Raw genomic sequence first — 71,600 nt, 5'->3', positions numbered from 1 at the left:
AAGCAGGTGATGCCCAAACCGAGATTCCCACACAGGAGGAAGTGGCTTCCAGAGATGGAGGGAATGAGATCCAGTGGGGAAGCCATGCTTCCACAATTCAAGCTCCACAGCAGTTTCCCTCAGGGAATGAGGGATGGGTTAAGCATTTGATGGAGAGAGTGAGGGATGCCTGGGCCTGAGCAAGCTGCTGTCCATGAACCTCTCATGCCATCTGGCAGCCAAACAGACCAACATCGGCGTCACACTGAGGCCATGTTGAGACCTTTCCCTTCCTTCCCGCCTTCCTCATCCCTTGGCTGCTCCTCCCTGGCTCCCGAGTCTGTCTTTATCTTGTCCCCTGTTTCCACTGCTATCAGCCATTATCTAGGTGATGCCGCCGGACTGGCAGAGCAGGAAGCCAGCCCGAGAGTCCTCTCGCCATCCTCCACCCTCTTCCTCCTCCAGAGACAAAAGCCAAAGCAGCCGCGCGTTAACAGATGCGCGTTTCCCTTGACTCTTTGACTCTCATTTCCCACTCTCATTTTCCCGCAGGCTCCAGCTTTCCACAGCCAGGCTGTCCTTAGGAGCCACCACGTCCCCGGAGGCACGAAGGCCCACGACTGTCACTTCCTCCCGGAGCCTGTCTGCAGAGGACCCAGCACAGCCCTCCAAAGCCAAAGCCGCCTGGTCCCTCCCTCTTATCCACAGTGAAATCAGCTGGTCCCAGAAAACAGCTCTGCACATCCGGTTGTTGGAGCCTGTCTGGGCTGGACACGGCTCTGGCCTTCCTCATGAACAGGTCTCCCTGTGGCTTTTCCTCTCTGTGGTCTGGCTGGGGCTCCAGGGAGAGCTGCAGGAGGGGGCGTTTTTGGTCAAAGGGCACCAAGCCTCGTTTATTATTCCAGCATTCCCCTGGGCATTTACCGTGCCTGTCTTCCACTGCTACCAGAGACTCGGGGATGAGGGAAACAGACACGAACAGCACATAGTCTGCGGAGAGCGGGGAGGGAGGCTGGATGACTCACAGTGCCCCCAAAGCCTGGTTGAAGAGACGCAGAGCAAGGAGAGGGTGAGAGCCAAGCGCCTTGAGCAGGCACAGGGTGAGCTGGGTGCTCCCAAGGAGAACACTTGGCTCCTAACACTTCCTCTGTGCCAGGTGTAGTGCTAAGGGCTTGGTACGCTTGTCTCCTTCAGTCCTTCAGTAAACCTGTAGGGCAGATGTGGTTGCCACCCCCAGACTACACACTGAGTCTGAGGCCTAGAGGACTCAGGCCATGCTAGTAAGACTCTGGGACTAAGAACTAGAGGTGAGCTCCAGGGCCGAGATGCCATCTCATGCATTGGCCCTCCTTTTGCTTCAGGTCCTGGTCTCTTTTGCCCGCTGAGCGACAGCAAGCTCCAAGCCATCTCTGGCTCAAGACACTAGGTTATACAGGGTCTCAGTTGCCCTCTTCTGTAAATGGGGCTGAGAGACTCTTCCTCAGGTTCACGGAGAGTTTTCTAGGAACAAAGCAGTAAGTCCCCCAGCAGTGTCTGACCTAGGATGGTTTTTGTAATGACTGTCACCAGGGGCTCTGCAGGAGAGAGTGGAGGAGGTCACTGTCTGAATGGTGCACCTTCTGCTGTTCCCACTCTCCCTTAAGTCAGCCAGAGCCGGAGTCCCTCCCCAGGAGGTCACCCAACTGCGGGTTTTCGTTTTACTAAAACCATAAGAATCTTCAAGTAGTGAACAACTTACCGATCATTTTAACCACTTGAAATAAAGGGCACAGCTCAGGGGCACTGAGAGCAGCCACAGCAGCCATGACAGTCACTGTCACCAGACTTCCTTGTCTTCTCAGACCCCAATTTTGCTCCCACTAAGCACTGTCTCCCCAGCCACCCCATGCTGGCAACCTCTACCTCTCTGTCTGCCTCTACCTGTCTGACCATTCTTGACACCTTATGTCAGTGGATGATACCTTGGTTGACCTTTTGTGATTGGTTTGATTTCTGGAACATGGTGTGCTCAAGGTTCATTGATGCAGCACACATCACCATGTCTTTCCTTTTTGAGACTGATACATAATATCCCTTTTGTGGAATTCACCCACTCATAGAGTGACAGGAGTTATTTCCACCCTTTCAATAAGTAACCATGATATGTGAACATGAGCATATATGCATTCTATCTGTTGGATTTTTTGACTCTTCATGTATATATAACCACTGTGCACCAAAATGTTACAATGTATAATTGATGGATAAAGTGGAAATTCTGTTTATTTTTTTATTTTTTACTTTTATGTGTGTGTACCCATGTGTGTGCAGGTTGATTTTGGGTGTCTTCCTCCACTTTATTTATTTATTTATTTATTTATTTGTTTGTTTGTTTATATTTGAGACAAGGTCTCACTGTATCTCTGCCTGACCTGGAACTCACTATGTAGACCAAGCTAGCTTCAAATTTGCAGAGTTCCTTCTGCTTCTGTCTCCTGATGGTTGGATGTGATTAAAGACCTGTGCCATGGGAGAGATCGTCCCACCCCTCACCATGAGTGTGGGAGAGCTGGCTTTGCCCCTCACCTGAGGAGGTGGTCCCAGTGGCCCTGACACTTTGTTCTTCATGGAGGAATGTGTTCAAGTATTGGGAAGTCCTTTCTATCCTGACTCAAAGCCCCACACTGTGACCTTCACTGACTGGCCTGGCTTTGCCCTGGGACTCACCCCAAGACTATTACCTTGTCTTTGGCCCACAGGGGCCCATAGACACAGTAGTCTGGTCTCTCTTTATGCTTGTTGGCTCCTGACCTGTCTTGAACATGGGGACTGACAGATCCATGAAGTCTGCCCCTCACACACCCTTTACCTCCCATGGGCACAGCCAACCAACATGGCTGGAGGGTGCCATTCCTCTCCCAGGGAGGGTAAGTTATTGGCGGCAGACTCTGGCTCCTTGAGGAGTTAAATCATCCCTTGACTCAGACAGAGCCCTTTGGCCCATGGGAGAGCATTACTCATCCCGGCACCCCCGGGACCAGGCTCTGTGTCATGGAGAGTGCAGCTCCCATTCTCTCTTGGCTCAGAAACTCGTAAATCATGCTTATTAGCACTTGAGCTTTTCACACAGACATGAGTAGCTCGCCAGTGCTAGGTCTCCTAAGTGCTTCTGGGGGGAAGGAAGCAATGCCTTGGGGCCAAGGGGACCTGCCCTTCATCCCCAGATGCTGTAACTCTGTTTAAGTTCCCTTGGGTGCCAGCCAAGACTCCCATTGCTGGTTCATGTAAGACGTAGGATGCCATGTCTGGTGTCCCCAGGACAGGTATTGCTAAGGAAGGGGGATCAGGGCACTCAAATGAGGGTTGTCCCACCAATTCTATTTATGGTGACCACTTCCTTTGTTTGGTACTTCTCTGACAAGGGTTGTGAACCTATGCCCTAAGGTCACATGGTTCTGTCCTGCTCCTTATCTTCTTCATCTGTAAAAATTCTCTGGCAATCACCAAGGTTCCACCTGGCTCCATCCACCTTTGGCTTGGCAGTCAAGTGCTCTAAGTAAATGGTTCACAATTCCAATTCCAGCTAACACTGAGGTTCACATGGCCATTTTACCTGGAGCAGTGGGACCAATATGGACCATGCTACAATATCTGAAAACAGAAAGAAGGCTAGAAAGTGAGGAACAGCAGGTCTGAGAACTGACCTGGAGTGCTTTATCACAGAGGCACAACCCACACACTGACAGGTAAGAGCACTTGCCCGACCCTATGAAGATATGTGGTGTCTGTGTGGTGTCCAGGGAAGATGCTCCTTGGTGCTTGATGGGAGATAGAGCGTGGCATGCATGGTACAGCCGTCTCTGCAAGGAGATTGAAGCCAGGGTTGCCTCTAGCATCCCTCAAAGGCATGTGGGGCAGCTTTGAAGGGGCAGTTATGGATGCATGTTTATAGTGTTTACCTCCCAACCAAGGCTGAAGATTAGCTTCTCCACAGCTTGTGGTTGGCTGGTCCTTGAACGGCAGTAGTGAGCCTCCTAATTCAGTAAGGGATGGCGTAGCACAAATCCATCCCAACCACTTGGTCAGTAAGGCTTATCAGTGGGTCTGGAAATGTCAGCTGACAGGAGGAGGAAGTCCTGGAGTAGGAGGCAGAGTACTTGTCTTAGTTAGGTTTTTATTGCTATGAAGAGACACCATGACCACGGCAACTCATATAAATAAAAGCATTTAATTGAAGTGGCTCACTTACAGTTTCAGAGGTTTAGTCCATTATCATCAGGATGGGGAGCATGGCAGCATACAGGCAGATGTGGTGCTGGAGCTGAGAGTTCTACATCTTGACTCAAGAGGCAACAGGAAGTCAACTGACTGTCACATTGAGTGAAACTTGAGAAAAAGAGACCTCAAAGCCCTCCCCTGCAGAGACATACTTCCTCCAACAAGACCACACCCACTCCAAGAAGGCCACACCTACTCCAAGAAGGCCACACCTACTCCAAGAAGGCCACACCTCCGAATAGTGCCACTCCCTTTAGGGGCCATGTTCTTTCAAACCTCCACAGCATATGAGTGCTCCCTCCTCTCCCCAGCCATGCCTCTGGCTAGCTGAGTGACCAAGCTGACGGTAACAGGTGTGCTGTCCATCTCTGTCCAGCCACCCCACCTTGAGGTCATGTGTCACCCCACTGCATCTCATGTCTGACCAGTCACCAAACTCAGACTTAAGAGATAACAATGGGTCCATGAAGCCAATGGGAGGACAGTGCCCTTCATGGCTTATGCATAGGCTGTTCACATGGAATGAGAAGATCTTACTGGGATTGCTAAGTGACCAAAGTCTATAGCTGCCATAAATTCCTCCTCTATAGGAGGAAGATTGCCAGGGCTGGAGTACAATGGACCAACACGCAAAGGATAAAAGAGCCAAGGCATGGCTACAGGAGAAAGCCATGGGAGTTTTCTCTGCATCTCAGGATCTGGCATTGCCTGAGGTCCCAAACATATTCATTCTCACTCACTCTGGCTGCTTTGAGTTTTGACCACTAAGGGAGCTGTGACCCAGAAGACCACTTTGCTGAGAGGGTCCCCTGAAAACAAAGATAACAATATAGGTGAGAGCATCTTTTATTCATGAGGATGGAGAAACCGTGGTCCAGATCACTTCAAAAGCTTCCCATGAGGCCTGGAAGCTGGATTTTCTTCCTTTTGAAATCTTGAGGCTCTCTGACAGGGGCAAGGTAGGAGTTAGTAATCTCTGAGTGTCTGCTCTTTGCCACAAGCTGCAGGCAAGCTTTCTGGTTTATCATTCTCATGACTCCTTGAAAGAGGTGTCACTTTTTGTCCTACAAAGTGGAGCAACTGCAACTGCTCCATTTTGTAGGTGAGGAAACTGAGGCATGGGCAGGTTCCCCTAACTGGTTCCTGGTCACAGAGTCGCAAAGTGAGTGTTAGAGATGGGGTTAGAATCTAGATCTCATGATGACGCCCTGGAAGTGTCTTTAGGCACAGATAGTCTCAACAGGGTCTTCTCTCTGTCTCTCTGTTGTATGTGGGTGTAAGAGTGTTGGACTGTATGCACACCGTGTGTGTGTGTGTGTGTGTGTGTGTGTGTGTGTGTGCATGTGGAGGCAAGAGGCATGCTGGGTATCTTCCTCAGTTGCTCTCCACTTCACTTTAGTTATCTTATCTGTATGGCTTTTTTGCCTGCTTGTGTATATGTGCACCCTATGCATGTCTGATGCCTGAGGAGTCCAGAAGAGGGCCATGTGGGTGCTGAGAACTGGACCTGTGTCCTCTGCAAGAGCAGCAAGTACTCTTAACCATTGAGCCATCCATCTGTTCGGTCTCTCTTCCTTGTTTGTTTCTTGAGATTTGGCCAGAACGCCTGGCCAATGGTCTCTGGGGGTCACCCTGTCTCCCCCTTTTCACCTCAGCATTGGGATTTCGGACACATGCTGACACACCCGGTTTTTACATGGGTGCTGGGAATCTGAGCCCTGGTCTTCATGCTTGTGAGGGACTTTACTGACTGAGTCATTTCTGCATCATCTTCGTGCTGACAAGGAGTGGGCTCACCGGAGACGTGCTCTTTGATGTACTGGAAGCCAGAGAATCCAAGTAGATTGTATCATCACCAAGATCCTCTAGGGCAGAGTGGCCCCCACTCTCTGTAGATGTTCTTTTTTTGCTCCATGAAGCATTTCTCGGCAACTAAGCTTTCTGTCTACTGACCTTTAAAACTTCAGCTCCAGTATTCATGTCTCTCAGCTCCCTGACTGTGGATGTAATGGGGCCAGTTACGTCACAATTCTGCTGCCGTGACTGTCCCACCATGAATATACAGTCATACATTCAAACTGGGAGCCAGAGTAAGCCCTCCACCCTACAGTTGCTATTTTCATGTACTCTGTTATAGCAATGAAGAAAGTAACTAAGCCACCTTCCCTGACTTACATCCACATCTCCACCCTGGCCTCCTCCTCGTGTCCTGCTTTACTTTGACTCACAGCATCTATGACTCTGAGCAAGAAAGAGTGTGTGAGTGCTATGTCTGTGCTATGGAGAACTGGTCTGTGTGCTGACTTGTGGCCCTCACGGAGATTGGCCTATGTAGAAAGCCAGAGATTAGAGTCTTTAGATGGGATTATGTTGGATTTCCCACATGGATCGTGTCTGGTCACATGGGTCCTCATAATGGGATGGGAGAGGAGCAGACACTAGACACACCATGCTAAGTCAAGAGAAGCTGGAGGCAGCCACAAGACAAGAAACACCTGGAAGTTGGAAGAAGGCAGGAAGTGTCTCTCTGGAGCCTGTGGAGGGAACCCTTCCCTGCTGACACCTAGTTTTCAGGCCTCTGCCTCCAGAACTGCTCAAGAACAAATGCCTACTGTTTGAGGTGACAGTTTGTTGTCATTCATTAGGATAGTCATGGGGAACAAATACCACCCTGCATTGGCCACGGTCACTGTTCAGACAAACTCTGTGAAACCTGAGCAAAGAGTTAGGACTAACTGGGGCTGTCTGCGTCACCAGCCTCTCGCTGGACCTGTCAGCAGTGTTTACACAAGTCAGACAACTAAGAAAGGACGAGAGGACACGGAGTGTCTCTGGCTGCTCTGCATATGCCCCAGGAGGACAAGACTGTGACATCTCCCTTGATGTTCCTGGAATGAAGAGAGGTCACTTGGTCCAGTGGGGACACCAATGCCCATCCACATTGACTGCGAAATAAGAGAAAAACAAAGCAAAACAAAAACAAGCAAACAAACAAAATCAAAACAAACAAACAAACAAAAGAACTTCAAGATGACCTATCATTTGAAATTTGGAGAAGCTGCTGTGGACTGACTGCTTTGCCCCCCTGAACCTCTTGTTGACCTTTAACCTTACACTGAAGCATCAAGATGGTGGACATTTAGCTGATGTGGTGACAAGAGAGCCTTTGGGAGCTTTATGATTAGATGAGGTCACTAGAGTGGCACAGAGCCCCATGGTTGAGTCCTGGCAGTTCTGTATGAAGGACAGAGACTTGAAGCAAGACACACCGTCCCCTCTTCTGTCTCTTATTGGGTAATTCACCAAGTCTCTATAGCCACTGCAAGCAAAAGGGCCATCACCAGACTTCATCTCTTGACCTTGGACATCTGGGACTATGAGCTAAAATATACCCTCCTCCATTTTTTTTATAATGTGGCTCACTCTACAGTATTCTCTTATTAGCCATAGAGAATGGACAGATACCAAACCCCAATTCCTGATTTTTTTCAAAGCAATCCTTTATGTATCCCAGGTTGGCCTCAAACTTTCTGCGAAGGAGCAAATGACCTTGGATGTCTGATCCTCCTGCCTTTACCTCCCCAGTTCTGGGATTACAGGTGTGTACCACCACTCCTGTTTTAAGTAGTATTGAGGATTGAATCTATGGCTTCGTGTATGTTAGGCAAGTACTCTAGCAACTGAACTACATCCCCGGTCCTTAGCACAACTTCTGTAAGCAAATAGCTACATAAACCGTACTCTGTCTTTACTTTAGATTCTCTGTGTATAAGTCCACACTCTATCTTAAATTCATACACATCACACAAATACATTGAAAGAGGTCTCCTAGGATTCCCTCATTGTGGAGATGGGGAAGTAAAGTAGTCAAAAGTTGTTTTCACTTCATCTACTCCTTTGAATTAGTGTGCGTGCATGTGTGCGAGTGCATACGTGTGTGTGTGTGTGTGTGTGTGTGTGTGTGTGTGTGTGTGTGCAATGACTTATCCATTCACTTTATTTAAGTAAGAAAAGATAAAGGGCTGGGGAGATGGCTTGGTGGGAAAGAGAACTTGCTGTATAAATAAGAAGGCCTGAGTTCAAAGCCCCACATCCAGGTAAAAGCTGAGCATGGCCACGAGAGCCTGTAACCTCAGTGTTGGTGGAGCAGAAACAGAAACAGGTAGAATCCAGGAAATTACTGGCCAGCCAGTAACTGAATTGGCAGCCTTCAGGTTCAATGAGAGACCATTATCTCAAAATCCAAGGTAGAGAGCAATAGAGGAAGACACTTGACATCCTCTTCTACATACACACACACCATTACCACCACCACCACCACCACCACCACCACCACCACCACCACCACCACCATCATCACCACCACCATCACCAACAACAACAAGAAAAAGATGAGAAGATATGAATTGAGTTGTGGCTGTATGACGGCTGTGACTTTACCCCAAGGATGGGCAGGGAGGGGGGCAAGACTTGCCTTTTTCTATCTGATGCTCTAGGCTCACATATGTTGCTTCTGCTGCTTTGCATCCTCATGCTGATGCAAAACCAAATTCTAGAACTCAGTGTTCAGAAGCAAAACCTAGAACCCAGTGTTCCAAACCTGAAGTGCAGTTCTAACGAAGTGATGCAGGAAAACTGATCTTTTATAGCAACCCTTGAAGGCAGTCTGCGGGACTGATCCCTTCCTATTCCATTCTCCCTCACCCTTCAGGCCACCCAGCTAGCTTCAGTGGCAGTTTGGGGATGGGTGCTGAGGCCAGGGTGGAAGTCCCAGGAGTTTGGGGATGGGTGCTGAGGCCAGAGTGGAAGTCCCAGGAGTTTGGGGATGGGTGCTGAGGCCAGAGTGGAAGTCCCAGGAGTCTGGGGAAGGACGCTGAGGCCAGGGTGAAAGAAGCCCTCAAAGGGAATGGATGTTATAGAGCACGTACAGCCCTGTTCCATTCCCTACCCTGGTGCTTGAGAAAGGGAGGCAGACTCTCATCTCTCCAATGGACAGAAGCCCACAAAGGTGCCTGGGCCTAGAGAAAGACCATGGGAAAGGACTCAGGACTGTCACATGGGGGTGAACTGTAACTCGAATTGCTAGACGGTCTTATCAATAAAAAACAAAACAAAACAAAAAAGCAATCTCGGAGCCAGATATTGGAGTGAAAGCTGAAAAATCAGAGAAACAGAACAAGTTAGCCATGTTCTTGCTTCTATGAAATCCTCAGTCTAAAGAGCAAATGTTCCTGTTTCCTCATGCCTTATATACCTTTCTCTGCCCTGACATCACTTCCTGGGATTAAAGGCGTGTGTGCTTCCCAGTACTGGGATTAAAGGTGTGTGCCACCACTGCCTGGCTCTGTTTCCAGTGCGGTCTTGAACTCACAGAGATCCAGATGGATCTCTGTCTCCCAAGTGATAGGATTAAGGATGTATGGCACCCCTGTCTGGCCTCTATGTCTAATCTAGTGGCTGGCTCTGTCCTCTGATCCCCAGATAAGTTTATCAGGGTGCACAATATATCCCCACAGTGAACCCTGAATAAAAGCAATTTCTCACACTTCTCTGATCCTGACTTGACCGTGAGCTGCTCGATGGACTCATCTTTGATTCACTCTGTCTCCGTTCACTTGTCAAACAGCCGCTGGGCAATGGTGTCTCCTGACTGAGTCAAAGGTACTATGAAGGCTTGTGTGCCCTCCTGTCTCCTCCCCTCTCTCTTCTTCTTTTTTTATTAATTTAAAATTTGCATTTATTTTACATCCCGGTCACAGTTTTTCCTCCCTCCTCTCCTGTCCCCTCCCCTCCCTCTGCCTCCCCTCTCCCCCTCTCTTTTTCTTCTTTTATTTTGTTTACAGACAGTGAGACAGTGTCTGACTGTGTAGCCCGGTCTGGCTTTAAAATAATGACTCTCCGGCCTTCGCTCTGGGTGCTGGGACTACAGCCTGCTACACTAAACCTGGCTCCTGTACTTCCCCTACTTCCTCCCTTCCCCCCTTCGATTCCTTCCTGAACATGGGGGCATGACAGCTCCTATTTACGGCCGAGGAGAAGGTTTTATTATAAATATGAAGAAGAGAACAGCCAGAGGCATCTGGAACTGTCTAGACTGGACTGGGCTATGAGAGGAGAGAGAGAAGGGGAGAGTGAGAGAGGAGAGAGGGAGTCAAGAGGACCGAGAGAGTGTATAGCCAAAATGGCTGAGTTGTGTAGGAACCAGAAGCTGAGGGAAGAGAATTGAAACCCAGGCCCTGACCTGGAGAGGTTTAGGGTAGGGGCAGGGTGAGAAGTGCTGGAGGAGTCGGTACTGAGTGAGATTTGTCCCAGATTTCTTTGGGACCCTTCCTTCCTTCCCTCCTTCCAGCTCTATAGTTCAGGCTAGCCTGAGACTCATGACCCCCCTGCCTCAACCATCTCGATGCCCAGTACGTCTCCATACCCAGTTCCCGGGCTGATTTTCTGTTGCAGCCACAGCAAAGGGTCACAGCCTTGGCGACTCAAACAATAGACGTTTATTTTCTCACAGTTCTGCAGACTGGGTGCTTGTGATCAAGGCTGTGGCTGGCTCCTCCGGGACCTTGCTGTTTGGTGTGTCGTCCTCCCCCATGTCCTCACACAGTGTCCCTCTGTGTACGCCTGTGCCCTGATCTCTTTGTATAAGGACACCAGCCATACTGGATGAGAGCCCAGCCTAATGATTTTAATTTACCTTAACCACCCCTTTGAAGATCCAGTGATATTCGGGACTCTGACCTGAATTGGGAGGGCACAGCCCAGCCCCTCACAAAGCCCATACATGTCAGTCAAACTGATTGTGGAGCTCAGAGAAGGCTAGGGGTTAGAAGGTGGTGAATAATCTCCGGGGTCCACTGCAGCAACGCATGGGTATGAAATATGGTAAAAGCCTAGGCATGTCTAGGCTGGAGTCACAGAGCACTGCTGGGATGCTAGGATACTAGGATGCACACTAGGATGCTAGCATGTGAGAGGAACTTGTGCTTGGGAAGTAGTTTGAGGTCCCAAGCTGAGGGAACCACTAAAGAAATGTGTTTATTACCAGGAAGCTGCTGAAGCCTACGCCTGGCCTGTACCTCTGTTTTTCGGCCTTGACCTCCACCATTGCTGAGCTCACGGTCTCCAGCTCCCATTTCTTGCCCACTGTCACAATGGCCTGGTCCAGCCCACACAGCATGCTACATCTCCAAGGTCGCGGGCTGCAGGACAAGGGGAGGCCCAGGATGGAATCAGACTGAATTCACGCCCTTGAGCTGCCTTCTCAAGGGCACTGTGATGTCTCAGGCAGCAGCTGCAGCTGCCCTGGGGGAGCCAGAAAGTTCTAGTTTGTTGTGTGTGGAAGGGGTTGGCGATGAGAAACAGCCCGTTCTGGGAAAGGGCCTGTGAGCCCCTGTTCCCCTGGTGCTCAGCCTGTCTGTGACCCTGGGAAGGCACAAGGACATTTGCAGGACCAAGGCAGCTGGCAACATTCTGTAGATGCTTGTTTCGTGACACTGGCATTGCTATTTTGGAAGTATTCTGCAGGGGGTGGTTATTTTCTCACCATGCAGGGTACCCCTCTGCACAGTGCTAATGCCCCTGAAGACATCACCCACTCTATCTGCACAGTAAGGATGGGGAGCATGTGATTGCCATACCTTCATTACATAGGAAAAACATCTGAGGCTTAAAAGGGACAGCTGGCTCCAGGTAGCTAAGCTGGGTTAGGGAGCACTGATCTCTGGCCTCTGAGTCAGCGCTCTGTGCTCGAAGTTTAACAGATCCCTTCCATGCCTGGAAACGGGAGCTGAGGCCTAGAGGAAAGAGGCATGCCAAGGTCACGCCCCCAGGTGAGGGTAGACTTGCTTCTGGTTGCTTCTCCTGACGTTAGACCTAGGTATACTTTTCTCCACACCCCAGTGATTAGTGGACTGAGTGATGATGGGTAAGGCCACTGTCTCCCCTCATTGTGCTAATGGTCCACGCTCCAAGCTGGTGCCCAGGGTTGGCGAGCACTTGGCTTGGGAATGGGACCACCGGTCTCTGGCCTGAACTAGACAGTAGCTGTGTAAGCAGCAACAACACTGGGACTCTGAGTATGGGAGGAGCTGGTCTCTCAGACCATCCACTGGGGGTCCATCGGGAAGAAGGCTAATGTCATGGACATAGGATGTAGGTAGGTCCAAGTCAGTGGTCTAGGGCGGATGCCGAGTGGGGGAGCTATGACTAGCTGCAGGGTGAGTCCCCTGAGCCTCCATCTCTCTACCTGAGAGGTGAAAGAGATGATGCCTGCTTGGTGAGACTGCTCAGAGGATGACAATGATCAAAGTGTGTCAATCATCCAGCCCTGTCCCTGGCACAGTAGATGCTCATATCATTGTGGTAGGCGTGGTGTGTACAGTGCTTGGTCAAGGCAGGAGCTGCACAACTCTCTCTGAGAGAGCTGCTGCCTGTGCCTCTAAACAAGCCCTCAGGCTGATGTCCTTACCTCTGTGCTCCTGTCCTCTGTACAAGTCCTCTGAGGACAAAGGCGGTGGGTGTGTGGGCTAGCTGTACCACTTGGATAAGCCTCCTCTCCTTGTTTTTAACCTGGGGCTGGGATAGGTATCTTCCTCCCAGGGTCTCAGAGTTCAAATGAGGCCACGAGTATGAGGAACGGACACGTGGACACAGAAGTGCTTCCCACATGTACCAGTGTCTATCTCCATAAGTCACATCACCCATGTCACTACTACCAGCCATGTCTGAGTATGCTGCAGCATCTGGGCCTGGAGAGCAGGGATGAAGGGACCGGGCTGAGTGTGAATCCAGTGCCAAGGTGGTCAGTCACTGTTGAGCATGCATGCATGCTATAAGCAAACAAGGAGTGTCCAATCTACTCACTGGGCTGGGTTTCCGAGAGCCCATTGTCTACACTGTGTCCCTGCTCTATAGGGGGCCACCTGCCATCTCTGTGGGTGGTCAGGGGCAGCTGATGGATCTCTGAACTCCTTTCAGTCCCTCCATTATGGGACCTATGACTGAGACTGCACTGAGCTATGCGTCACCCGCAGGAAGGAAGTGGGCTCCTGCCTGGCCCACAGGGCCCAGGCTGCCAGCCTAGGAAGGTGATTTAGCAGTTGGTCAGCTAGGAGAGTTGGTCAGTAGGAGACTGCGGCAGTAGCTCAGGTCCAAGGAGCTGGGGATCTGTGAACCCCGAGTCATCTCCGAGGGAGAGGCATTCGGCATGAAGTTGGGTATTGGGGAGGATTATTAATGGCTGCCCAGCCTATCTGGAGGCCGTGTATGAAGCTTAGCACAGGAAACTAAAGGAAGCTCTGTGTGTGTGTGTGTGTGTGTGTGTGTGTGTGTGTGTCTGTGTAAGTAGGGGAGTCTAATAGTCTCTGTTATTGTTAATTTGAGACACAGTTTCAAGTAGACCAGGCTTACCTTGAACTCAATATGTAGCCAAGGATGGACCTGAACTCCTGCCCCTCCTGCCCCTCCTGCCCCTCCCACCCCCCTGCCAGGTTTACAGATGTGCACCCCCATGGCTGGGAGCTACTGTTCAGGACTCACGTGGCTTAGTTTTAAGGATTTTCTATATTTGTTACCTTCAGTTTAAGCACATGTCCAGGAGAGGGAAAGGTTTCTTTCCTCCTATTTACCCAGCCGTTCCCTGGGTCATCAGTGCCTGGCATGCAGCAGACATTCATGAAATATTCATGGAATCAATGGAACAATTATAGCCTCACAGAGTAAGGAGGGCAGGGCACATAGAAGGGGGAAATTGGACTGGGTTTTGAAGGATAAGCAGAAGTTCATCGGGGGACCATAATAGGAGCAAAGGGATGTTTTAAAATTCCCATTCAGATCTCAAATAAACTTTTTGTTGGTGATAATTGTGAGACCTTTAAATCAGCTAAACTTAGAGGTGGAAGTATGAGCCGTAGGGAAGTTAGAATAATGTCTTGAGGAGGGTGTGCCAGGAAAGGCATTGGTGAACACTAATAACATGTCTCCTGTTTCCACCCGCCAACCTCCTCTCTAGGCAGTCCTCCCCAGAAACGGGCCTCTTTCTGCAGAAGGGCTTCGCTGGTGGACAGGATTCCCACAGAGACGGGACTTCCTTGGAGAGGGGCCTCCCTGGAGTTGGCCTACTTGAGAGATGGGTGGGCACATGACCGTGTCCCCAGCCCCCTGCTTCCAAAGGGCCTGCTCTCTTCTAGCCAGGATGGCTCTCTTTCCTGAAAGGCAAAGGTGGGGGATGGTCATCTTCACCATAATTACACATCTTTTTGCTAGAACTCCAAGGCCCAAACTTAAAATAAGCTCCAAAGATTTCTGTATTAAAAATTTTAAACAGTCTTTGGGAGCCGGAGATAGGGCTTAGGCTGTAATGTGCAGAGTTTGAACCTCAAAACCCACGGTTTAAAAAGCCAGGTGCAATGGTGTATTACATATAAGCATGTCATCCTCATGCTGGGAAGGCTGAGACAGGGGTATCCATAGGCCACTCTACTGAACTGGTGAGCTGCTGAGCTCAGTGAGGGACCCTGTTTCAAAGAGTAAGGTAGACAGTGGCTGGGGAGGACACCTGCCACCCTCCTATGGCCCCATCCTTGTGTGCCAGTGGTCTTACTTTCTCCCTATCTTTTCTGCCTTTTCCTCATCCTCCTAGGCAGAACAAGGTCCCCAGAACACTAGTGGACTGGTGGGGAGGTAGAGGAGCAGCCATGCCATCATCACCAGCTCTGGAAGGTTCCCAGGCCTGGAGGAGTGAAGGTGTTCCCAGTCCATTTCCCTGGAAGGGAAGGTCCAAATGCAGAGTGGAGGGGGAGAGGGCAGAGGAGGCGAGCAAGATAAGCTTCGGCCATTTGTCATTTTAATTGGCTCAAATGCTCTGTGGAGAGCTGGGCCCGATCCTGACTCCGCTCTGGATGGTGTCCAGGCTCAGCCTGTGGGCTGCACAGTGTGGGCTGCAGGGAGTCTAGGACTGCGGTGCCCAGGAAGGGCACTGAGGAGGACGGGGTCAGGGCCGGGATGGGAGGCATAAGAGTGGTCAGAGGCAGGCTGGCTGCCCCGGCATCTCAGAAATTCAAGACAGCAGTGTGATGACTCAAACAGACAAGTTGTAAAGAATTCATGGCATCTGAAGGGCCTTCCTAGTTCTCCTAACTCACTCCACTGCCGAGGAGGACCCTGTCAACCAGCCTGTCAACCAGCTGAGCAAGGTCTGGGTACAGCAGAGACAGGGCAAAGAGGTCGCAGAAACTTAGATCCCTCTTCTGGGCAGTGACCGGGCACAGAAAGGGACTCTCGGACAGGGACAGTGACCTCACATTTACCCTGTTGTGTTTATGTGCCCCCCATGTTCCTGGTGATAGGACAGCTTTCCCTTCCCAAACTACAGGTGAGACCACCACAGCCCCTTAAGGATGCTTGTTAAGGATGCCTGATGCAGTCAAGGACTGTGACCTGGCAGCTGACTCGTGGCCAGTCTTGTGGCCTATGACAGTATCAGGCCCCACAGAGCTGGACACTCCACAAGAGGACATCCAGGCTGGCTGGGAATGGTGATTCCCAATGTTGGCTCTGCACATGGCTTCAATGGACAATCGGATTCATGCAAATCCCCACTCAGCACCATCCTGACCAGGCTCTGGAAGGAGAAGGATGCTGCAAGCATTAAGGATACAGGGTGGAGTTCCTTAGCAGGTCTGGTCCAGAAAGTGAGCCACGAGGGCAGGGGAGAGAATGGGGGGTGGGGTGACCCCAAGGAGTGTTGAAGTTTTCAGACAGTGGGAAAGCAAGAAAAGCTGGGCTTCAGTACTTGTGACAAGGGTCCTCAAGAGGCCTCCCACTCTCAAAGCAAAGCAGGACATTTGGGCACTGCACTTCATAGGGGCGTTACAGCCTATGTCCATCAGGTGGCAGTAGTGTGGCTTGGGAAAGGCATCTTTCTAATCCATAGGAAGGCTCTCTAAGATTTGTGACGGCCTGAGCAGAGTGGAATAGACAATACCTGAAGTCACCCCACCATTTGATAGGTACAGAGCAAGACCTGTCACGAACTTGCAGCTACTCCACACAGGAGCCACGGAGACGGGCTGTGCTCGTTCTGCTGAGCCGGGAGGAAAGCCGAGAACTCAGTGCTTTGGGCAAATGGGTATTAGCCCAACACAGAAAGAACTCAGAGCTGCCAATGTGTCGAAGATGTGAGGATGTGAGGACCCCTCGGCAGAAACATCCAGGAGGGGGCAGGTGAGGATTTCCCAGAGACACTTGAAGTGCAGAAATGCGACATGGGGGCGACCCGAATGGCATTGTGGATCCCTTCCAGACCCCGTAGGAAGTTATTGTAGGAAGGAGAAATGAGCCTGAGTTCATGGAGGAAGAGTGCATACTGTCGGAATGTGTCCACCTGTCACCACACACCTGTCCCTGTGACACACAGGGTGAGAGCCTGTCAGGCAATGGAGGGAGCTGAACAGACGGGTCAGTGCTGCGGGATCAGAACTGCTGCTTGCTCTCCTGATCAGCTCATGGGACCTTTGTCCACCTCCCTGATGGGATCCTAGACTCAAGTGCCATTTGATCATTTGGGCGTTCACTCAAAGGATCTCCATCTCCAAATGCTGGCTCCTACTAGTACCATATAGACTTCAGCAAGGACAGCAGTCCTGTTTCCCTTTCATGGTCCCTCCGAAGATGGAGCAAGATGGGAGAAGATGTATAGGTTTGCAACCGTATGGAGAACTCTCCTAAGGTGGCTATGACTCCACAGGCCCTAAAAGTACCTGTCCCCATCCAGTCTCCAACTCCAGAAACCGCTGACAGTCACCATCTGGGACCCCACCGTGGCAAGCATCAGCCACTGTTGACCATAATCTTTGAGGGGTAAGGCGGTGCCAGAGGGATGAGCCACATCCCACAGATATAAACACTAACAAGGAGTAATGGCAGGGAGACCCCTCGAAGCCAGCCTCCCCAACTCACTTCTGTGTGGAGTCCCCTGCAGCCCCGGCCCTAATGGCCAGGGATGGCAGCTCATTATTCTTATCTTCTGCAGGCCAAAGCACCTCCGCACAGACATTCCTAGTGCCTCGTTCTGGATGTCTCAGTAGTCCTCTCATTTGTGTGTGTAGACAAGGAGATCAAAGGCCCTGGGGATGCATGAAGTATGTCAGGGCCGGGGCTCTCCATCCATTAGAGTTGACAAATGCCTTGTTCAGCTGATGGGCCGCAGATAGCCACCCTGCCAGAGGAGAGAGCGGTGAGGAGGGAGGTGGAGGTGGTGGCCACAAGGCCATAGGGACAGGAGAGGGATTAGAGTAGCAGGGGTGTAGGGAAGACCAGAGAGTTAGGGCTCCCCAACCTGCACCAGCACCCTCATTCTTTTCTGTGTGTGTATGTATGTGTGCATGCAGGGGTGTGTGTGTGTGTGTGTGTGTGTGTATGTGTGTGTGTATGTGTGTGTGTATGTATGTGTGTGTGGAGGCTGGAGGACAACCTTGCTGTTATTCCTCAGGAGCCATCCACCTTTAAAATTTAGTTAACCAATTAATTAACTGATTAATAAATTAATTATTTTGTTTGTTTTTGTTTTTGTTTTTTGAGATAAGGTTTCTCTGTGTCTTAACCTTGGCTGCCCTGGAACTCACTTTGTAGACCAGGCTGGCCTCGAACTCACAGAGATCGGCCTGCCTCTGCCTCCCTAGTGCTGGGATTGAAGGCATGTACCACCATGCCCGGCAAGGCCATTTTGCCTGCATGTATGTCTGTGTACCACTTGTGTGTCTGGTGCCCAAGGAGGCCAGAAGAGTACCTCAGATCACCCAAGACTGGAGTTACAGACAATTCATGTCTTATTTTCATGGAAAGCAGTGTATATATAAACTGTAATGTTCTGGGGGCAGGTGGTGGTGACACATACCTTCAGTCTCAGTGTGGGAGCCCATTTTCAGGTTCCTAGTGGCTTTACTCAGTGGGTCGACATAGAGAGGATGATTGGACCACGGGCCTGAGTGCAGGTGTCTGAGATGGTCTGCACTTGGCTGTGCTGGGGGGAGGTCTTTTGCTCCACCCCTTAGCATTTTTATAAATACCCTAGGGCAGAGACAGTCAGGGCTCCTTGGAATAGGTTCCCGGCCCTTTCGAGGCTATCCTGTATTTTCTGTTTATCTCCACATTCTAAATCCTTCTATCTAATATTTCCTGCTGCTCTCACTCAAGAAAACTCTGGGGAACTGTGGGGTTGGTGGGTAAACACCCTGCATCTCAGCACTGGGGAGGCATTGTCAGGCAGATCTCTATGAGTTCAAGGCCAGCCAGGTCTACAGAGTGAGTACCAGGACAGTCAGGTATATTATACACACAGAGAAATCTTGTCTCTAAAAACAAAACAAAACAAAAACCAAAACAAAAAAAAAACCCCTGTAGTGTTCCAAGAAGGCTCCCTATGAAGAGGCTCCACCATGTAGGTGCTATGGGACACCCCCACTCCCCCCCACACACTGAGGAGAGAAGGGCAGACAGAGAGGGAAGGGTGTGTGATCCCAAAGGGGAAGAAGGGAAGAGAAGACGTGAGAAAAGAGACTGACATCTGTGACCTCTTGAAAACTGCATGACGGTAGAGTATACCCCCCAATCCCCGTGTGCCCCAGTTCTTGCTCACAGGTGAAGGTGTTCCCTGAAGCCTGCTGAGGTGAGATTGGTGAGCCAAGAGAGAGCATTCCAGCCACGAGAGGAAGAGGCCATGGCTGTGCCCGAGGAAGGGCAAGAATGAGCAAGAATGTTCCTCTAGGACCTTCTCATAGGACCTGATACAAAACTGCTCCTGCAGGGGATCCAGTCTCTGTACCTGAGCTCCCATGCTCCTTGGGGACCTCAAACTGGCCCACAATGCTGCTTCTAGAACCGGATGCTCAACCGGGGAGCCTTATGTCTGTGTCACAGGAAGCTGCAGCGTACCGTAGCAGCTGGCCCATCCTCACACCTCCATCCATCCCAACCCACTTCTCTGAGACGTAAAGCACGAAGAGATGGCTCAGGCTCCACCCACTGTCATCGGGGTAGCTTCACCTGGAACAACAGCATTCTTCCCGGTGAACAGTGTGGTGCTTCCCGTTCCCCAAACCCATGGTCGCAAGGGTCATGTGTTCACGATGAATGTTATATGTTATTACAAACTTATGAGAGAAACAGAACAATCTTTAATGAAACATCTTCCTTCCCAAGCTGCTGCTTCTTGAGGAGAAATGGTTTTGATCAAGAAAGGCTGAGAAGAGTCGTGAAGAGCTGCATTTATGGTAAATGGCCCCCGACACCTACAAAGACAGTTCCGTGGAAACGAATGACATTGGCTTTTAAAAGCACACAAGGCTAGACACTATTCATAATATCCATGATATAGTGAATATCCTGCTGGATGAGTGGCTGAAGATGTGACACTCATACTCTGGAAGGCTATGCAGTCATAAAAAGCATGGACTCTTTACCTTAGCAGAAACATGGCTAGAAGCAGAGGACTCTGTGTTTAGTGAAACTAGCCAGGCACAGAGAAACAGACACCATACTCACTCGCTCACTCACTTGTGGAGTCTAAAAACCTTGATCTTGCAGTAGTCAGAGGTCCTAGGAGGCTGTGCCCAGCTCGGGTTCTAGACTTGCTCAGGCTAGGCAAAGCGCTCTACCCCGAGCTCCAGTCTCCTCTTGTTACTTTTTGTGTTCAGTTGGCCTTGAACACTCGCTGTAATCCTTTCACTCTTTCTACCGCAGCCTTCTGAGTGGCTAGGACTGTAGATCGGCACCAAGCCCAGCTTGCTTGTCTCTGGAAGACAAGAGGCTCTGTCAACTTCTTCAGCATTCACGTCTGGCCCACTTGCGGCCTTCCTTTGCCTGGCCACAGCCGACACAAATCTCTTAATCCCGGTTCTTCTAGCTAATGTTTCTGATCCCAGGCATGGGCCTTTCTTCCTTGGGATATCCTTCTCTGGCACTGGCTGCTTAGCTTATCTGTCTGGTAGGGAGCTCAGCCCTGGCCTGGAGACTTGTAAGGGGTCCCCACCATGGACCCAAAAAGAAGATAAATCCTCCATTTAGATGTCAGGGAAATTACCTCACTTCCACCACACCGGATGCCTGTGACTAGCTCTCACCATATTCGTTTCTGGTGCCCATGGACTGAGTCTCCTTCCCCTAGAAAGCATACCATTTCTAAGCATGAATAACAACCATCAGTGAACCCTGGGGGAATTCAAGAGGTCTGAATGATTGACATAAGCAGCTTCTTAAATATAGTCCATGAACCTCCATCCCATATGATGACAGAGCCTGGACAAAGATTTTTATAGAAAAACTTGGGGAAATTCTGAGTAAGAAGAATTTTCACATCTTATAATATGCTGACCTGTAGTCCTACCTGAGAGGCAAATATAATCTGAAACATTTCCCAGACTTTCCTGGTCATTGCTTGCTTTTCCCAATGAGCTGGTCACCCAAGGGATTCTAGGGCACACAGTTTGGAAACTGGTGATTTAACCCCTCCATTCAAGGCACCCTTGCTGGGAGACGCAGAGAATGTTCTTGGGATGATGCCACCAAGGATTTAGTATTATAGCTTTTATCATTTGCTTAATAACCGTGTTATTATGTAATACATTTGTATTCTGCTCCCTCTTTTCTGGACAGAAGGTTTCCCTACGTATCCCAGGTTTGCCTCAAACCCCATCCTCCTGCCTTTGCCTCCCCAGAACTGAGTTTACAGAAGTGTACCACTGCACTATGCCTAGCTTTATATTGCCATATGTTCTTGGGGAACCCATTATCCATCACCTTGGAACTGAGTGAAAACACACTGGACATTCAATGAGACGTCAGAATGCCGGCCAATGGGGCCCTCTGCCAAGTCTCCACTTTTGGTGAGGCCGTCCTCTTAATCAGGGGCCTCCTCCCTTCTTGTTTATGTGCATAACTTGTGAGTTTTGCCACCGTTTGTCAGTATTTTTCCTCTGTCCTTTTGCGGTCAAACTCCCTGGCTTTCAGTGAGATTCAGCCATCTTGAACCTGATTTATTCTTAGAAACACAACCATAGAGAGTGTTTCCAATATGTGAGCTCACACACATGCCTAGTGGGGCCATCCTCACTTCCCAGGGCCTCACAGAAATCATGGATTCTAAGATGTGGTTGGAGAAGTTATCTTTGGCCTTCAGAAGAGGACACAGATTCTCAATGCATTTTGTGTATTTTTTTTCCTTTTCTTTTTCTTCTTTTCCTCTTTACTCTTTTGGCTCTTTACTCTTTTGCTCTTTGGGGAGCCCGCCACCCAGCTCCCAAATACATGCACACAGAGTCTTATTCTTTCTTATAAATGCCCAGCCTTAGCTTGGCTTGTTTCTATCCAGCTTTTCTTAAATTATCTACCTTTTGCCTCTGGGCTTTTACCTTTCTCTATTTCTGTATATCTTTCCTTATTCTGTGTCTAGTTATGTGGTTGTGTGGCTGGCCCCTTCTTTTCTCGCTCCTTGATCTCTCTTCCCAGATTTCTCCTATTTATTCTTTCTGCCTGCCAGCCCTAACCATCCTTTCTCCTGCCTTGCTATTGGCCATGCAGCTCCTTATTAGACCAATCAGGTGTTTTAGACAGGCAAAGTAACACAGCTTCACAGAGTTAAACAAATACAACATAAAGAATACAACACATCTTTGCATCACTAAAACAAATGTTCCACAGCATAAACAAATGCAACACATCTTTAATATTCTACAACAATTCTGTCTGGCCTAATAGCAGCTCTGAGATGACTAAGCTGAGTTTTAGCCCTGACTCTCATCCAGTACCTTTATTCCTGGCCCCCATCCCCAGTCCTGGGTGTTCCCATCTGTCTCCTTCATACATTGCTTGGGGGAAGAATTTTTCATTGGACTTTAAGAACGCAGACACGGAAGGCCTCCTGAGTTTGTTCCTGGGGGAAGGAAGATGCACAAACCCTTTCTGAGGAGTTGGCTTTCTAGGTTAGGAACTTACCTTAATTTTGTTTACATTTTATTTTATTGTGACAAAATACATTCAATATCAAAGTTACCATCTGAATGGTTTTTAAAGTGGACAGCCCAGTGCCAAGAGCACATTCATTGAGTCCAACCTTCACCATCATCTACTCTTAGAACTCTTTCACCTTCCAAACTGAAGCTGGGCACCCCATAGACATTCACCCTGCACCTCCCTGTAGCTGGAGAATTTTTCTCCAGCTCCTGCCACCAAGTCGCACCAGTCCCAGAGCCCACTTATAAAATAAACACACAAACTCTTACATTATTTAAACTGCTTGGCCATTAGCTCAGGCCTGTCATTGTCTAGTCTTACTCTTATATTTAGCCCATTTCTATTAATCTTTACTTTGCCACATGGCTCATGGCTTACTGGTACCTTACATCTTCCTTGTCCTGGCGGCGGCTCCAGGCAGTCACTCTCCTCCCTTCCTGTTCCCTCAATTCTCTTCTCTGTTAATCCCGCCTATACTTCCTGTCTGGCTATTGGCCAATCAGAGTTTATTTACATATAGCGATATCCACAGCACTTCCCCTTTTCTTCTTTTTTTTTAAAAAGGAAGGTTTTAACTTTAACATAGTAAAATTACATATAACAAAACAATTATCAAGCAAGAATTACAGTTACAATATTAAAGAAGAGATCCTATCTATCTTATATTTGTGAGTTTAAGGTTTTATATCTAACTTATCTTTTATTATAACTAAGGAAAATTGTAAGTATCTAGTCTTTAACCACATCAAAGACCTCAGAAGGATATAATACTGCCTGAGAAATGGGAGAAGGATGCAAGCAACTTTTGGGAGTCTTGCAGGGTAGACAGAGACAGCTGAGCCTGGACAGTCATCCAAAGTTTTCTTGTAAAGTTGGGGCATCTGTCTTCAGCCCACAGGCCTAGAGTCTCTTATTCACTTTTTTCTGTGTCTTGTAGAATGTCTGGCAGTTTTCTCTGCAAAGCAGGAACCTGAAGGACCATTTTGTCAAGCAAAGTTCAGTGGTCACCTTTCTATGGGTCCTGCATGTCCAGTTGATCAAGCAGTCCAGGCAAGAACAGTTTCTTTCCCAAATGGCTATTTTTGTCAAGGTGAAGATAAACTCCATATGGAGTGTCTTCGATGCCCATCCTCCTCTCTGAAGTAAATCGGTGCTGTCAGGAGCAGACATGTTTCACTGTCCAAAAAGTCTAAATTTTTAAAACATTTTAAATGCCATATTCTGTAGGTCTTTGAAGTGTTTGAAGACTACCTATCTATCTGAAATATATCTATGTATACCTAGAAGACTTAACTAACATGGCTACAAATATTATCATAGATGACTAACTATTAATCTATTTTTTAATTATCCATTACAATTTTAAATGAGTTACATAAACATAATACCTCAAACAAGAATAGAAATATATATACAGTATAACAAAATTAAGTTTAAATTTGTATCAATAAACTAAAATCTGTAGCAATGTAAAACATTTTAAACAAGTTGTTACTCTTTAAAAGTAGGTTCATTAATCTACCCTTTCATCCTATCATATCTAAACTATCCCCCCTTTTTGTTTTAGAAAGAGATTGTATTTATAATCAACCTGATTTAAATAAAAATATTGTTTTTTCTCTGTCCCACACCAGAGGGCTCTTCTGATTTGGGACACAAGAATCTCTTAACCATTTTTTTTTTTTTGAGCAATATGTCTGGGTTTAGAGGGGGAGTGAGCCAATTCCATCTCTAAAGCCAGCTTGGTATATTTGGGAATTTGGGCGTAGCTTCTCTTACTACTTCCTGCTGGAGGGGGGCGCTGTATCTTCTGGAGACAGAAAGAAAATTTTAGGATCATGGAGTAGTCCGTGAGGCTGTATATCTGAGCCAGTTGACTTGAAACCATTCTGGATGTTGAATCATCTGGGCCATGGTGTCATTGGAGACCTTTCAGGGGGTCTTGGCTGGTCAAACCTGATGTATCTTAATCTGGAACAAATCCATAGTCTCTGGCTTTCTGTGGAAACAAGAGCAGAGACTCTTTTCCAAAGCAACATATCCTTATATCCAAATTTTGAAGTCAAGGTACCTTTAAAATATACATTTTGGCATAACTCAACAGCTTTTACAATCAAATGTTTTTCTGCAGTTACGAATATCAAAGAGAACATAATCCAGATTCTCTGTGTGGTAGTCATCTTTACGTGGCTTATTTTTTTATATTAGCTTGAGCTTATTCCTTTTAAACTGCAGCCTTCTAAGCCTGAAATGGCACAGTGGCTGCTGGCTCCGCCCACTTCAGCTTCCCAACATGGCGGTGGTCCGCTTTCCACCAGCTCTGGGAGCCGTAACTCTCAGAAATAGTGGGTCTACACTTTTACCAAAGTAGCGTGTAGCCCAGAAACCTCTTTTTTTGTTTTGTACTAGCAAAGGCTAAATCCACCACACAGTTTAATGTGCTACTTGCAGAGGCCTCATTCCCACCATACTGCAGGTCGAGAGCGCACGCTAGGAACCCGCCAGTAGCTCAAACCGGCAGCTGCCGCTTATTTGAGAGAGACAATTAGGAAGCCGTTTTTAGGTCCGTTTTAGAATCTTTTTTCTAAGTTTTTAGGTGGAAACTCTTGCCACCACGTTGGACGCCATTTGTAGCTGGAGAATTTTTCTCCAGCTCCTGCCACCAAGTCCCACCAGTCCCAGAGCCCACTTATAAAATAAACACACAAACTCTTACATTATTTAAACTGCTTGGCCATTAGCTCAGGCCTGTCATTGTCTAGTCTTACTCTTATATTTAGCCCATTTCTATTAATCTTTACTTTGCCACATGGCTCATGGCTTACTGGTACCTTACATCTTCCTTGTCCTGGCGGCGGCTCCAGGCAGTCACTCTCCTCCCTTCCTGTTCCCTCAATTCTCTTCTCTGTTAATCCCGCCTATACTTCCTGTCTGGCTATTGACCAATCAGAGTTTATTTACATATAGTGATATCCACAGCACCTCCCATTCCTCCAGTCCCAGCCCCACTATTCTTCTACCTTCCGTGTCTACGCATGTCACTGTCCAGGACCCTGGGAAGAGGGTAGGGTGGAGTGCAGGCCACTCATTCAGCAGAGAAAGAGAAGGTCGGGAAGCTATTAGTGTGAGCTGTTAGAGTGAGTTATGCTTCTCCACAGCACCACCCTCCCTTCCCCTCATCACTGGTCTCAGATGATCCTAGGCTGGGTACCATGCCTTCTATGAGTCTGGAGATGCCCCCGGTGATGTCTGATTCCAGGCTAAACTGGGGAATACTTACTTACTGGGGACCTTTACTACCAATGAAAACAGCAACCACTCTCCACCCCCAAAACCCTCCAAAACAGAATTGAGTCAGGAGCTTACAAGGCATTTTTTGGCTACTGCAGAGGATGTGGTATACTCCTTACCACACTCAGAGCAGGGCCGATGGGCCTAGGGCAGTGAGTTCCTGCCTCAGGCCCTTCTGGCCAATATGTGGCCATCACCACATGTGGGTCTTGTCCAGAGTCTCACCACAGTGGACAGAATGTCTGTGGACCCTCCATTCATGTTGAACTAATATGGGGTCTTCAGGAAGCAATTAGGACTTGAACCCTCGTGAATGGGGTTAATGCCTTTATAAAAGGGGCCTAGAGAGCACTCTAGTCTTTTTCTTAACATGTGAGGACACAGAATATGCCCAGAAGAGGACCCTGGACAGACTCCAGCATACTGGCATCCTGACGTCCACTGTTTGGTGTGATAAGCTTTGGTTGCATGGAATCCACCTCACGGGACTTTGTTATAACAGCCCCAAGGAGTGAGGTGCCAAAGGACTTTTTCAAGTTGTCAGCATGCGAGTGCTAGGACTGCAGTTCAGATGCCCAGAAACCCAAGTGATGTCAGGTGGGCATGGTAGCCCACAGGCAATGCCAGCCTCAGAAGCAGAGGCAGAGGATCCCCAGAGCCCTCTAGCTAACAAAAGCAGCTGCAACAGGAGCTCAGGGCTTGACTGAGAGGTTCCCACCTTATTGAACAGGGTAGAAAGCAGCCCAGGATGGCTCCTGACATCAACCTTGGGTCTCCACATGCACATGTATACAAGTGCAAGAAAGCATGCACATGCACACACACACACACACACACACACACACACACACACACACACACCAAGATGTAAGAATGGGACTGGGTTAGCCCAGCCTGAAATGACCTGTCAGCTTCCGTGTTCTTTTCCCCAGCTGATGCTCTACAAGCTGCCTCTCTGGTCCATCTCTTACCATCTTGGAAAAGGGCATCTGGAGAGGCAGAATTCACAGAGTGTCCACATTCCAAGGCCCTATGATGGACACTGTGCTTCCTAATGCCCACAGTTACTCAAGCTAGGCAGGAAGGAGGTATGATTCTCTGCTGGCAGGAAGGAGGTGAAGGCTCACAGTGGTCCTGTGGAGTCCATAGGGAATGTGGGAAATGCCATGAGTAAGTAGAAAAGCTTATGGGGACAGGGTTTGAGAGAGGAAGCGTTGAACAACATCTCTAATGCACCCCCTCCCCACAGGTTCCTGTGGGCATGCGGAGCTGGTTCCTGGGGCATCACCTCCATGCTAGGATGCTGCAGGCAGGCCTGAGGCTCCCAGCTGAGTGCTTCCGGGTCCATGCAAATAGCTGTGGATGCTTAGTGTTTACACAGTCTCCTGTGAGATGAGAGACCTGAGCCTCCAGCACCATCCCTCCCAGCAGCAGGGAGAGTGGACAGCTGCTAGCCCCGGTTGACCTATGTGACCCAGAGCTATCACAGGGAGACAGTCCTGCAGTGGCCGGGGACCACCCATGGTGCAGCCAGCACAGGGGGCCAGAGAGCAAAGAAGGGAACTGCAAGAATATTTCTCAAGCCTTGGGCCAGTGCTGGCCCCATGGTAGGCACAAATCACACACCTGATGCTTTCATGCTCTAATAGACCCTAACTCACATCTCCTGAGCCCTTCCATACACCATTCCATTCCCCTGGAGGAGGCACTGTTAGGATCCACACTGGACAGCTAAGGGAACCGAGGCACAGCACAGTCAGGGTGAGTAACCTGCCTGGAAGTGGCAGAAGTAGGATTTCCCAGGCAGGTGTGTCTACCTCTGGATCTCACACCTCCCTCCACTGGCCCCTGACAAAGCCCATAGGAATTTCTGTTAGGACTTTATACCCAAGCTTTGACCAAGAACCCTTGGCTAACACAGGAACTTTCAGAGAGAAGTGGGGAGGCTGAGCATCCTTGGGGTTGGTGGACAGAGTGCCACCAACGCTTCACAGACCTGCTCTCTAGACAAAGGAACACAGCCGGCATGAGAACACTCATCCAGCCTCCGGTGGGTGATAGCCGCTAAAGACAGAGCCATTGTTTCAGGAAGATTGGTCTCAGCTGCAATGAAACTCCAGAAAGAAGGTCACAGCATCATTAAGGTGACCAAGGTCATCTCCTGCAGCCCCTGCTGAAGTGCTTATGTCTGGCCCTTGTGTTGATGTCTCAGACTATAGAGAAGAGTCTAGCACAGGCTTCTGGGCTCTTCGTCTCAATCAAGTTAGATTAAACCACTCAATGTTGATACACTCAGTTGTTAGCACGGTCAAAGCTGGAGATCAAGCTCAGGATCACAGACATGCAAGATCAATGCTCTTCCACTGAGCTGCACCCCCAAATCCTTCAGTTCCTTTTACCAATACCCATGACGGTTCCATATGGTCTAGCCCAATCTTTGAGAGCATCATAGGAACCTAAGAGAATCTGATGGAAAATCCCAACTGGAACCCTCATATCACACTGACCTCAGTCCCTCCCTACCCAGCTGACTCAGCTCTTGGCAGAATGATCTCCCCAGCAGTGGTGTTGGGGGAGCAAGACCTCCAGTCTGTCACTCCACCTTACCAACTGAGCTGGAGAGGAAAAGATACAAAACCGGAAATTAAAGTCATGTCAGCCTGGCAGTTAATACACCCACTCTCTGCCTCAGTTTCCTCTTCAGAGCCCTCTCAAGGGGGTGTAGGTCAGAATGACATGTGTAAGGTTTCCAGTCTCAGACAAGCCCTCAGCCAGTGGCTGCTAGGTAGGGCTGGGGTGAGGTGGAAAGGGACTATGTTCAGCCTAGGTAGAGCTGCTGGGAAGATCCCTGGCTGGAAGCTGACAATTCATTCCAGCTTTTCTTCCCAACCCCAGGGCCAGAGGAGACCCAGCAGGCACCCACAGCCACTGATGACCATAGCTATGTGGACTGTGGCCTCTCTCTATCCATTTTCTTGGTCTGTTCTATCCTTTCTACCAGCCTGCCTGAAGATTATGACTATTGGCTTTATAAACATGGTCAGATTTGTTGGTGGGAGACCCTGGGTTAAGGAGATGGCTGCCCTCTGCTCCAGTCCTATCCCTCTAAGATAGATCCTTGTCACCCACACACCCCTCCTTTAGATCTGTTCCTTATGCCATGCATACCCTCACCCCTTCATGACATATTTTTCTCTCCCATGACACACCCACCCTTCCACATTCATGGCCTCCAAATAAATCCACCCCTTCATGGTACCTCACTTCCCATAACCCATCCACACCCGTGATATGCCCCTCCTCAGTAGCATGCCCACCTTACCCTCTGACTCTTCTTGGGCACTGGCTGGGGTCCCTGTATTGTCAACTGCTTGGGAACTGATCTAGAAAAGGTATAACCATCATCACTGGCATCTGAGAGAATGAATGTGGTAGTAGATTTCCCTAATTAGCCTTTCCAAGCCTCCATCATCGTCTCCCACAGTGAGGAACATAGAGTAGGAGCTTTCTAAGAGGTAGTCGCTGCCTCAGGAAGTAGGAGGAGTAAAATAGTCTGCAAACTAAGAACTAGGGCACAAAAGCATTTGGATGACAGCTAGAAAGCCCAGAGCTTGAATGTCTACAGATGTGACCAGGGGACCTTGTAGTCCTCCAGCACTAAGGATCTAAGCATCTGTGCTGAGGTCTGGGACAGCATCTTCCCTGCAGAGATGGCAGCAGAACCCAGAGGGAGCTGTGATTTCAAAACCAAATGGAGACAAACTAAATCTCCAAGACTCAGGTGCCGTCTGCAGACAGAGAATCACGCTGTTTGGACTCTTTCGGTTTCCTCCCTGGATTTTTTTTTCCAGATCCTCGACCCCTGCACACTTCCCTGAGAGGCTGCCCCACAGGGTCCTCCTCCTAGAAGGTTAGGGTTGGTAGAACCTGAACTCACTCTAGACTATGCTGTCAAACTGGAGATCTTAAAAGTAGGGCAGTACTCTCGCTTTCCAGGAGATGAGGCGCCTGGAGAAGGCCTAGCAGCACCGCCAGGGGCTGGCTTTCAAGGAGTAGGCAGCTCCGGGACATCTCAGGCAAGTCTCTGGAAGCTTTGTAAATTCTCACCGCAGAGTGAAAACCTTCTCTGACTGCTGACTCTTTTACACCAGCTCTGCACATCCTATTTCCTCGAGAACACTAAGCATCTAAGAAACCCCACCTTGGCTCGTCAGAATTATAGAGCTGGAAGGGACATGAACGATGATGCAGTCCTTTCCATTTTAAAATGAGGAAGCGGAGGTGCAGAGATTAGCTGGTGACAAGAAGATGATGATGAAGGTGATGGTGATGGTGGTGATAATGGTGGTGATGGGGATGAGGGTGATAATGATGGCCGTAGTGGAGATAATGGTGATGGTAATGATGGTGGTGATGAAGGTGATAATGATGGCCATAGTGGAGATAATGGTGATGGTGGTGATAATGGTGATGGTAGTGATGGTGATGATGGTGGTGCTGAAGGTGATAATGACGGCCATAGTGGAGATAATGGTAGTGAGGGTGGTGATGAAGGGCTAGAGATGCTCAGTTCCCGACACTATGATCTCCGTTCTAGGTATGAGAATTCCTGGGGTCCTGTGAGCTAGCTGGAACACCCAGGACACTTTCCTTATTCCCATGGGGGCTTTTACTTCACTTGTCTTTCAGTTGGGACAGTGAGACTGGCAGGTGGCCTGGATTAGTTCAGAGGAACCTGGGTACCAGGAGGCCCTGCCAGAGCATGGACCCCATAAAGTGCTCTCTGCTCCTCTTACTGCCTCCGAACTCAGGAGACACATTCGCAGTTGATTGGCTTGTTCATGACAGTTGTGTGAGTTCCACTTCCCGAGACCAACTTCACTTCCAAGGAAAGGGAGACAGAGTACGTCACCGATGAGAGGCCCAAGAGGAGACCCAGGGCTGGCATTGCTGGGGTCCACTGGGACCTTCTGTTTCCTAAGCAGAAGTCCTGGTCTGCCCATGTGTACACAGCCACAGCTGGTCCTGACACAGCCACATGTTTTCTGGTCACTTAGTCCCTTGCTATCTCTGAGCGTTTCTTCATCTGTGAAGGGGGAACTCTGGGATTTACCCGACAGGACTATATTGGTGTTCCTGCCTCGTTCACAGATGGTGCACCGTAGGGACACATTTAATGGCTGGTGCATAGCAAAAGAGAGCCACAAAAAGACAATTGTCTTTGAGGTGTGCAAGGTGGTGGGTGCCTTCAAACAGTGCCTCCACACACAGGGACACTGACCTCAGCCACCGCACCCCTTTTGCCTGGGGCTGGTGGCTGAGCTTCTTGGGCCTCCCACTAGATCCCCCCTTCCTGGAGGAATGAAAGAGCTGATAACCCAGAAAGGGCGAATGTAGTGGAAATGGGCTGGTGTGGGGTGGAGCCGGGCTGGTACACAAGGCCTGGTATTGAGCTGCAGGGTGGGACCCTGTGGGGGTCACATCATCCATTCTCTGCCACCAGGCCAAATTGCACAGATCCATCCATCATTGCCCACAGGCCTGGCCTTTCCCTTCTCCAAACCCATTAGTGCATCCACACGGTAAAGAACTCTGGGAGGCAGGAGGGAGAGAGCTGACAGTACTCTCCCGGGGTAGCCACCCACCCGCTTCCCAGAGGTCAGGAGATTCTCTCGGGTGGGTATCATGTGGTCCTCACATAAGCCTGTGGCTAACAAAAAATACAATGTGTGTGTGTGTGTGTGTGTGTGTGTGTGTGTGTGTGTGTGTGTGTATAATCAGAGCAGGTACGATTTCTGCTTCCCATCCTGTGGTTCACGTCTTCCTGTCTCCACATGTTGAAGAGCCCACTCACGAGAAAGCAGTCATTTAACAGCCCTGTTGCCTTTCCAAGTCTAAACATTAAAGCACTGTAGGCAAGTCCTGCTTGTTTCTCTTTGGAGAAATGCTTTGCTTGGGGGGGGGGTAGCTTTCCAGATGCGCAACAACCCCACAAATGTGTGTGTGTGTGTGTGTGTGTGTGTGTGTGTGTACGAAGCACGCATGCTCACAGGCTTCTGAGCCTGATCACAGAGCACTCTCATCAACCTTATGACAGTGACAGCTTCCTACACCCTTTGCAGTATGTATTGGTGGCATGAATGCCACCTTGCTGTCTCATGGCAGAAGGTGATGTACTGGTGTTTAGCTTGCCTTGTCCCGTATGCTGGTGCGCCGAGCACTTTTTCCATTTCCAGGCTGTTAGGGGCTCTCCCAGGCACCGCTCCACTCTTATCACTTCTTGTCTCCAGGGTGTTTAGGAACAGGAAGCCCCCCCCTCAACCCCCTACTCTTGGGTTTTCTTTGCAGTAATCCTTTGTTATACAGGCACTGCAAATATTTTCTTCCCCGATGACACATACTTTAACTTTGATCAGAGGTCACTCAGAGAGTCTCCAGCAGGACTCATGGCCAGGGCAATCTGCTCCAGGCTGTTTAACTCCCGAGTTTCCTCTGGTAAAACTCAACCTGTAAAATCCTAGCAGCCACCTTTCAGGGCAGCATACCTTGGTCCCGAGGGCCACAGAGTCACTGTCACACCCAGCCCCTATTTGGCCTCTGCTTAGAGAATGCATTTGCCAGAGGGAAGTTGAACTTGGGACAGCCTTGTAGAAGGCCACATGGCAAGCAGGCTGGAGCCTGGACTTGTCTGCCCAGATTTGTGAGCAGTGAGATTCGTCTCTGTCTCAGCTCTTCCTGAACTCTAGCCTGGACTGAGCCCTGCTCCAGTGGGTTATTCAGATTCGATGTGCCACTATCTATGGGCTGTGGAAACAGGGTAGAATATTGGCTCCTCTACCATTCAATCGTATAGTGCAAACACAATGGAGCCCTTCCTGTGCCATAGGCTGGGACACAGTGAGAGACAGACACCGCGTAGCTCGCCCGAGGGCAGAGCCTAGCCGATGACACCTTCTGCTGCTCCCGACTTACTTATTCATGCACATCCAAGCACTGCACCATATGTGGGAAGGGGGTGGGGGTGGGGTTACTGTGCAGCACTGGGGCCAGCAATATGCTGAGGAACCTCATCAGCTGTCACGTGGAAACCTGGGAGGTGGGCGAGAGACAGCATAACGAAGGAACGGTGCTAATAGGCTTACAGGATTCCACAGTCACTCCCTGTCTGGGGTCTCTGGGTTGGCTGGATGTTTCGTGTGCAGCATGCAGCCCATGCACACACCTGCACTTGCCTGTGCCTTGCCATCCTCACCTCCAGAACGGTCTTATATGTCGTCTCCTGCTCTCTGGAGAGCAGAGGGCACAGAGCCCAGCTGGATCTTTGAGAGAGACCAGGCCCTAGAGGTTCATGGGAAAAGGCCATTTACAGTCCGGGGCAATGACCAGGAGGCTAATTTTAACCGCGAGAGCAGGCTGACCTTGGTACTGGCAAGGGCTTCAACAGAGATGGCCCTAGATGGTACCCTGGCCCTTCCAGAAGGCAGCAGTCTGAGATAATGCACTCCCCTGGCTCTCCTACCTCCCCCTACTCCCTGTCAGCTGCTGGGCAGCATTCCCTCCACCTCATCAGTCCTCAGGAATCTTCCCCCAGCCCTGAGTCTAGCTCCCGTCAGCCTCCATCAGCCTGTGCTGCCCACACAGACCTGGTGGTCCAGGGGCCAAGGTGCAAGGTGGACATGGGGGAGAGCAGGTTGGGGGTTTGGGGGAGCTAGAATCTGGCAGGCTAGACCCCCAGGTGACTCCAGGGAAGGTGTTTCACGGCCTGGTTTTCCACTTTCAAGTGTGTCCGAAGGAAGGGAATGTGCATATATTGATGATGTTCTGCTGTATGCAGAACCCTGGGCCTGGAGCTTCCCGAACGTCACACAGACTCTCCGAGAGATGGAGAAGAGAAGTAACTGTCCAGGGTCCCAGAGCCCAGCTGTGGCGGAGCCAAGGGGTGACTCCTTCATAGCTGGTTCTTCCATGGCTTGACCCACGCACGACAAAGGAGGGAGCCCCAGTAAGATGAGGGCTGAGTTCAGGCCCTGGGAATTCTGAGGCCGTCGCCTACCCAGGTTCTTTCTGTGCTATCTGGTTCCACCTCTCCCAGGACACTAGCTGAAGAAGGCTCTGCAGAGTCGGGGAGAGGCTCAGCCCACCCGTCGGGGTCCTAGCAAGGAAGACTGGCAGGAACCTCACCTTCAGATCTTGGTTTGTTCATCACAAAGTGAGAGGGGATGGCAGACTACACCCGAGGGCGGAGAAGTGACCTGAGAACACGTGTGAAGCCTAGACACAGTGACACACAGGTGGCACTGTTGGCCTGGGGACTGTCTTAGCATCCTTGTTTGGGAGCACAGCATCCTTGCTTCCCGGAGCGGTGAAGACAGACGCTCTCCTTGGGAGGGACCCTGTCTTGTTCCTGGATGCTTCTCTTCAGGGTTAAGTGTGACCTCAGAAAGTAATAAAGTCGCCACCTTCCACGACAGCCAGATATGTGCCTTGTGCACCCGCAAGTTTAACTCAACAGTGTGCTGGACACTCTCCAGTGATGTCAGGCAGAGTTGTGATTCTACGGAGCATGGGATGGTGACCTTGTGAAGAGGGACTCTTCAGGACAGGGACAGCTGGGACACCATCCAGCAGCAGAGCCCACCAGGCTAGAGGCCTCAGCGATGCCTGTCTCTCTCTTCCTTGCTTCCTGTCATTTTCCATGACCCCTCAGCTCCCTTGCTGACCCGGAGTTTGCTTAACCTCTGTAAAAATATTTCCCGAGACCTCATTCATCCTGGGGTATATCCCCTGCTCCCCATTTGTCACACGAATGTTATCCTCGGGGCCTATGGCTGAGTCCTATGGTGGTAGGCATTCGGCTGGTGCTGAGAGTCAAGGTCCCGACCCCACTTCCTAGGGTTACAGTGGTGAATCATAGTCTGGATGTCTTTCTGTATGCTGTCTGGATAAGTGAAGACATCAAAGGGCAGACAGACAGCACAGGGAGGCCCTACAGACGGCAGTGCTGTGCTGGCCCAAATGTAGCTTGTTTGTAGGATGATCACTCTAAAGACACCATCCTGTGCTCTCACAGAAGTGCCTCGCGGCTGGCTAGGGAACAGGACTTCTCAGAGAGTGGCCAGTCTGGTTGGGAGAGTTCATAAGAGTATATTTCATCACGTATTTCCACGGTCTGAAGATCCCAGAGCAAGCCACCATCTGTCGCCAAGAAGCTGAGGTCACTGGCCAAGCAGATCTCACCATGCCACCCCAGGTCCTCGGAAAACACTTCATTTGGCCTCAGTTTACCACCTGTGAGAGGCACGAGCTCATGCTGGAATAGACGAGAGGTTTCCAGAAAGCATTTCTGACTGTGTCCCGTTATCTTCTACAAGGCAGCCACAGAAGACCTACAAGGGCTGCATTGAGTCGGAGGAAGCTCAGCTTCTCTCTCGATCCAGCATCCTGTGGGTGTCCTTAACCCTGGCACCGTCACGTTCTCTCTCCAAAGACGGTTGCTTCTCACCAGCTGTGTGGTAAGTTAACAGGCTCCCTGTGCCTGCTTCCTCATCTGTAGCATGAGGACCTCCTGGGGTTTCAGAAACTGGCCCTTCATACTCAGTGTTGCTTATAAAGGTCCCGTTTGCATGGTGTGAAGATTCTACACGGTGTGGGGCGTCAGCCTTTCTTTAGTGGTGCTCCAGACTCAGCTGGGTTGTAGCCTATGCCCATGAGCCTGTGGGAGGTCTGGGTGTCCCTCTGGTTTCCTGCTCTGCCTTCTGCACTGTGTCCCTCTGTCTCTTTATCCCTTCGAGACAAAGCCTCAGAACAAGACACGCGTCTTGACTGATAGTGACAGATCTGAGTGGGGATGTGAGCATGTGTGCATCAGGTCTTCCTGGGGACACCTGGGGACATCTGGAGGTTCATGAATGGATCCCAGGACAGTGTGGGGCCAGCCCGTCAAGCAGGGTCTGAAGAGGTCTAGTTGGGACTTGCACAGTTGGGCTTCCCAGCCAGGCCCACAGCACTCCCATGCCTGGTGACTGTTGTCCAGTGGGACAGCAGAGTGCAGAGGCCCCAGGTACCGGGAGACTACCAGGAGCGTGTGATACAACTCTACAACATCAATCCACCTCTGGACGGAGGCTTCCAGGGACAACTTGGGTTATTACAAGTAATGTGGGACTGCCCCCCTCAGCCCATTAGCACAAGTCCTGTGAAAACAAACCAAAAGAACAGAAAGCCACAAGTGCCACGAAGATGTGGAGGAACTGGAACCTGGGACATAGAGGATGAAGAAAAATGATGTGACAGTATATTGGTTTCTCAAAATCAAGCCTCTCAAATGGCCATTTACTCCAGCAATGGGTCCAGAGGACACACGTGTTCACAGCTGGGTTATCACAAAATGTCTACCAGCAGACAAGGGGATGAAGATAAAGTGTTATGTCTACTAAGCGGAATAGTACTCAGCCTCATAAAGGAGTGGGATTCTGACACATTCTGACCTTGGATTTGCAGTTGGCAGAACAGTAAGAAATGAATGCCTGGGTGCAGCCACTGGGCTACAGGAGCCCTGGTGAGCCCCACTGTATCTCCAGAGTGTTCTTGAGTTCTTCAAACAGCCCTTCAAAAAAGTTTTGTCTGCACCATTGACACCCAAGGAGCTGCAGGCTTGGAGGAAGGAGGAACCGGGTCACTTACTCAGTCACACCCCTGGAAAGTGCCACCCATGTCCCCACGCTCTGGATAGATGTGAAAGGAAGCCAGCGAAGTTCAGTGGCAGAGGGTGAAGCCCTGAAGGGGGTTGCATGCCCAAGAAGGGGATCCCAGAAAGTGATGGTATGCAGTCACCCTGGGAGCCTGCCAATCAGAGCTCCCAGGCTTCTCGGTGACTATAATACGAGCAGGCATTCCTGCAACTTCCTCTAAGACAGGCTCTGAAATAAGCGCTGTGCACAGGTGAACTGTCACCGCAAAACCTCACAGCACACCTGGTGTGTTCCCATTTCACAGGTGGGGAAACTGAGGCTCAGAGGTGTGACGCACTGTACCACGTAACCTGTGAGAGAAAGTGCTTGGACTTTATCTTATCCCAGACATCCATTGTCTCTCATTTTGTAGGTTAGTGTGCCCCGGTTCTGGGAGAACAGATACGTATCTCAGGTCATAATGGTCCTGGGCTTCCCAGGCTCAGTCTGTATCCTTCATCAGAGCTCTGGGCAAGGGGGCAACCATCATATGACCAGATGCCTCAAGTACAGGCTCCTTGCCAGTGTCTCCATGGCCACCACCATGGTTGGGAGAACACAGCACTCCACAGCCACCTCCCTGCCCCGTTAGCAAGATGAGTCCTCCCCCAACTGATGTTTTTTCTATTCCTATTTTCTCTGCTTCTCCCTCTCTTTACATACCCCTCCCCCACTCTCCTGTGTCACCTTCTGGTTGGAAGGCTCTTTGTCCTGTGTAAATTTGTGAACAAGAACACACAAGGGGACCTTCTTTCAATGCGGGGAAAGTGCGCCCCCTTGTGGAGACAACTCTTCTTGGTCTATAATGGGCTCCAGCCTCACCTGGGCCAGGATGAAGGGCAAGGGCCTCTGCTTGGCCAGAGTGAGCCAGTCTTTGACGTCACCTCTACACCAGAACCAGGAAGAGCCACGGGGCGTTCCCATGGAGCCAGAACTCTTGGAAAATAGTATGTCCCAACAGCCCACTCAGATCAGCTGCCCAGATCTGGATCCTGGGCAGTCATTAGTGCCCCCTTGGACACATTTAGATATGAAGCCACAGGGGGTGGAGAGGGCTTAATGAGAACACTTTGCTCTGCACACACGAGGACTTGAGTTTGAATCCCTAGTGACCATGTAAAATGCCAAACATCACTGTGGGTGCCTGTAACCTCAGCATGCAGGGAAGCTTAGGGCAGAGATACCGGCAGATCCCTAGGTCAGGAAGACTATTCCGGAAAAACTGTGCTTGATGGATCGGTGCCCTTAAGCTTCTGTGGAACACAGAGGATAGCGTGTGAACCCTGATGTAAAGTGTGTCAATATCGCCCCCCCAGGAGGAGTAAGCATGCTCACTATTGCAAGATGTTAATAACTAAAAGGACTGAGCATTTCTGGTTTATGGAAACTGGACTCTTTCTGCTTATTTTTCTATAAACTTAAATTGTCCCCCCCCAAAGAACCCTATATAAACATAACAGGATGCATGGGAGACAGAAAAACAGGGGAGAGAGTCGCTGTACTTGGGGGGATCCCCATCCCATCTCATGGTTTTCTGTCCAGACACGGGGTTTTGTGGGGTGAGATCGCCACCTGCTGGCCAGGAAAGACATTGCCAGTTGTGCCCAGTGTCCTTTGCTGGGTGTTGGATGTGGGGAGGCGCTCAGGGTGCTCCCCGCCTTCCACACACACCTTGTGTGTCGCATCTGATTGTGTGATCAGTAAAGACCTGGAGAAAGGTAAAACTCTCAGGAGTTTATTATAGAAAAGTCCCAAAGTGCGGGGGTGGGGTGGGGGGAGGGAGACAGCCAGGCCAGGGCTACCTGGAGGATTGGCCCGTGGTTCTGGAGCAGCAGACAGGGAGACCCTTGCTGTCGAGGCTCTGAAGGTCAGAGAAGTAGGAGCTCTGGTCACCTGCCATCAGCCACCCTCTGGGTAAGGACCGCCTTACACACTGCCCATCACTAACAGTTGAGACTCAGCTCTCAGCACCCTCCCAGGTCCGAACACAGTTGGAGGTAAGTTCTAATACAACCCTTCCTTGTTTTACATGCAAGGAACAGGAGACACAGAGCAGCTCGGTAACTTGCCCAAGGGCACACAGTCAGTGAAGGGTGGACCGAGGCTCTGCCTCGAGAGTCCGTGCCCTACGGTGAAGCCATCTCTGTCCCCTGGTTCCCTCAACTGAGAAGTAGGTATGCCATTCCACCCTGACTTCACAACCTGTCTGAGCTGGAGGAAGAGCCAGGTGCAAGCATGTTAACCTGAAGTAAGCATCCAGCAGAAGGGAGCCCTGCAGAGCCCACGGGTGGCTAGGGCTGCAGCTCATACTGGCCCTCCGTGGCAGTGTAGAAGTCCTCCAGCACCGACTGCAGAAACTCAAAGGTGGGTCGCTCCTCTGGCCGGCTCCGCCAGCACTCAGTGATGATGTCACGGTACAACTCTGGTGGACACGCCTCCGGGCACGGCATGCGATAGCCATGCTCTAGGCTTCGGATGACCTCGGGGTTGCTCATTCCTGCGGGAGGGTGGATAGGGTGCATCAGGGCAGGTGGTGCTCCAGGAGTGCCGTGACTGGCCCTGGGGGCGGTAGACCAGCACTAGATGAGAGACAGCAGGTTCTGACCCACTATGGCCAGTCTAACCCTGGAAGGTCACATAGGTGTCGGGGTCATACCGCTTTGTTTCTTGAAACACGGTTTTCTTGTATAGCCCAGGCTAGCCTTGAACTCAAGATCTGTCTGTCCCAGCCTCCTAAGTGCTGGGATCATAAGCTTGAGCCATTACGTCTGGTTCTGGGGCCATCTAATTTTTTTTTTTTTTCTAATCTGTGTGTGTGAGAGTGAGAGCAGAACAATGGGCAGAGGGCAGAGGATAACATCCAGTGTCTATCGTTGCCTTCATTCGTGTTTGAGACAGGGTCTCTCTATGTTATTTGCTATTGCATACTCCAGGCTAGGTGGCCTTTGAGCGTCTGGGGTCTCTCCAATCTCTCCCCCAGCTCACTGTAAGAGTGCCAGGATTACTGACCTGCTCTGCTGTGCCCAGAGTTACCCCTGGGTTCTGGGGAACCAGGAGCAGGTCCTCTATGCTTGCCTATCAAGCACTTCACACACACACACACACACACACACACACACACACACACACACGAGCCATCTCCCCAGCCTTGGTGACATATTTAAGGATGCCTTTTGCTTTACACTGTTTGGAGAAGAGCTGGGAAGGAACTATGGGGTTTTCAGCAATCACAGGCAGCTTCTCCTGGATGTGTATTTACTATGTAAGTATTCGCTGGAGGGGGATGCTGTGGAAAACAACCACCCATAGTGGCTGCCTGGGCTCTCCTGACTTGGGCAGGAGTCCAGGTCCTCACTTCAGGACAGAACTTTGGAGATCCCACCCTGAGGGGTGAGGTTAAGCTGAAAATCTTGTCCTCAACCTACAAGCTGTCTCATAGCATTCACTGTGCTTGCTCCTGGGGATCCATATGAGCTCTTTGGGAGGAAGGATGAAGCCCTGTGGCCTGAGCAATGCTAGCAAGGAGACAGAAGCCCACAATCAAAATGCAGGTCTGGGCCTCAGTCCCTGTGACAGGACACTGCCCTGACCAGTGTGTGGTCCCTGTGACGGGACCCTGTCCTAACCAGTGTGTGGTCCCTGTGACAGGACCCTGCCCTGACCAGTGTGTGGTCCCTGTGACGGGACCCTGTCCTAACCAGTGTGTGGTCCCTGTGACAGGACCCTGCCCTGACCAGTGTGTGGTCCCTGTGACAGGACCCTGCTCTGACCAGTGTGTGGTCCCTGTGACAGGACCCTGCCCTGACCAGTGTGTGGTCCCTGTGACAGGACACTGCCCTGACCAGTGTGTGGTCCCTGTGACAGGACCCTGCCCTGACCAGTGTGTGGTCCCTGTGACAGGACACTGCCCTGACCAGTGTGTGGTCCCTGTGATGGGACCCTGCTCTGACCAGTGTGTGGTCCCTGTGATGGGACCCTGCTCTGACCAGTGTGTGGTCCCTGTGACAGGACCCTGCTCTGACCAGTGTGTGGTCCCTGTGACAGGATCCTGCTCTGACCAGTGTGTGGTCCCTGTGACAGGACCCTGCCCTGACCAGTATATGGTTCCTGTGACAGGATCCTGCCCTGACCATGTGGGGTCCCTGTGACAGAACCCTGCTCTGACCAGTGTGTGGTCCCTGTGACAGAACCTGCTCTGACCAGTGTGTGGTCCCTGTGATAGGACCCTGCTCTGACCAGTGTGTAGTACCTATAGATACTGAGCCTGGGGAGCCACTATGAGGATGTTCCAGGAGGATGGTGAGAAGTCCAGGGGCAGTACCTACCTGGGTAGGGAACACGTCCATATGTGATGATCTCCATCAGCAGGACTCCAAAGGACCATACATCAGCCTTGATGGTGAACACCCCGAAGTGGATGGCCTCTGGGGCAGTCCACTTGATGGGGAACTTGGCCCCTGCCAGGAGAAGTGCATTAGCTCCAGGGACTGCCAACTCTCCACCCTCATCCCATAGGCTCAACACTGTTTTCTCAGTCTCAGGAGCCAGCCTGAAGTCCCCTGAGGAGAAGTATGGATCCCCAGGCCTTGGCTATCCTCCTGACTCTACCACTTAGGGTGCATTCAACCTATACTGCTTGCTTGCTCAACACACTGAAGTCTTCCTGCAAAGTCAATTCTGCTTCCTTGTATTAACAGAGCAGAGTGCTCCATGGCAACCCTCACTCGGGTGCGAGAGTGGGATGCTTAGTTTTAGTTAGGACCGAGTCTTCCAGGGTGTGCTCCATGACCCCCTCCTTCCATAGGAGGATGATAGAAACTGGATGGGAAAAGTATTTTCTCAACTTAGTCTGGGGATCAGCAGATGAGACAAGTGGGAAGGGAGTGCCCTTGCAGGGTTCCTCAGTTCCTTTACTAGATTCATGTACACGGGAGTCTCCAGGTTGGGGAGGGAGATAGTTCAGCATTCCAAGGCTGTTAGGAACAAAGGGTCCCGAGGTGCTCCTTTGCATGAGATGCTTCTCTGCCCAGCCTCCCTCCATCCAGGGAAAGGAAGCACTGCACTAGCTGGGAAAGAACCCAGTGTCATGGCAAACACAGGCCCATGGTCTCCCTACCCATCTCCAACACCAAGGAGACGTTCAAGGGGGCTTCAGGGAACTGAGAAGTGCAAAGGCTTCCCTGTGGGTGGGGGGAGAGTCTGCTCACCCTCTTGGGCAGTGTATTCACTGTCGATGATCCTGGCCAAACCGAAGTCAGCGATTTTGCAGCACAAGGTCTCAGACACCAGGATGTTGGCTGCCCGCAGGTCACGGTGGATGGAATTCATGCGTTCAATGTAAGCCATCCCTTCTGCGATCTGAGGGGACAGGCCACGTGGTGAAAAGCAGCAAGAATGGAGCCCACCAGCCTCACATCCCCTGCCAGGCGATGAGGAACAAGGCTGGGTGGGGAGCGGGGGAGAGAAAGCATCCACCCCTCCCCATGAGACCAGCGCAGAGCCCAGGGCAGCAGAGAGAAGCTGCCGTCAAACACCCTAGGCTGCCATCCACACCCTGTCCTCCCTTTCCAGGCAACTGTCTCCCAGGTTCTGCTGACCAGGGATAGCAAAAGAAGGCTGGGGCTGAGTGGGGGAGAAGAAGGGATGAACAGGGTGTACAGGGATAGCAGGGAAGGACAGGGTTGCTCCCTCAGTGGACACTTCTCTCAGAAGAGCCAACCACGCCTTGAATCACTAATGTCCAACAGGCTGTGTTACTTCCTGGGTAGCGAGGAGGTCACAGCTCTGACCTGGGACTTGAGAAGTCATCTCTAGCACACAGAGTTAGGGTCAATGTTGAAGGAGCTGACTGTGGCTGAGGCCCTGAACCTGCACCGGTCCCAGGTGAGCACTTGGGGCGTGAGAGTAGAATCTAGGGGAACAGAGGTTCTCATCGAAGAGGAGCCTCGTCTGTCCCAAGCACCTGAGCCAGGTCATTAAGGCTTTGGTCACTCACTGATCGATGGATAAAGTGACCTCAGCTCTCTTCTGTTCTTGCAGGCTTCCGGCCTCTGAACGGATCCTACTTGTCTAGGAACTCAGGTACATACTCTCACAACCTCCCCTTGGGGGAGGGTCTTTGTGCAGTGGGGTTAAAAGAGAATGGGCAGAGAGAGAGAAGGAAAAGGAATGACCTGACCTGAGATAAAGGAAGGTTCCTGACCAGGAAGTGACTGCCTCAAAGCCAGTGGCCAGGGTTAACTTTCTGCACCTCAGTAGGTCTCTGCTACCCCAGTGGAAAAAGACTCTGTGACCTCAGTTCCTGAGTCTGATGCCAGCTGCAGATAATATGGGACAGTGTAGGAAGCTACAGTGGGCAAGCAGGCATGTGGGTTAAAGTGTGGGCAAGAAGGCTCCCTTTCATAGCTCTGTATGTGTTGACAGCATGTCTCACGGCCTGACCACAGACCACAGCTTTCTTGCTGAGAGTTCCAGTTTTAACAGCTGCACTCAGAGCCACCAGATGTGTCTTCCTGCCAGTTAGACCCCTCAGCTAGAATCCCCAGGGGAGAAAGACACCTCCCCATCTTGATTCTGCTCTCTCCTCACAGAAGCTGGAGACTTCTATCCATGGACCCAGAGGGAACCAAAGGCCAGTCCAGACGAGGTCTGGAATTCCCTGATGGTAGATGTGCGTCAGTGCATGCATACGTGTGTGTGCTTGCATGCGTGAGTGCGTGCGTGCGTGCGTGCCTGTGTGTGTGTGTGTAGGTGTAGGGGGTGTCTCTAGAACGTTATGTCCCTTGTACTCTACATGGCTCATGCCTGCCAATCAGGCTAGGGCCAGTTCCAGGGCTGCATCAAGACTTGGGAGTTCTGGGACGGGATGGATGCTTTGAAGAACAAAATAGCAAAGCATGCCTGACTACCTGCTAAACAGAACTCTTGCCTACACCCTGGCTTTCCAACACGGTCATGATCTCTACCTTCCTAATATCCCATCATGGCTGCCCAGAATTGGAACTACATTTCCCAGACTCCCTTGCAGCCAAGTGGGTCATCAAGGCAAATGGAGTCAGGAGGACATGTAAGAGCAAATGTAACAGGAATGTCCCTAGAGTGAAGAAGGTGGAATTTTATCCCCATCCCCTTCTTGCTGGCTAAGAAGAGGCAGGGGTGGGTGGTAAAGTCATCTGACACAGTAAGGTGTCATTCCATGCTAAGATTCTGTGCCCAGCAGAAGACATCAGTGGGCAGGGCCTCTCATCTGTCCACCTCTAGGCGCTTATACACTTAGTACTTCAGGCTTTCTGTCCTTCACAGCCCAGCTCACATCTGACCAACACAGCCTCTCACCAGGGGATCCAGTATAGTCACAAAGCACAGAGGGGTTATCATGACTCCAGGATTCCTCTGCGTCATAGTTCACCAACCTGGGCTGACATGTCAATCAGCCTTGGAAGGGACAATCTGCTACCTTCATCGGTCTTCAGAAAATCCAGCAAGCATCCTAGGAAAAGAGAGACAGTGACTGCAAAGCGACTAGACCCCGGCTCTGTGGTCCTGGTCGGTGGAGGGTCTGCCTATGTCTGCGGAGCCTCATACTTCATGAAAACACTCGCCCCTAGACTTCCAAAAGTTAGTTCTCAGCCAAGTTCAGGGACCTGTCTGGGGTCTCTTAGATCAGCAGAGCTGGAGTTAAATGCCAGTTCTGGGCCTGAGGTTAATGTTCTTTCCAAGCATGATGTTCCCATGTGCCTTCCTAGGTCCATTTTCCTCCTTGATGGAGACTTCCCCTAGGGGAAGCATTAACAAGAAGACACCAGGAGGGAGAGCTGGGGCTTGTAAAAATGAGACTCCTCCACTGCCAGATAGGTGCTCTTGAATATTCAGCCAGGAGGCAGGCACCCAGCACAGTCTATGATGCCGGCTCCCTTGGTGACAACTATTATAATTAGCATGATCACACTGAGGACCTGCAGGAAGCAAGGTGACATCAGGGCCATAAGAGGGGCGAGGTCCCTTAGGTAGAAGGTAGAGCCAGGTCTGATCCCTGGTCAATTGTCCCCTGTGGAGACACTGCAGAGGCCACCGGACCTCATACAGAGGCTGCTGGGTGCCATTTCCCCTGACACCCGTTACTGTGAAATGTTCACACACAGGCTTGGCAACGTTCCCGTAACTGGGAAGAGGTGGAACTGGGTTCCACCATTGGATGCCCAACCTATGGCTCTTCCTGCTTTGCAAGGCTCTGTCCATCACAGTGGGGATCAAAGTATGATGTGTGTGCTGCAGAAACAAAAATGAGGTTCTGGAAACACAGGGCATGCATGCTCTGGACGTGGAAAACATACTCCAGAAGCAAACTCCATGCTCTGGAAGGCTGCGCTTCCCGAGCTGAGAACAAAGCTCTGTGAAGATGATTCTCCCTTGTTTCTCAGCCTCCCCTCTCATTAGATAAAGCTTACAGATCCCCCATAGGAACCCCCAGCCAGGCCAACCCACCACCATGCTCCACTCTCGTTTCTACCCTCTAAGCCCTGTCCTGTAGAGAGAGAAAGGGCCCCACCTCTGGCCATGTACTCCGTGACAATGTAGATGGGCTCCCTGGTGACCACAGCATAGAGACGGACCAGCCTCTCGTGTTGCAGGGTTTTCATCACGTTGGCCTCGCCCAGGAAAGCTTCCGGAGACATGGTTCCCTCCTTCAGGGTCTTGACGGCCACCTTCAAATTGTTTTTGTAATAACCTGACAGGGCAAGGGAATGGAGGAGCCACTCAGGCATGGAAGAAAACCCTTCACCACAGATTCAAGCCCTACTCTATGTGGGCCCAAGGCCCAAGCTGGAACATGCAGTTCCGAAGGGGAATAGATGATAAGAGTGCATGTCTGTGTAAGATGTCAGCCTGTCTCTACAGACCCCATGATGGAGCCCCAGGCTGTGGTGGGATTCATGCAGTCTGAGGGAAATAGGACGATATCCACTAAAGGGCATAGGCAGTAGCTGGGGCTTGCCCTTCCCAGGGTATTAGGCCTTGTGAGGACCAGGTCTGTAGCTCCAGCTAGAGGTGCCTCAGTTCTGGGTGTGAGACTCTGGGAGGCATCAGAATGGGACTTTGAAGTTGTGCTCCAGAGACGTGGACCAGAGCAGAATAAGACAAAGGGCCTTATGTTATGCTTGAGAAGTGTTGCAAATACACAGCAGCAGCAGCAGCCGCTATGATGGAATGGTGTGGGCACTGGGGTCTGAGCTCCCACAGTCTCACACCAGCAAGTGTGGCTTCTGTTTGCACAGACCCTGGAGCTCCTGCTTCCTGGCTCTTGGCTCCCAATGCCTGATGGATGGCTTCTGAGGACCTAATAAAATGGTCAAGTGTACGTAAGTTTAAAATTAGGGAGAGCTGGATTCGAGTCTCTTCTACTACAAGGAAAATAGAGCAACAACGTGAGTCCCTTGGCATCTGAGCCTTATTAGCTCATCTGTAAAGGTACATAGCTATGCCTCTGTCCCTCACAGGCATCTCAGGAAAGGGGGTGTGCTGCCCATATGGAGCTGTCTGCCTCCGTGTCCACTGCAGGCTCAGAACACAGAGTAGAGTGAGGGAACCCGGGATGCCACAACTCACCCATCCAGACTTCTCCAAACTGCCCAGACCCAAGTTTCCGGACCAGCTTAAGAGACTGCCGGGGGATTTCCCATTCATCCTGAGCCCAGGGGTTCTTCGGGGCTGGGCTCACACAGGGCAGGGTCAGTCTCTGGCACAAACCATCCCCCTTCTCTGTATCAGGGAAGAAAAGAGAATCTGGAGGCCATCAGAGCAGACTTCCCTTAGGAACCACACTGTCCCCAACTGTGTCCCTTGTCTCCTCCCTCCCACTGTGGCAGGCAGGACATGATGTCTAGAACCTGCACTCTCTGAGACTGCAGGTCCTTGCTACTTCCCAAGTAACCCCATGTCAAGCATTAGGCCACTGATCTTAAATCATTAAACTGAAACTTGGCAATTCCTTAAGTCCGGCTTGGCAGCCCCCACCCCCAGTTGATTCATAAACTTTGGGATCATACAATAGAGAACCCAAGAGTTCTCTGGGACCCCCGTGCCCCAACACCTCTTACTGGAATAGTGCTCCACCAGGGCCTGGAGGGTGGGGAAGGTGATCCGTGGGGAGATGTAATAGCCACCGTCATCCAGTGAGCGGATCTTATAGTGCTTGACCATCTCCCCCTGGGTGGTAACATCCTTCACAGACAGGGAAAAGGCACCTGGAGGGTTAATAGACACATGAGAAGTGAGGCAGGAATGTAAATCCAGGACTAGGAGTGGGGCTCCTGTGATCTTAAAGAGGTACCCCCAATTCCATATTCTGCTCTCAGCCATTTCAACACAAATTCCCTTTCCTTTTGTCTTAACTCTCTACTCTCCCATCGGCTATCTGACCCAGACTTTCCCTCAAGTCCCCAAACTGCCAGGGCATCAGGAACTCTGGGACAGACAGGACCATTTCTCAGCTACACATGGGTCCTCTACCGGGGTGCCTGAGATACTGAGAAATGGAGGGTTGCCAGGGGACTTGGAGCTTTAGTATCTTTGACTTGAGGCCTGATGACTTCCCCAGAGAAATGGCCAGTCAGGGCCTCCAGTTCCATGCCCTTCCCAGAAGGAGAGCAAGCTATTCCCCAGAGGTCTTTCCAAATTCACACTTGTGTTTTACAGCCTGTGTTGACATTTTCATACGGACAAGGAAGCAGGTGGCCAGGGGTTAGTACACAGGAAGGAAGAATTTTCAGCTAAGAAACGTCTTTCCTTGAGCCTTTATAAAACGCCTCTGTCCAGCCCTGTGGCTGCCACAGACTCTCCCATTTTCAAACTCTTTATTTGTGAGACAGGGACATTGAATAGAGGCCACTTGGAGAGTTAGCAGCGGGCTTGGGGGTGAGGGGACACTCCACCCTTCCTGTAGACACGCCTTGGAGGAGCAGTCCCACCCTCTGCCACAAGGGGTCAGACCTGGACACCTCTCCGCATGAGGACCTTGATCCTGTTCTGTGCTAATTGTTTTGGGTGCTTTCCTATCTCAAGCCTCTTCCCGGCTTATTTGTGTCTTTCTTGGACAATGTGTCCATCACGACCTAGTTGCGAAAGAATGCCAAGAGGCTGCACTCCCGTCCAACACACCTTGAGGCTGCCACAGCCCTCGCCCCTGGACCCCACACTGGATACTGCAGACCTCCCCACCCCACCCTGCTCATTGCCGCTGTGCCTGGGTCTCTACGGGCCCAGAGCGGGCACTATGGAGTTTATCATCCTCACACCAGCACAATGAGGTCAAGAGCTTTTCTCCCCAGGATGCTGTACCTATGTAGGTTCCTGGCTCTACGCCAAAGCATTCCTTTTTTTCCTTCACTAGATACAGCTCCTGACGCTTGAAGCCCTCCAAGGTCCTGCCTACCTTACAGCAACTGAGTGTTCTTAAAGAGCACCCCAATACCGTCAGCTCCATGTCCATGGGACCTCCTGCCTTTGGGAAGTCTCTGGGCTGCCTGGGCATATGGAGAAGTATGGATTTTTTTTTTTTCCAAAGCAGGGTTTCTCTGTGATGCCCTGGCTGTCCTGAAGCTCACTCTATACCAGGCTGGCCTCAAACTCACAAAGATCCACCTGCCTCTGCTTCCCAAGTGCTGGGATTTAAGGTATACACCGCCACACCTGGCTTAGTATGGGTATTTAAACATTTATTTTTATTGTATGTGTAGGAGTGGGTTTTTTTTTGCTTGCATTTCTGTGAACCATGTGTGTGCAGGGCCCAGAGGCCAGAAGAAGTTGTCAAATTCCCTGGATTGGAGTTACAGACATTTGTAAACTGCCATGTGGGTGTTGGGAATAGAACCTTGCTCCTCTGGAAGAGCAGCAAGTGCTCTTAACCACTGAGTCTTCTCTATAGCCTCACCGTTTTATTGTTTTGTTGTTTGTTTGTTTTGTAAGAAAAAACATACTTTTTTATTCTTTTGCAAGTTTTTTTTTTTGTTTTGTTTTTGTTTTTGTTTTTTTTTGTTTTTTTTTTTTTTTGGTTTTTCAAGACAGGGTTTCTCTGTGTAGTTTTGGTGCCTGTCCTGGATCTCGCTATGTAGCCCAGGCTGGCCTTGAACTCACAGAGATCCGTCTGACTCTGCCTCCCGAGTGCTGGGATTAAAGGTGTGCGCCACCACTGCCCGGCTAGTTTTGACACCGTATAATGAGTCACAGTCATTTTCACTCACCATCACCCTCTCTCAACTCCTACTCACCCCTACTAAACCCTTTCTTCACAGATTCCTTAACACTGAGTAGTCAGTCCATCTACCTTTCAGCTAGGACTTTAGTGGGTCCTCACACAGAAACCAATAACCAGCTGCTTGAGAAGCTGAGGGGCATCCCAAGGGTCACATGGGGCATCTGCGGCAGCTTCTTGCTTGGCTTGCAAATAAAGACTATGGCTTTGCAGTGTAGGGTGGGATTCTGCTTCGGAATTATGAGGAGCATGCGTGTACACATGGAGAATCGCACAGTGTTGAATGAAAAGCCACAATAGAGAGACAGCACCGTGGAAGGCTAAAAGGGAGTGAAAGTCAACCCAAGAAAAGAGGAAAGGGCTCCCGACCAACCAATCACCTCTCAGGGAAGAGCCAGTGGAGGAGTGAGGGGCTCTTCTATTGCTAGAATGTTCTGCCTTCCGGCTGTGGTTACACAGGGGTCTACCTATTGCTCTATATAATTTATATCTACTCATGGTTTTTTGGATGCATTGTACATGCTTCCTACTTTATAATAAAAAGGATATTAAGGAGCTGGGGTGTAGTTCAGGGGTAGAGGGTTCAGAGCTGGGGTAGAGGACTTGACTAGTGTTTGAGGTCCTGGGTTTGATTCCGAGAACCACAAAAATAAGTGAGGTCTTGTCTCCAAAACAAAACCAAAGCCATTAGAAAGGAGTGTCAATTGGGTGTGGCGGCACAGGCTTGTGATCCCAGCTCCCAGCAGAGGCAAGAGAGCAATACAAGGTTAAGGTCAGCCTAGTCTACATAGCAAGACTCTTTCAAACAATAATAAATAAGCAAAGAGAGCGATGGGGAAGAATATTATTTTAAAAATGTCAGAGAGAAGGGAGGGAAAGAGAAACAGTGACCCGAGGCTGGAAGCAGCAACTGACTCAGTCCCAGACAGATTTGAATCCCTGAGTCTTGGGTGTTGGCTCTGATTTTGTTGTTGTTGTTTGTTTGGTTTTCAAGACTGGGTTTCTCTGTGTAACAGCCCTGGCTATCCTGGAACTTGTTTTGTAGACCAGGCTGGCCTCGAACTCACAAAGATCCACCTGCCTCTGCTTCCCACACGCTAGGATTAAAGGCGTGCGCCACCACGCCTGGCAGCTTCTAATTCACCAGGCATTGGCCCATCTACACCTGGACACAGGCCACTTTCCAGCCTCCCGAGACCTGCCAGCCTCTGCCCAAGATGCTTTTTAAAGATTCTCTGAGCTTCTTGACTCTTTGATTCCAAAATGTGGCCGGGGACTGAGTGCTATATGGTACCTTTCCTTTCTCAGTCCCTGTCTGCCTCACTTCGCTAGTTTATGACCACCGCGGCCTAGGGCTTTCCATTCCCCCTGCCATCCAGGTCCCAGTGGTCTTGAGGCCAGGGGAACAGCGGGTGTGGACAGCCTCAAAGCCAGCTCCCAGGCAGGGACACAGGATAGAAGGCATCGGGAATCCCTCTCACTCCAGACTGAGGCCTCAGTGGGGGCTCCCCAGGACCATGCACAGCAAGTGGGACGGTGAGGTTACCGGACTCACCTTTATTGCTCTCACTCTCTCTGATGAGGAAGGCTCCAGCCTTGTTCATCGGAGCCAGCAGCTGCCTCTCGGCAACCTTCCGGCTGATGGTCCTGAAGAACCATCTGGAAAACAGCAAGAGTGGGTGAGCCTCAGAGTTGGTGACACCCCCCAAGTCAATCCTGAGATGTTCCTCACATCTCGTTCAGTTAAATGCCCATAAGTCCCTGCAACCCCATTCCATCCCATCTCCCATCATCCTCCAGGCTCATGTTTCCCCTGAACGAAGTGAGTACATGGGCTAGGGGACCTCTATTAGTGTCAGACTGCAAAAATCACGCCTGATCCACTATCCTCCCCTTGCACCAGATGTAGTCATGAGGTTGACATTTTCCTGCCATTGAGTGAATAACGGTACTGCTGGGGGCTTTCTGGGCCTGGATTCCTTCCAAGTCCCCTCTCTTCAGCGTGGGGCTTTTGTCACTTGTGGTCGGATGTAAAATGCTTCCTTCAGGCTCGTATGTTTGAGTATGTGGTCCCACCTAGTGGTGCCGTTTTGGAAGGTTGTGGAACCTTTGAGACATGAGGTCTAATTGGAGGCCACGGGGGTGGCACTTGAGGTGACAGGCCAGCTCAACTTCCCTGCTGGAGCTCTGGAGAATTCCTAGTCCAGTGAGTTGTGAGCGGTCCCGAGATGTACATTCCTACCACCATGAACTCTGTTTCCCACCACGATGGACTGTATTCTCTTAAAACCATGAGCCAAAATAAATCCTGCCTTAAACTGTATTTTTTTTAATAGTGACAAAAGACATAACTAATACACCATGGTTCTGGAGAAAGACCCAGGGCCCACGGGGTGTGGGAAGGGAAGGGAAGGAGGCCAGTGTCACCACCGTGAGATGGCGCATGCCCATGTCTCTGCACCATGTGAGGGAGTAGGTGAGTGGCTCAGCTCAGGTGGACCTTGGAAGCTGGTGATGAGAATGCTGAAGAAGCCCTCTGGGGACTGTCCCTAGAGGTGGTGGGGAGTGGTTGCAGGACATAGAGCCTCGCTGTGGATTCTGGAGGGGACCAGACGTTGGGATAGCCACATCCAGAGAAGCCGGGAAGCAGGTGGCTCTTCTTTCAGATGGGAAGACAGACTCCCTTGGCATCCCTCAGAGTGTTAGAAGATATCCAGAACCTATGATTCCCAGCCCCTCATCAACAGCTGCCATTAGCTCACTTCCTGGCCCTGCCGTACTCAGAGTGGCTGGAGCAGCCCAGCCACCTCTGGCTTGAGGCAATTTATCCACCTACTTTTCTACTTCCAGAGTTTCCACTGGGGCCACAAAGTTGCTGGGCACATAGCCTTCTCTTCCGGTGATGAGTGACCTGGCCAACCACCAGTCTCCAGTGCTAGTGGGAAGAGGGGGAGACAGAAACATGAGAGAGGCTCCCCCAAGATGTTTTGGGCAGCTCCCAGCATCCCCAACAGATCCCATTTTGGTAAGAGACAGGATGGCAGAGACGGACAGACAGTCTGGTGGTAAGGAGGTGCTGTGTGAGTGTGGCCCATCCACTGTGCTGAGCACGTGACAGACAGGAGGGGTCCTGGTGCAGAGTAGGAAGGGAGATTTGTCTGGACAGCGTGACTGGCCTGAGGACCATGTCCTCTACTAAGCAGCCCCCATCTTAATGGGTGGGAAATGTCCAAAATTATGGAATGAGTTGGGACTAAGAAAACAAAACCAGGAGGGCTGCTGACAAGGGAGGACCTGGAAACCTATGTAGGGTCAAAGGTCAGGGCCCTTATGGGTTCAGCTCAAACCCACTGCAGAACTTTAGGAACAAATCAGACCTCGAGGTTCCATGACGTAGGCTTAAAGGGTGGAGGAAGGGAGAGGGACAGGGAGAGCACGGGCAGACATTGGAGAGTGTCCTGAGGAAGAACACAGGAAATAAGCCAAAATGGAGTTCCTATGTGAAGTCCAGAGGGGCTTCGTGTTAGATTTTAACAGCAGAGCGGAAGGCTGGAAGTGGAAACGACCCGGCCAGAAAGACCTGGAGGGAAGGACAATGGCTCAAACTAGAGACAATACTGGGTGACAGGAGGCGGGTATAACAATGGAGAAGACCCTCAAGGGGTGCCCCGGGGATGTGGTGGGTGAATGAGGGAGGCGGACAATGGGGGGTGTCCTGTGCTGACAGGGGGCAGTATTCTAGAAATTTACCTCTTCAAGACCTGGAGCTTCTCTCCCTTCAGCACCTGCAGGTCCCTGTCATTCACGGCCACGTAGTCAAACAGGGCCACCACAAAATGCTCCTCTGAAAAGAACAAGGGAAAGATGGCTACCACTGTGGCCCACGACAGAGGTGGAGGTCTGGGGGACTGTGTGGTGCAAGCCATCTTCCAACTCCTCAGAGGATTAGTGGCAGGGAAGCCACGTGAGGCTACTCTTTCGACAAGAAAGGGGGAATTCTCAGGAAGGGACGCCTAGACCCATGTCCAATCTAGGAGCAGGCTGGCTCTCATTGCCTAGCTCATCTTCCTTTCAGACCTCAGGCCTGGGCAAAAATTTGGGAGGGCAGCTACACGGAGGCAGCCATCGCCAGCCCTCAGAGGGCTTTAAGCCCAAGTCTGGGATCCTGCATCCAGCCTGCCTCTGGCACATCCCTCAGCATCCTTTCCCAGCCTCTCTCCCAGAGGTCATGTAACCACTCTATTCCTGCTCTCCCTACAGCGTTTGTGCCCAGAGCTTCCCAGTGGCCCTCAGCACTTGTCCCTCCTGGCTCTGTGCCTCTCTTGGAGGGCTGTTGACATGCTGGAGGCCCTGAGGCAGTTGAAGGCTCAGGAGCATGGAGGACCACCTTTCAAATGATCCCGGTTTGACACCAGGGACCCCTGAACACCTGGCAGAATCTCTTGGAGACTTGTAGCTTGCAGAGGACCTAACGTTGTCATGGATGAGTGGTATGGCCTGAGGCTGGGACCTTCCCTTGTGGGGAGGAGGTTTGGCATGAATGACAGGGGTCCCTGGCAGTGTTGAGACTCAAACTTGTACCAAAGGCTCGGTTACTTCCTTCCCCCCGAGCTTCCATTCTGAAGAGGAGACATCCCCCTGCTAGAAAGTGAGGGATCACCTGTCTGATGGGAAAGATGGTGTCCTTAGCCAGGTAAGGGACACCAGTTTCAGCACTTTGCTCATAAAGGTAACAAGCTGGTCCCTCTCAGGACAGGAGAGGTGTGTTACCCAATGTGACATCTTCCCCTGTCCTGGAACACAGCGGTCTGCATGCTGCAAGCTCCACGTCCTCTGTGAGTGAGTGAAGGGATGGCTGGTGTGGACGGGTGATGGGGATGCTATGGAGGCCAGTTCTGAATGAGGCCCCATCCAGGGAGTCCTCAAAGCCCGAGTCCTGGCCCAAGAGGAGGCTCATTCGTTATGTGACCACCATAGGGTGGAGTCTGAGATGAAGGAGGAAGCACGTGTGACTAGAGGGTTTCCGGTGGAGACTGGACATGGAAGAGGCAGGCAAGACGTTGTCCCCAACATGGACCAGACCTTGGGCTGAGAGGGAAGGACACAGCAGTCCTGCTGCCCTTTGAGTCTGGGGCCTAGAGTCTGCAAGCCAGGCCTCGACAGTGCGGATGCACTCCCGTAACTCTTTCCTTGGTCTCCTTTGCGGCTCACAGAGAGGTTCTTAAGCTCCCAACCTCCCCCCAGTGCCCCATTCCTACCTTGATCTGGGTGCTGGTCAGGAGACGGAGGGGCAAGGTGGTTGAAGACAACCTTGGGAAGAAGAACAGAGTTAGTGAGCAGTGCGCAGCAAAGGTAGACTGAGGAACTGGAGATCCAGTTGGCGGGATTACCTGTGGGGACCCACTCCAAGGAAGGACAGTGGCCACTGTACGGGGATACTTAGATAAATTCTGTATACACTGTCAACTCCTTGGAGCACCAGTCACCCCAGGCCACCTGCCATCCTTGCTTTGACCGTGTATGGAGTTACCCCAGCTTCAAAAGGGAAAAAACACTGTCACCGTCATTAAAATTCTGGCTCTACCGTTAAAGAAGATGTTGCAGACTGTTATTTATTGGCAAAGAAAAATATCTTAAAATTGTGTTTCCCAAAAACTCAATCAATATTCACTAGTGTCTATCCCAAGGGTTGACTTCTGTTCATTTTTACCAGGACACAGCATGAGCATATACCTAGTACAATAGTAGTCACACATAAAGATTTTTTTGTCATGGGAATAGCCCTTACAATCCATGACAGAACAATGAATAATGAGCTACATCTACCATGCACCAGTGTGGTTAAATCTCACCAACACTGTGCTGGACCCGTGGACTCCTATCACCCTGGAACCGAGGCCCCAATAAACTCCTCTTGGAGTTGTTTCAGTCACAGTGTTTTATTACGGCAACAGAGAATGTAGCTAAGGGGCTCAGAAGAGACGATTCTATATCTCTGGTGAGTGTGATGGTAAGGAATCGTCATCTTTTTAAAGTTAGTATCCATTGCGCAGCTTTTAAAAGTTAGGTTCTAGGTTTCTACTGGTTAGTATGTCACCTCAGGGAAACAACTTGACCTGCCTACGTTTGAATTCACCCATATTCTCATTCATTCATGCTGTGGATATCGTTATGTATAAATAAAACACTGATTGGCCAGTGGCCAGGCAGGAAGTATAGGCGGGACAAGGAGAGAGGAGAATTCTGGGAAGCGGAAGGCTGAGGGAGACACTGCCAGCTGCCGCCATGACTAGCAGCATGCGAAGATGCCGGTAAGCCATGAGCCACGTGGCAAGGTATAGATTTACAGAAATAGATTAATTTAAGATACAAGAACAGTTAGCAAGAAGCCTGGTACGGCCATACAGTTTGTAAGCAATATAAATCTCTGTGTTTACTTGTTTGGGTCTGAGCAGCTGTGGGACTGGCGGGTGTCAGAGATTTGTCCTGACTGTGGGCCAGGCAGGAAAACTCTAGCTACACATTCATTCACTCAAAAAACATCTCAGTTCGTTCATTTAGTCAATAAACATCTCACTGTGTTCATTCAGTCAATAAACATCTCACTGTGTGCACTCGGACACAGTGACACTTGGACACAGTCAGAAGAAAGGCCAGGGCTCATCTATGAAAGGGAACCGGCAGTCTCTGCTCCTGTCAGGTCTCTGCTGGAATCTTGGTAATGCCCACAGACAGGGCAGGACATCGGTCCAGGCATGATTATAATTATCCCCAAACTAATAGATTTGTGACCAAGCAGGAAATGAAATGAAACAGCCATCTAGACATTAAAGGGGCTGGTTTAGGGGGTGCCTGTGCCTTAGACTCTTTCCTGGAGGGGGCTGATGACTTACCAGGGGTGGCAGGGGTGGGGGAGCCTTGCTCTGGGCATGGACCTTCACGGGGCTCCAGCCCTTGCCTTTCTCGCCGGCCTGCCTCTTGCTGCTCAGCAGCCCCATCCTGTAGGAGAGTATGCGGCAGACAGTGACAAGAGATCACAAACCCCGGGTCCCTGCACCCAACCTCCTTCTGGTTAGGAATACGTGACAGTGCAGCTCTCCACATCAGAGCGTGGGAGAAGAGGCTGAAAGAGCTAAGCTGGTATCCATCTTTTTCTCAGTGACCCAGAAAAGGAAAATGACTATGTTCATGACGTAGACATCACCTGGCCTGGGTCCTAGTTTCTCAGAGACAGGAGTCTGGGTAGAGGAGCCATCTTGATCTTACATGAGCCTGATCCCATGTCTGGTGGTCTGGGTTTTAGTCTTACTTTGCTAGTGGGCCACTATGTCACTGGGAAGTCCCCCTTCCTCCCTGGGCCCATGGGCTCCTCTGTCAATGGTGAGATTTTATTTGATCATGTCTAACAGGGTGCTCTGCAGCTAGAATTTTTGGGTAAAATGCCATATACAGAGGACAAACTGACAGGTAGTATGGTGGGCATTGAAGGCCAATCATAGTTGCCCAGTAATTGGAAATTTTGTGTAGAGGTGAGATCATGGTCAAGACTGTTCTTTAGTGAAGAATCTTAGCAGATGTGGGAAAGACCCAAATTCAGGCAGCAAAATGAATACATAATGTTTTCCTTGTTATTTTGATTATTGATGGGGCAAGAATGCAGTTTTTTTTTAAAAAAGAACAAAATAAAGATGTGAAGGGAAAAAAAACAGAAAATTTTAAGACTGTGTACATGTGGCTGTTAATGCAAAACACTGTCCCAAAGATATTTCTAGAATGTTTAATATCATTTACTTCAGACAGTAGGACTTCATAGGACTTTTATTTTCTCTCATATAATTTCCTATATCCCATGAGCACTTCAGTAGTAAGTGAATACTCTTGTACAAGAAGAAAAGTTATGAGATCATCTTAACAATTTGCCTAACAACAGCAGTACTTAGGGCCTGGGAAGAATAGTTCCTGAATAGACAAGACACCAAGTGGCTGGGACTCAAGTCTTTCCTGTGCTCCCCATTTCCAGGCTCAATGACAAGTCAGTGAGCAGCAGGTTCTAGAACCTTCTCTACACTTGGACATTTTCTGCCCCTGTTCAGATGACCACATTGTTGTTTTCCTCCAACTAGTCAGCCGCCAAATTTGAACTTTCTGGGAAAACATGTCCCCTTAACCAGCAAAATTGAATATTTAAAGACCCCGACAGGAAGTCCAGCTCATGACCCAGTACTTACATTCCATGACCAACTGACTTTCCAGGGCTTTAAGGAACACACAGCTTCTCAGTGAAGACCAACTACACACTAGTCATTCAGGAGGTGCAGTTGTGTGACAACATTTTTTTTTTTTGTGACTGGGCTTGGGCTAACCCTGCAGTTTCAAGGTGATTGGAGACAGGAAGTACAGAAGTCCACCAGGGCAGACAGAGCACACATGTAATCCTGGTGTTTCAGGAGGCTTGACTTCATCCAGAAGACAACAACTTCCCTTCCAAGAAAAGATGGGAAGAGGGTGTGAGTCTGCCTGTGTGAGTGAGTGAATGTGTGTGTGTGTGTGTGTGTGTGTGTGTGTGTGTGTGTGTGTGTATACGCGTGCCATTTGTGGGTTACCCAAAAGAGGACAGGAGACTTTTGTTGCTTGGAAACATACTTGACCCCCATGCAGACTCTCACAAGAGCCGGGAGGTCCCTGTTTGCCCCTGGGGAGGTGCTCAAAGCCTGAAACCCAACCTCAGTCAAACGGGATGTGGTGAAGGCAACAGTTAAAGTCAGAGAGCCGAAGGCCTCGAGTGACACCTGGTGTGTGTGTGTCATGGTTGAAAAGCACTCGACACCTCCAGTTTTGATGTTTGTGATAGCATCAGTGGCCTGGCTACGATAGTCCCTGCATCTGAAGCAGGAGAGCCCAAGAGGCTTTAAGATGGCGTGGAAGGTGGCAGAGCAGCAGCTCCGAGGCTGTGTCCAGCTCACACAGGAAGCAAGTGGACAGCTGACCCTGCCAGGGCAGTTCAAGTTCAGATCCCCGCTTCTCCCCTGCAAGGGATACCACCTGCCTACAAAGCTTTCAAGGACACTTCTTTCTCCCCATCGTTCCAGCAACTGGGCTTGGGTGACCAGAGCTCAGAACAGCCTGCCTACTGGCTTTATGAGCATGAGCAAATCATTTCACTTCTCTGAGTCTATCTCCTTGTCGATGGGAAGGTATGAGTCCATTCCTGGTACCACAGACAAAGCTTTCTGAAGAAGGTATCCTCAAATGTGGCTGAGAAAGTTGAGTAATTGACCTCTCATCTGGGATGGGGTCCAAGAGCTCTCTTTCTGCAGAATTAAACCAAAGTATGAAATTCTCAATTCCATCTTGTCCATTTGGCTTGTCTCTGTAATCCATTTCCAGCTGGTCACAAATGTATTTTAATCATGCTTTCCTGTGACAGTTGGCTATGGACGTTTGCATAAAAGAAGGGCAATGCGCACCAAAATATGGAAACAATTGCGTGACCACTGCTGCCTGGGCAAAAGTAGTTGCCCTGACTCCGCGAGCTGTTAAAAGGCGGTTGTGACATTCAGTCACTCCCTGGCGTGCTCCGGTCTAGGCTTAGTGCGCAGAAGATGTCTGGGCAAGTTGATGCGTAAAGAGCAGACATGTAGGTGTAAAATGAAAGGCCAACAGCTTATACATAACTAACAAACATTGCCAAGTGGCCCCCGCAAGATGAAGACAAGTTAGAAACAAGGAAGAAATGGGACACTAAATAAACATTTTGTTCTGTTTTTGTTTCTTTTATATTTTGAATTAACACGTGACAGCCTGTTTCCGACGCACACGAGCTAGTGAGAAGAGGCCTGTGGGCATCACGATTCTTTCCCTCCCCAGGGCTTTGCAATTTCCAAGGTGGCCCTGAGATGTATTGGGGTTGTCTGTCTTTTCTTTGGGGGTCAAGGCTTGGTATAAGAAATCTGAAGGTTTGGTAGTGGATTGAAAGATGGTGGCCAGTGAGAGCCCCTTGGATCCAGCAAAGCATTGAGCCATTTATGTACCTGCACTGGCATCACTAATCCAGAAACCCATACTTGTTATTCCAGAAACAGGGGACACCTGGTTGAAACAAATATCATGAGTGAAGTCATTTTTAGGGTATATGGCTTCAGGTCTGTCTGACTCCAATTCGTATTTTTGAGTGGCAGGGGCTGTCTGGTATTAGGTGCTCTGCAAAGTTATCCTAACACTCCACCCACAGTGCACTGTTTGGGGGGTCACACAGTACAGTAAGCAAGAACACAGAGTGCAATTGTTTGTCCTTCAGTAAGTTGCTTAGGATTTCAGTGTGTTAATTGGAGTAATGATTATTCCTGTTCCCTGAAATATTTCCTATATTTCCATAAGGCCTGAATTAGTATTACTCATTATTAGTACATCTTAGAACAGTGCCTAACTTATCTAATTGTCTAATAGGCACCACACTGTTATGCTAGACTCACGAACAGCCAATGGTTACAGTTCCTTCAGTAACCATGAGAGGTAAGTGTTACTAGTTCCTTTCTGCAGATGGCAGTTAGGGACAGCAGAAATCTGTCTGCCATCATGCCATCAGGGAACAGCAAGCCCGGCCTTCAACACAGTCACAACTCAGCCTCGTTCCCTCCACACATGAACTTGAAACAGCCCCAGCCATGGCTCACAGGAATCTGTAATCTTTTGTTCATTTTGTCCCAAACATTCCACACCTGCTAACAATGTGCTGTGCCGCACACAGCAGAAGGCACAGAGCTAATTCAACCCTCATCCAATATTTATCTCATGCTGGCTTCTTGCTTGGTTTGCCCTTGAAAGTCCAACACAGTCACACACAACTTGTGACTACTGTTCTCCTGCCTCAACTTTGACCAGTTCCATGTCCTTGATTTGTAAAATACAAGTCCTATAGAACGTTCTATATTTTTGACTTTGCTTCTGTGTTATGGTTCATAGCATGCTTGGCTCTCTCTTTCTCTCTCTCCCTTTCTTTCTTTCTTTCTTTCTTTCTTTTTTTGGTTTTTTTTTTTTTTAGAGACAGGGTTTCTCTGTGTAATTTTGGTGCCTGTCCTGGATCTCGCTCTGTAGACCAGGCTGGCCTTGAACTCACAGAGATCCGCCTGGCTCTGCCTCCCGAGTGCTGGGATTAAAGGTGTGCGCCACCGCCGCCTGGCCTCTCCTTCTTTCTTATACATAGAGCAAAAGCCACAGGCTCCATTTGATTCAGATGCATCTTTTCCTGATAGGGATGCTCCCTAAGGGTGATGTACATTGTATAGGAGGTACACAATGTAGTTCAAGTGGTCTGTTCCCATATGTCCATCAACAATGTTCTCACCAACATTTTAGCTGATTTTTTGTTGATAGTTACAAAAGCTAGTATTCCGATTTCATCATGGGTTTCACATTTATTTGTTAGCTGAGAGTTGAGAGAAGACATGGCCAGAAAATGAGAACCCCAGAAAGACTGCCAATCATAAATCTACCACAGGCAGGTATTTTCCCGAGGACATTTGAGGCAGGAAATGTGTCCAGAAAATGAAGATTTTCCATTAGCTGGATTATAGAGTGTGTATTAGAATTATTTAAGGGAACACAGTCCAAGTTGTGTGCAATATTTTTTAAAGACTGATAATTCGGTGTTGGAGAGATTGCTCAACAGTTAAGAGCACCGGCTGCACCTTCTAGAGGACACTGGTTCGATTCCCAGTACCAAAATGACAGTTCACAACAACCTGTAACTTTAGTCCCAGGGGATCTGGTGCACAGACATACATGCAGGTAGGCCACAGACAAACAAGCATTTTTTTTTTTTTAGATAGCTGAACACTTCTGACAGTCCCAAGTCATCTCCCATCAAGAGATTGACCATGTGTACTGGTTAATTTTATGTCAACTTGACACAAGCTAAAGTCATCTGAAAGGAGGGAACCTCAATTGAGAAAATGCCTCCATAAGATCAGGCAAGCCTGGAAGGCATTTTCTTAATTAGTGATTGAATAGGCAAGGGCTCAGCCCATTGTGGGTGGTGCCACCTCTAGGCGGGTGGTCCTGGGATTTATAAGAAAGGAGGCTGAGCAAGCCATGGGGAGCAAGCCAGTAAGCAGCACTCCTCCTTGGCCTCTGCACCAGGATCCTGCCCTGTTTTAGATCTTGTCCTGACTTCCTTCGATGACAAACAATGATGGGGAAGTAGAAACAGAGGAAACCCTTTCCTTCCCAACTTGCTTTTTGGTCACAGTGTTTCATCACAGCAATAGAAACCCTAATTAAGACAGCATGCCTGATCCTACCTAGCTCCTAAGTCGTTTATTTTCCCAACACGAGCAATGAGCTTGATAGCCACGTGTGGCATTGTAGCATCTGGCTGAGTGAGGACCCCTGGGCACGTGTGACTCCGTGTCAAGGGACCAGCTAACAGTGTGGACTAAGGCAGGGTGAGGAAGAGGCACTCCCGTTGCCACTTCAACTTTATAAAACCCAAATAATTTCTGCTGTGTGTGGAAATCCTCCCACCCCCAACTGCGGTAAATCTGTTAGAGAAGATTTTCTGATGATAAAGAGTTTGAGGGTTCCGAGCAGAGCTTCAGGAGGGAAGCTGACCTTCTTGTGAAGCTGCTCGGAATACGAGACGTGCATCATCCACGTGTCACTCTGAAGCCTTGGAGAGAAGCCCAACACACATTGCGTGATTACATGCATGAATAAAACTCCTTTATATGAATCGAAATTCTTCTTGGAGGGAAATCACATGCAAATTTGTATTTTAAAAATCCCCCATTAGTGATCACGGAAACATGTTAGTGATCTGCTCTCCTGTCAACAGTGTAGCTACCCTCATATCTTGCATTAATGGCACAAGGGTTGTAATCTACTCTTCACTGTTTAGTTTTTTGTAACTTTTAACAGTTCAATGAAACACTAAATCTCAAACTCGTTACTTCTTAACGGAGTCCATTCTTTATACGGCGAAGGATTCTGAAACACGGTTTTGTAAGCAGCTGATCCCAGCCCCACCCTAACAGTTCTGCCTCAAAGGTGGGGTGGGACTCCAGGATCTGCATTTTAAGGTCAGTGATGGACTGATGATACTTCACATAGATGCTTTGATTTGCCTTTGCTTCTGGAGTATGCATTGTAATAGCGACCCGTAGTCCCTCAACCCTTTCTTTGAATTTGCCATAAATGATGCTAATCCTCTTGTCTATAAGTGAAATGTTTCTTCTCTGTCCTCCATACAAATATCTCTAACATGGCGCTATGTTTCCTGCATAGAGTGTTGACGGGGAAACAATTTCCCTTTTGGTACTAGCTCGTACCTGAGGTATTTTCTAGTTTACAGGATGTTTTCCCTCACGCTTCTCCTCTCACCCCTTTTCAGCTGCTCACCTTTCTCTGAAATAACCGTGAAAAGGACAGTCTTGAATACAGAAAATAAATGACTGAAAAATAAGATGGATGTGGATGGAGTTTGAATTGGTGGTCTGAAACATAAGTAAAAAAAGAAGTTAAGCACAAGCCAATCTAGAAGAGCAGACAGGCAGCAAGGATGTCTCCACTCAGCACTCTGACTCCACATCATTCTCAGAGTCCTTGCAATCAGACAAGAAAGGAAAACAAACAGCCCAAGGTCAGAAAGGATGAAAGGAAGATCGTCTTTATTCATGGACAGCTTGGTTCCCTGCATAAAGAAATCCCAAAGAATAACCAAAAAATCTAAGCTCTGGAGAGATGGCTTAGTGGATGGAAGCACTTACCAAGCCTGATAGACTGATTCAGTCCTTAGAACATGGCAGAAGGAGAGAACCGACTCCTGTAATTGTCCTCTGACCCCCATATGAATGCTGAGGTACCTGTGAGGGTGTGTGTACTTGTGTGTGCACACATACACTAAATAAATGTCAATAAACATGAATAAATAAATGTAAAATTCTAAAAAATTCTGAATCTAATATATACATATTTTCTTATGTACTTGCAATGAACAATTGAAATGGAAATTAAAGAAGAGCACTCTCTACATTAACACCAAAATATCTATATGTGGGTCTAAATCTAATGAAATGTGTACTGAGTGTATATGAAGGAAGGAATCCACACATCTCTGGCAGCAGAAGGCCTGGAGCTCTGTTTGGTTCACGACTACCAACTACGGTTTCTTGAGCACAGATGAAGTGCTCAAGGATCCCATCCAGCAAGTTACTTTGTGGTTGTTAACAAGACGATTCTCAGATTTCTCTGGAGAGACAGGACCGGAAGAGCCAACATTACTCTAGAGGAAAAGGACAAAGTTGAGGGCCCATCCTATATGAGTGTGAGCCTTTCTCTCAAGACACAGAGTGGCAATATGAGAGAATGGACATGTGGGCCTCTGAACACCACAGAAAGCCTAGGAGTACCTTCGTACAAGTAAAGTCCACTGCTCTTTGACAATGACCAAGGCAATTCACCAGACCAAAGGGTAGTCTTTTTAGCAGATGGGTGGGAGCATTGAACACTACGTGACAAAGGGAAAAAAACTTACTGCACGTAGACAGGGAACATCGCTCACAAAAATAACTTAAACCAGAGCATGAAACTATTTATAAAATGCAAAACTATAAAACTTACAGAGGACAACACGGGAGAAATCAGGTGACCTTGTGTTTGGTATTGTCTTTAACATTCTTTTAAATTACATTTATTATTTGTGTTGCCTGTATGTGTGTGTGTGTACCTATGTATATGCATATGTACTTATGTGCATGTGTACATGTGCACATCTGTGTATATGTGTGTATGAATGCACATGCATGTGCCTGTGTGTGTGTCAATGTGCATGTGTGTATATATGAATGCATGTGCCTGTGTGTGTGTGTGTGCACACCCATATCATAATCTGTGTGGAGGTCAGAGGACAACCTGTGGGAATCAGTCCTCTCCTTCCACCATGTAGGTCCCAAGGACAGAGCTCAGGTCATCAGCGAGCACCTTTACCCACTGAGTCATCTATCCTGGCTTGTTAATGTCTTTTTAAAAGCAAGTTTTGTTTTGTTTTTAATTAGAAATTTTAAGCTGGACAGTGGTGGCACACATCTTTAATCCCAGCACTCGGGAGGCACAGCCAGATGGATCTCTGTGAGTTTGAGGCCAGCCTGGGCTACAGAGTGAGTTCCAGGTCAGGCACCAAAACTACACAGAGAAACCCTGTCTCAAAAAACCAAAAAAAAAAAAAAAAAAAAAAAGAAAGAAAGAAAGAAAAGAAATTTTAGTGTACAAAATAGTGAGTTTCACTGTGACATCTTCATTCATGTGTATCATGTTCTCACATTTACCTCCCACAGGTATTATCTATTTATTTGTTTATCTTATTCATGATGAGACAGGCTCTCATGAGACCCAGTCAGGCTGAGAACTCCTGACTATCTTGCCTCCACTTCCCAAGTTCTAGGATTGACAGTCTGTGCGCTACCACATCTGTCTTGTAATGTCTTTTTAGATGGAACACTGACAGCATGATCCACGAAATAAAAATGTGGTGTTGGACTTCCAGTTACCAAAGAGAGACTAAAGACAATGAATACACATTGAGCTCTGCACATGTATGGCTGTGGCATCAGTGTTCAAGTTAGCTTTCAATGAAAGCAAAAAAAAAAAAATCCATTAACTATAAATGGATAAAAATTATGGACCTAATGAGCCACTGACATCTCCAACAACCTGAGTGAGCCTTAAGAGCATTGTGCTGTGAGACAAAACAAAACAAAACGAGTATCTCCCCCAACCCCACCCCTTGTACGAAGTGCTGGGTGTGGTAGATTCTTGATTGCCCAGGAGAGGGGACGGTAAAGGGATTGGATAGAAAAGAGCTAAGGGAAACTTCTGGGGGTGATGGAAGTGTTTATGTGGCGAACGTTTCACAGTGTGTTCATCTTTACACTTTTGTTTTATTTTATCCCAGGCTGGCCTAGGTAGCAACTCTCCTGCCTCAGCCTTCTAAATCCTGGGATTACAGATGTGAGCTCACATGCCTGACCAAGTGAGTTTATTTTTCACAACTGTACACTGAAGTGTGCTCATGTATCTCCACTGAGACATCCCAAATCATACCAAAAAGCCAGGGAAGTTTTCCTTATACACATATATGTTCACAGGGAGAGAAAACTGCCAAGGCATGTAGCAAGAAAGACTGAGAGTGCCGTGTTCAAGACCAGGCCAGTGTGAGATAGGAGAGACACTGGCAGTGGAGTGAATCTCTGAATACAGAAAGGGAAGCAAAAGAAGCTCCATCAGAGCTCATCACTTGGGCAGTGGTCCATCGGATGGCAAGTGTTACTGATACTGTACCATAAAGCATGTGTGTGTGTGTGTGTGTGTCTAACTATTCTACTTGATAGTATAAAAACATTGTCTAGTTGTATTATTGTAATGGTTGTTTTTCAGTTAATTTATGTTAGTAGTAACTTATTGATGAGGCACAGTAAAGCTAATAAGAGAGCAGAACAGAATATGAGTGTTATAAGACTTAATATTTTACATATATGGTATGTATTAATATAATAAATCATATTATAAACATTATAATAAACATATAATATTAGCATAGTGAAAAATAGGCTGTGTAGCTCCAAGCGGAGACAGATATGGTTGGAAGTGGATAACTGAAGGTATCAGCATTTAAATGTGTTACTGTGAACCATAAGATCAATCACTGGGTGTAAATGGTAACGGATGAGAATGGAAGAGGTGGGGAGGGGAGAGCTTGGGCCATGTCAGGCAAGAAAGGAGGCAGCAGGGCAGGGACTTGCCATGCCTTTGTGAAAAGCCACCGCTCAGGTGTTGGAATTCACACTGGTTTGTTTATTCTGTGTGTGTCCATGTGTACGAGAATAGAGGCCAGAGGGTTTACCTTTCACACTGGTTTGTCTATTCTGTGTGTGTCCGTGTGTGGGAGTACAGAGGCCAGAGGGTTTACCTTGGCTGTCATTCCTCAGGAGCTATCCACTTTGAGTGGCCTGCGTACACTCACCAATCAGGCGAGGTTGACTGGCCAGCAAGCTCCAGGGACCCAGGCCTAGGATTAAAGCATTTGTCACTGCCCCTAACTGATTTATGTGGTTCTGGGGACTGAATGCAGGTGCTCATGCTTGTACAACACTTTATGGAACAAGCAATCTCCACAGCCCCTCAGCCTCACCGCAGTTCTAATTGTAGCAAAAACAGGTTTAAAGACACATTTATCATCATTCGTTTCTGGGACAGAGCCCTAAGCAGTGGCTGGGAGGCAAATTTTTAGTTTTCAGCTGACATCTTTTGGAGCTATCCAAAATGTTTTTTATAAAAAAAAAAAAAGTGTATTTACGAATAACATATACAATCACAACATGTAGCTAAGTAACAAATGCATGGGTAAAAATTAACAAGTAAGAGAGATATGAACTAGAAAGGTAAAACATCCAAGATATATTACTGTTAAGCCGAGGACATTCCCAGGTGGTGTTTATTACACAATCAAGATGTGTGAAAGGAAATAAGAGGGCGGTCTGTACATATCTGAAGATGTTAAAGAAAATATGTAGAGATCTGTGGAGTCAAATCAAACTGCTAACATTGGAAGGGGTCAGATCTCTGCCAGGGCTGCTAAAACCTGCCTAAACACCCTTTACAGAGAGAAGCAAAACAAAAAAAACAAGACAATCACTCAATTAAAACAAACAAACAAACAAACAAACAACCAGTGTGTGTCCTGAACCCCATCTGAGAAAGGTGGAGGGACAGGAGGGAGGTGACACCCTGCCCCCGGCCAGTTCCATCCACTCTTGCAGAATGAGACCTATTAGGAATCAAATCAATGTCCTTTCTCTTTTACACAGTGATTTGTTTTTACCGCAGGAAATTCAGAAAATAACATGGGAGATAAAAATTATCCCCAACACCATCATTCAGAGACAGCCATTGTGAACACTCTGGTATGTAATTTTCCAAGACCATTTTACTTTTAAAAAGCAAAAATGGGATCATTATCTACATCCTGTTTTGCGACCTGCTTTTGAAAGAGCACATCACAGTCGTCCTATCCGCCGCTAACTGCCTTGCCTCCCTTATTGCTCGTCGGTCTATGAAGCCTCCATTAGAGCTTCATATCTTCCCTCCCTTCTGTTACACACCAGTTTACTTCCAGCGCCTTTTGCACCCCCAGACACGTGTGAAAACATCCTGGATCGCAGTCATAATTCTAACTAAACCCTGGCACTAATTTTTGTCGAGGTTAAATTCCTGCAGGTGGAATCTCAGGGGCATAAGCATCGAGCGTCCTCTGACAAGTCATCAGCCAGCCCCTCAGAGCAGCTTAGGGGCTTGTATCCCCCTGCAGGAATGCTTCTCACCCTGTGTCCTTCCCAGGTTTGTTTATTAAAAAGTGTTCTTTACCTTTCAGTTTCACTTTTTTTTTGTTAAACTGGTCATATATGCAGAAAATCTGAACATCTGGGGATTACACACATTCAAAAAGGAAAATCCCCTAAAACTCCAGCAGCAGTCTGTGGATATGGCTCTGTTGGTCATTCCTGCCTAGTGTGTACAAAGACCTGAGTTCCACCGCCAGCACCACACAAAGCCAGTATAGTGGTTCAGGCTCATGACGCTGCCAGTTGGGAGATGAAGTCAGGACGATTAGAAGTTCAAAGTCATCCTGGGCTCCATTAGGAGCGTAAAGCCAACCTGAGCTACATGAAACCTTGTCTAAAAAAAAAAAAAAAAAAAAAAAAAAGAAAAGAAAAAGAAAGAAAGAAAAAAGAAAAAAAGAAAGAAAAAAGCCAAAACACCAAAAACCAAACAAACTAAAACTGAAATCACAGTAAACAAAAATATCTGCACCAACGGAAAATCGTTATAAATAGTTACTATTAGCATTACTAGGGCTATTACATATACACACATACTTAAAATATCCAGACCACTTATCCTGTTTAGTAATTTGATTATTTCCATGAACCCTATATTGTGAATTACACTTATAAGTAAATATAACTTACTTATATTTACTAAATAATTAAGTTAGGTAATTAAATAAAATATGATTTATAAGTAAGTAAATGTAGCTTTGACAGATTATTAACTGCCATTCTACATTATTTACTATTAATTTATATAACCACTATCAACCAAATAACTTATTTTCAATGTTCAGTAACTATAACTTATAAATTATAATTATATATTACATATAATATCACATATTATACATAATTATATATTATAATGATAACTTACAGACTTGTAAACTATATATTGAGTTGTTTGTGAATTTAGAAGAGTTGCAATTACATTTATTGACTGATTGTGTGTGTGTGTGTCACACACACCACGGTATGCCTGTGGAGGTCAGAGGACGACTTGTAGGAGCTGGTTCTCTCCTTGCACCACGTGGGTTCCGGGATCAAACTCAGGTGGCCATGCTTGGCGGCAAGCTCCTTTACCCATTCCTCATCCCATCTGCCCTTGTGCGTTTTTAAAGCTGCGATTCTGTAAGTGGGATTCCGTGTCAAAACGAGGCACATGTTTTAGGCTTCTGATCTGTGATGGTCGGACTGATTTACATCCTCAGTGTTGAAGAAAAAATTATTTTTTACTCCCTTGTCAATGGAAAAACAAGGGTCGGGGGGAAGTCAACCTTGCTGACTTGTCAAGTGAAAAGTGATAAATAAGACAATTTTAGCTTACACCTATTAAGATCTGTCATATTTATTAACCACAGCTTCTAGTGCTATGGTCTGGTTTCCTCATAACATGGCAGAGATTTTTATGTAAGACACATATATTTAATACGCACATCATTGTGTCATATGTTGCAGACATTTTTCTCAACTTAGCTTTTTCATTTTCCCCTTGTTTGTGGTTCACTGCACACAGAGGCTCGGTAGTGTATCTGCTTAGGTTATTGATCCGTCTTATACAGAAATGTGCAACTGTTGAAACTTGCTTACTGTTATTGGGAAATGTAAAAGATTTTCATTTCATTTGTTATTATTGTGTGTGCGCATGATGTGTGTGTAGAAGCGGGCGCTTGGAGATCTGAGGACAGCTTTGTGGAGCTGGTTCTCCTTTTACTATGTGGGCCCTGAATTCAGGCTGCTGGGTTTGTACTGCAAACATCTTTGCCTGCTGGACCATCTCACAGGCCACAGAGATTTTAATTATGGCGACCATAGCACAGAGACAAACCTTCTCCCCACAGCCTTCAAAAGTCAAATGGGTTTTCTATCAATAGTCCAACAGAAACTTCACAAGCTGTTTCTAAAACTTGGTGGATGAGAAAAATGCTTAAGAATAGAAAAAAATCAACAAAGGAAAAGAATAAGATGGCAAAGAGGTCTCAGTAAAAACTGCAGTGACTGGGAGATGGCAAAGGAGCACACACACACACATACACACACAGAGACACACACATCACAAGCACCACTCACCAGATGTATGGAAGCACACTAGACACCAGACAGACACCGTAGATCACCAGAAAGAAGGCCACTCAGTGGCTGATGCTGTGACATCTGATTTTTCCGTCAAAATGTGAAACTGTTCCCTCCCCTCACAGCTGTGCCCTAATATCAAATCTAAGTTGATGAAAGATTTAACAACTAAAGGCAGACTTTAAAACTGTTAGAGAAGAGAATAGGAAACTAAATAAGGATGGTTATTGAATTGGAAAGTCAAGTATTATATAATAAAATTTTAAATACCCCCGTCTTTCTCATGACCCAAATCCTATCATATATTCTCAGGTCTGTTCCTGGAGGCCTCGTGTTCCCTGCACAGAGCCACACATAGAAACTACCCCTGCATAGAAACCACATAAATCCTTCTTCTTCTTCTTCTTCTTCTTCTTTTTTTTTTTTTGTTTTTTGTTTTTTGTTTTTGTTTTTTGTTTTTTGTTTTTTTCAAGACAGGGTTTCTCTGTGTAGTTTTGGTGCCTTTCCTGGATCTCGCTCTGTAGACCAGGCTGGCCTCGAACTCACAGAGATCCACCTGCCTCTGCCTCCCAAATGCTGGGATTAAAAGCATGCACCACCACCCGGCACATAACTCCTTCTTGCCAGGACTTCATTCCTTGTTCTTTCTAATTTGTTTTTCAAAAATAATTTAAGAATAATTTTGAGAAAAAGTTCTGTATTAATTACATTAGCATTACATTTATGGTCATACATTCTTTTTGAAGAAGTGGCCAAGTTTGAATTGTATTTATTCATGTGTGTATGTCATGTGCATGCACACACACATACACACGCACACACACACACACACACACACACACACAAACACACACACACACACACACCAGCACATGTGTGGAGATCAAGGATGATCTGTGGGTGTCCATTCTCTCCTTCCATCATGTGGAGTCCAAGGATTGAACTCTGATGGTCAGGCTTGACCACAAGTGCCTTTACTCAGTGAGTCATCTATCTCCCTGGTCCAACCTTTCTCTGGGTCACAAGAACCCTGTGCAGGATGTCTCCAGACCCTGTCTTACGTGTCTCACAGGCTCTCTCAAGACCATCAGCAATCCTTTCTCCTTTTGACTTGTTGATGGCACAGATTAGTGGGCTTCTCTTTTCATTGTGGGGTGGAGGGGTGGATCTTGGTGTGTGTGTGTGTGTGTTTGTGTGTGTGTGTGTGTGTGTGTGTGCGCGCATAGACACTGGTAATAAATAAAAAGAAATATTCCCTTCTAAATCAATAGGGTAAGTTTATACAGAAGCTCTCCCTGCCTCTCATTTTGAGACGGGCCCTTACTAAGTAGAACACATTGGTTTCAAACTCATGATCCTTCTGCCTCAGCTTTCCGAGTGCTGGGATTACAGGCATGACCTCCTCACACCTGGCTCGACAGCTGATTTCTTATACACAACACGAAATTTCATATGAAACAACATGCACGTATTACAAAGACGAGTGCTAGCACAGGAACTTATACAGAAAAGCATCCCCATGATTTTAATATCCAGAGGCAGCCTCTTGATTATTTGAATTTTACTTATTCTTCTTCGGGGAATGTGCATGTTTTTAAGTGGAATACAATTACATGCGGTCTGTGGAAGGAGAGGTGCTGCCCACGTCCTGACATTACAGTTTGCAAGGTTTGCAAACTAAAGCCCGTTTGCCAGTGTCCTCATCTCTTGAGTCTCCTTCACTGTCTGGTAAAGTGGAGGCGACAGTGATTAGCAGTTCACAGCATCTCACAGAAGACTGCTAGTGGAGCTGAGTGTGACAGTGTCTGTGGGAGGGAGCACTGGCTGACACATCACCTGAGAGGCTTTGCTTTTTCATCACTCAATATTTTATCAGAAGCTTCTTTCTCACCTCGCTGACTTGAACACGCTTTTACAGCTCTCCTTGCTACGCATGTGTATGAGTATTTGCATGTGCGAGCTTACCTTCATCTGACCCACGCATGTGAGCTGGTCACTGTATCTCCCTGCACTTCAGGCTTTCTAGGTTCTCAGAAGGAAAACCAGTTTGGACTGGTTCCTAGAAACTGTTTCAGGATCCCTGACCCAAGCCACCAAGTCGCTTGCTAGAAAGGCTATGACGGTGTCAGCTGCCTCCTGTGATGGCAGCATGGTCTCTACTACCCAGGATGATCCCAGAGACGGTCTGATTCTTCCCCCAAGAGGATCCCATCATCCCTCAACAAATGCTTTCCAGAGCCAGGATGCTGGCGAGTACTGGGGCCACGAAAAGTTCATGTTCAGAATGACATGGGAAGAGAGCCAAGAGAAGACAGTAGCAAACAAACAAATCACTGAGCAGGAATTCCCAGCAGAGGTGAGTGCTGTGGAGAAAGTCCATCAACCATACCAGAAGGGCTGGACTGTTCAGATAAAATCTCTTCCAGGGTTGGGTGAAAGTCATCATGCTTGGGGATGAATGACAAGGAAGTATTGCTGGGTTGGGGGGTGGGGAGGCAAAGCCCAAGTATGGCTTCAGCATCATCCAGGAGCAAAAGGTAACGCACTGGAGTGCAATGATGCAGGGACCACAGAGGAAATGGGCGTAAGTCTAGGAGGAGCTAGGATTTCATTGCTAATACCAGGATGACCCGC

The 71,600-nt window shown here is 48.8% G+C and overlaps 1 protein-coding gene across 1 annotated transcript; it reads right to left on the bottom strand.

The window, feature by feature from the left end:
• Positions 1–38,554: 38,554 nt before the first annotated feature.
• Blk (BLK proto-oncogene, Src family tyrosine kinase) lies at positions 38,555–55,511 on the bottom strand. Its single transcript, XM_059274369.1, has 12 exons — positions 55,407–55,511; positions 53,772–53,823; positions 52,264–52,357; positions 51,350–51,448; positions 50,069–50,172; positions 46,361–46,507; positions 45,870–46,022; positions 44,812–44,991; positions 43,676–43,752; positions 41,471–41,621; positions 40,589–40,720; positions 38,555–38,760 (listed from the first exon to the last, which is right to left on the bottom strand). The coding sequence occupies exons 1-12, from the start codon at positions 55,509–55,511 to the stop codon at positions 38,555–38,557; spliced, it is 1,500 nt and encodes a 499-aa protein (XP_059130352.1).
• Between the last annotated feature and the right edge of the window lie 16,089 nt (positions 55,512–71,600).

This window comes from Peromyscus eremicus, chromosome 9 (genome assembly GCF_949786415.1).
Source record: "Peromyscus eremicus chromosome 9, PerEre_H2_v1, whole genome shotgun sequence".
Lineage (NCBI taxonomy): Eukaryota > Metazoa > Chordata > Mammalia > Rodentia > Cricetidae > Peromyscus > Peromyscus eremicus.
This window is presented reverse-complemented; position numbering and strand designations above follow the sequence as displayed.

Excerpts from the sequence above, each read along its gene's own strand:
- Blk (XM_059274369.1), bottom strand. The coding sequence starts at position 55,511 with ATGGGGCTGCTGAGCAGCAAGAGGCAGGCCGGCGAGAAAGGCAAGGGC. Across the intron at positions 50,173-51,349 it reads GAAACTCTGGAAGTAGAAAA|ATGGTTCTTCAGGACCATCA; the intron begins GTAGGTGGATAA and ends GCTGTTTTCCAG. Across the intron at positions 46,023-46,360 it reads CCTGGTGGAGCACTATTCCA|AGAAGGGGGATGGTTTGTGC; the intron begins GTAAGAGGTGTT and ends TCCCTGATACAG.